At 38.5% G+C, this 72,089-nt stretch overlaps 1 protein-coding gene across 1 annotated transcript; it reads left to right on the top strand.

The window, feature by feature from the left end:
* Nucleotides 1–23,631: 23,631 nt before the first annotated feature.
* Nucleotides 23,632–67,242, top strand: AGO3 (Argonaute 3). Its single transcript, XM_068287339.1, has 3 exons — nt 23,632–24,022; nt 64,641–66,058; nt 67,174–67,242. Exons 1-3 carry the CDS (start codon nt 23,635–23,637, stop codon nt 67,240–67,242), a joined length of 1,875 nt encoding a protein of 624 aa, XP_068143440.1. The 5' UTR covers nt 23,632–23,634.
* The last annotated feature ends 4,847 nt before the right edge of the window (nt 67,243–72,089 follow it).

The following is a 72,089-nucleotide window of genomic DNA, read 5'->3' as shown; positions in this document are numbered from 1 at the left end:
ACATCTAGTCATTTTTCAGGCTGAGGTAGAGATATAGATTTAGTCACGATAAACTCCATATTCCATTCATCTTGAACGAATTTTGGTAGCTATGGAATGTTTCATATGTGTACGTATTTCACCGATTCCAGCAATTTCATAATGATCGTAACGAAACGGAAGCTGAAGCCTTTTGGCTAATTCTGTAGTTATAAAAGTAAGCTCAGAGCACGAATCAAGTAATGCTCTTGCGAGCTGAAACTCACCAAGTTTGTCTTGAATAAGAACTATTGCTGTTGGAAGTAATCCCCGCCGAGCGTGGTGAGTCAACATTGATGTTGCAAATGTTTTACTTTTGTCATGTGTATTATGAATGATTTGTTGCGATTGATGATGAATAGAAGGTCCATCTGGTTGATAATTTCTCTGGACGTTTGAACCCTTATGCATGTTTGTGTGATGTAAGCCTCCACAATGTCGACATCTATTCAATAAACGACACTTTGAGGCTGGATGACCCTTATTGAGGCAATTCAAAGTGACGCTGTTTTAACAATCTTAAATCGCTCAATAAAAGGTAGCGAAATAAAAACTGGAATGCTAACCTATGCTCAGTTGACTGACATTGAATGCATCTACTTTGGGCTGCAACAAATACTTTTGAAGTACTATGAATTTTGTCTATGACGGGTCTTTCCTCTTGTCAGTTTCGCAGATACCCTTCCAAATACTGACAATGTCGACTGAGTATTTGATAACGTATTCTTGAACCCGATCGTATGCTTGTTTGGATTCAAGATCAATTTTTGACATAACAATATAAATAAGTACTGCATTTAATACATCAGGTTCAGACCCAAGAGAGACCCCCCCAAGAGCTGAAACCGTATCCTAAAATGTAAGGAGGGTAACAGCATCTGAATTTTTCATAATAGCATTGTTAAATAAACCTGAAATATGTTCTACGAAAATAAGAACTTTCTTGTCATATCGCTCGTTGAGGCGATCTAGGGCCTTGGGATAATTTTCATCTGATACTTGAAATGGCGAGACTACGCTTAGAGCTTGGCCAGACAGACAACTTATTAGATAGTTAAATTTGTCTACATTGGACAATGAGTTGTCTTCATGTACCATATTTGTAAATGAAGTAATAAATTTTTTGAATTCCCCATATTTGCCGTCGAATTTAAGTAATTTGAGGGATGGAAGCCGATTATGATGTCCCCCATGATAAGTCGATGAATTAAAGAAACTAAGTTCTTCTGGTTTTTCAGTTTTACTTGCATTCACTCAAGAGCTTAATAAGTGAGCTTTAATTTGTAGATCGTTTCTCTATATGACAGTTTGAGTACTTACTCCGCTGTGCTTAATACTTAGCACGTGTTAAAGCTTACGAGTGTTTTACATGTGAGTGTAAAGCATGTAAAAGCTTTACGATCGGTAATGAGTGGCAATTGAGTCAAAACTTGAGTGGAAATTAATAATGTAAATTTACACACTGAAGTTGACTTAGGTTATGATAGGGCTTCAATGTAAATGTCTCACGATGATATATCTTGCAAAGGCCAATGATGAAGAAGTCCGATGACGACTATCCAAGATAATTATGTAATGATGAAGAAGTCCAATGACGGATGTCCAAGATGATGATGTAAGCTGAAAAGTCCAACGATGACTGTCCAAGATGATGTAACGATGAATGCAATATAATGAACGAATAAACGACTTTATATAGTTTTTAAGTTTTTATGTTGGGACTTGCGAAGTGCAAAATCCTGTCACGGTCGCCAATGTTTGATCTGCCCAGTTAAAGATGGTACAAAACTCCAATGCTCAATTGCATGTGGAGTGGAGTAAGGAAAAATAAGTCAACTCCTCTTCGAATTCCAGAAAGAAGTCATTTTTATATTTCGATTTCATGAGTTAGAAGCTCTTCATGAGCCATGTAACAGAAGGTTTTAGAAGCTTTTTAGGTCCGAACGGGAAGACCACGTAAGAAAAAGCCTATACAAGACCGCATAATATTGAGAAAGTTTAAGGAAATTGTGCTAATTACACCAAAAGCAGCATCCATTGAACTAAGTGAGCAATTAAACATACCAATAAGTAAATAAACTGTCGAAAGACGCCTAAAGGATGCCAATTTTTCAACCTATATTGCTCGGTCCACCACAACTAAACTTTTACAGTTTGCATCCTTTGTTATCTAAGGTTTTAGGAAACAAAAGCAAACTGATGTTATATATACGGATTTCAGTAAGGCTTTCGATTCGGTAAACCATGCTTTACTATTACATAAGCTGAATTTAGTTGGCTTTCCGGATGCTCTGCTTGCTTGGACTTCACAATATCTAAGCAATAGTAGGCAGAGGGTTCTTTTTAGTTCCTATCTTTCTAAGATCATTTGTGTTGAATCGGGAGTCCCACAGGCCAGAAACCTTGGCCCATTACTATTCACCATTGTTATTAATGATCTCCCCACCGTTCTTTTAAATTCCAGAGTTCTTATGTATGCCGATGATGTAAAAATCGCCAATCGCATCATAGACTCTCTTTCATGTCATACCTTGGTTGTAAAAGATTTGGGGATCTTAATAGACAACAAACTTAGTTTTAATCAGCATATATCGACTACTGTCAGTAAGGCTAAGAGTGTTCTTGGCTTTATAAAGCGCTAGTCGAAGGAGTTCAAGGATCCATATACTACCAAAATACTTTTTACTTCTTTAGTCCGCCCCATATTGGTGTATGGATCTTGTGTTTGGTCTTCTCAATATGAGTTTTATCAAAACAAATTAGAATCTGTACAAAAACAGTTTTTACTCTTTGCCTTTCGTGATTTGTGCTGGGATCCAACTGTACAACTTCCATCTTATTCTAGTCGACTTCAGTTAATTAACCCTCCTTCTTTAACTAACCGTAGAACTATGCTTGGTGTAACTTTTCTTTACAAACTTTTGAATAGTGAGATTGACTCTTTCTAATTTCTTTTCCATCTAGAAGGACGCGGAATTTCACACCGCTTATACTTCCCACTTGCACAACTAACTTTGCTCTGCATAAACATTTTCGTATACTATGTAGTGACTACAACAGACTTTGGCACGTTATCGGTTCCGAAACTTCGCTTCCGCTAAAAACTGCGTTCTTATCCTTCCTCGCTCGTAATTAATTGTAATCATCTTTATTTTAACCTATCCTGTTCTCTTTTTATATGTAACCTATTATCTCATTACATTTAATATTTTCTATTTTTTAGTTTAATTTATGTTTATATATGTAATACGTCTGTGCCCTTAGGTCGGAGTGGGTAGAAGTTGTAACATTAACTTTACTTAGGGTCATTCGTAACAGGCCCCTTGCATGGTATCATATGGGCCACTTGTTCGTACTGAGCGTTGTACGACTACGTCTATATAAATATGTTGGTTGTGTACTGTGTTCATTGGATGGATTCTGATGGGTCGCGGAAGAGAAATTCATGACACCATAACTATTGGCATTTCTGTTTATTTGTGACTCATTAACGAGTGTTGTTACTTTATTTTCAAGAAGTTCCTGGTATACAGCCTTTATAATTGGCAGTATGATTTTCATGACAGTGTACACATTTTGGAGGGGTTTTCTTATCCCTGGGAAGTTAGTTTTTTTTTTTTGCCACGTTTGACACACCTATACGCTTTGCCGCAGTATGTCTGCGTGTGACCGTATCTCTGACATCTGTGGCATTGGGGGGATATCGCTTGTCTTAGAGGTTCTATTGTAACTATCGCGCTGCCAGTAACTTGTAGATTTCCGAGTTTTTGTTACATGGTTCTAGCTCTACATAAAACATTTTTAATGGGGCTTTGGTGATACGGCTTTTTATATTAACAACGTTTCTCACAGTTTGACCAGTTGCCTCAACACAGTTTTTGATTATTTCTATCTAGTCGAAATGCTCGATCCTGCTTAAGCTGGTTCGTATGAAACAAGACACCGTCTTTTCTCAATTCTTTAATTAACTCGCTATACTTGTCTTATTTTATCCATGAGTCTAATCTCTCCATTACGCTGAATTTTGTAGGTATAATCCTGATAGTTAAGATAGCATTTTAAGTTTTCCAGAGTTAAGTAGTGTTAATATTATAAGTTTCAGAAAGAAATATAGGTGGTGTCTTATGGTAATCTAATGTCTCTCTGGCCGAATCCATTGTGGATTGCCTTTCCCCTTGATCCTCCGTTTGCACCAGCATCTTTAACTGATCATCATCGTCGCTGTGTACCTCAAAATAGTTGATGGTTTTGGATGTACCAAATCTAAAGTCCAGTGCCGGTTCCTTTCGAGCTAACTGTGGTGATTTGTTGCTTGACCTCTTCCTCGCTTTACGCAGGCAGCTTACTTTCTGCCATTCCATAACGGCACCATCATCATCGCCACTCATAGTTATTCTAGGTAGTGCAGGCAGTTTGGCTATGCAGAGCTATGCAGAGTTTTTACAAATATGTCAGTTAAGTTCTGACGTTGCAAACGTTGAAATTACTGTCTAAATTTGAGCGTTTTTAACCTGAAGACCTGGTTACACTGGTATAAATAAATTTATTGATGTGTCATACATTGGCCATCGACACAAACACGTTGGGAAAGAAAATTTTCAATATTTAGCCGTATGTACAGGGATCTTCGTTTAAAGATTTTTTCTTTAAACAAACTGGCCAAGCAGCTGTCTAACGAGTGTGACTCTAGCGTACATATATTGTCGCAATTCAAGTTCGTTCCACCTTCTGAAAAGCTGCCCAAGAAATGTACCATTGAGTTGCCTAAAAAGCTTTAGTAAGGCTTTAGTAAGGCTTTGGATACGGTTGGTCATTCTATGCTCCTTAAGAAACTTAACATTATAGGCCGAAACTGTTGGCTTGATTAAAATCGTATCTTATTGGCAGAACCCAAAAGGTGTCTTTTCGTTCCTCAATATCTAAAACTGTTCGAGTTACCTCAGCTGTCCCTCAAGGCAGTCACCTGGGCCCACTGTTATTTATCCTGTTTATTAATGATTTACATTACATCTTAATGCCTCAAAGTGTTCTTTTATGACTTTCAGTCGGCTTGTCTTCGTTTCTAGCACATTACTCTATCAAGTCAGTTCTGTTAGATTGTGTGCCATCATTCAAAGACTAAGGCGTTATGTTTGACCCAAAACTTTTATTTAATTTTCACATTTCTTCAATTCGTTAGTTCGCCCTACTCTAGAATATTGCTCGCCAGTGTGGAACCCTCAATATGATGTTCACCAGCGAAGTATTGAATCGGTTCAGAAGCGATTCCTTAAACTCACGTTACGCTTTCGTCTTTCTATTACGACAGGTGTGTCGTAAGTGAAAAACAATGTCCGTGGGAAAACTAGTGTTAAGAATAGTTCAACTCCGCTGAAAATTTAGAAATGGGTTTGAGTGGAAAGCTACATCTGAGTCGGAAGCTTTATATCTGTGGGGGCATTTTAATTAAGAAATGATAATTCTTCACAATCAGAGTCTAATATCATATCCAAGTGCCTTTGCCCTTCTCCTGGAGCTATGGTGATTCATTGTAGGCCGGCACCATCTACATAAATATTTTCTACAATTTTTTCTGACCACCCAGTTTGAGCTCCTTGACTTTCTGTAAAGGACGGTCTTGATTTGCGAAATTGTTGAAATTCCCATTTATTCACTTGCAAAAAATGGAACTATTTTCGGATTCAAAAGAATCAAGCCTTTGATCATTAATTGTAAAATTATGATTCCTATACAATACTGTATTAACCACAAAGTGCCCTTTCGATTCTAGCGGTTTTAGCCATGTCCATCCGTCTTGATCAAGACGAACTCCTACTAGAATCGTTACAGCTACAGGGCTGAAACTTTGTATGTATGCTTGCATATACTGCACAGTTTGTATATCTCGGTTTCAGGTTCGGGACGGTCCATTGTATCATATAGACCTAGACCCCCATCTTAATCGAATTCGGCACATTCATTGACATATAACTAACAAATGTTTAATTTGTCAATGTTTTTAATCAATCAAAATTTGCGCGCATATTAAGCAAGTACACATAAATAATTTGGGGTCCTCTGGCTAAAAAGATTTTCATAAATTAATTTGCCGGGCGGAAATAGGCTTAGAGCAAATTTTCAACTTGACTTGCTCACTGTACACACGGTTGTTGCGGTTTTAATCTATAAGCTTTGAAGAGTTGTATAGCCCCTTTATCATACATATCTTAATTTAATGGATTGGTTAAGAGGCGGAGATAGATGCGATTTGTAATCCTTCATCTCTTCATCTTGCAAAGATTCATAAACAGTACACATGCGTAACTAACTTCGTTCTGCACGCGTGTCCGTAGACACACCCTTCTTTTTATATTATATTAAGTTTGGTCAGAAGTGTGCAACGTATAGAAGGAAGCGTTTCCGACCACATAAAATATATATAATCTTGATTAGCATGACGAGGCGCGTTTATATAGCCATGTCCGTCCGTCCGTCTGGATCAACGCAAATTCCTCCTAGACCGTAAGAGCTACAGAGCTGAAATTTTGCACGTAGGCTTATACTGCAGGGGTTGTATATCTCGGATTCATCAGCTACAAGAACTAATTGTACAAGAACAACGTGAACCTCAAATCTCGGTCCAACGCAATAACGCGTACTTTTCGGTGGTGTCGCCGACCCCACTGAATGCTACCGTAAGCAATAACACCGAAAGTGCAAGCCACTCAGCAATCAACAGCAATTTACTGAGGAGAGAGCAGTGTGCTTCTCCATCAATATCGATAACTGAGTCACCTATTTCACCTACCAGCACCGTCAGCTCGTTGACAGCAACTACTGCAACGTCTGCCGAAGTTTTGACCTGCCTCAAGCCGTCAATGACAAATAGCTCAGAGTCAGCCACGACAATAAACCCAACGTCTTCTGTCCAAACTGAAATGGAAAGATATATTAAAATAACTAAACGGAAGCTAAGCCCGCAAAAGAAAAGAAAGTGGCAATACGCCGAAAATACTCCAAACCAAATGAACGAGTAGCACTCCTAAGCGGGAATCCTTTTAATATTCTTGCCGATCAGCAAGACGATCAAGCCGGCGCTGTAGATAAAGTTAAATCGGCTATACCACCCCCTTTATACATCCGTGGAGCCAACTGCAGCGCCCTGATTTCGAAGCTAGTAGAAACAGTAGGGGCAAATAACTTTGTTGTAACCCCTCTCAATAGGGGTAACATTAAAGAAATTAAATGTCAAACCCAAACTGAGGACAATTTCCGCATCATCGAAAAGTACCTCCGTAATGCTAACATCAACTTCTATACCTACCAACTAAAATGCAGTAAAGGGCTCCAGGTTGTGTTGAAGGGGATCGATCCATCGGTCCCAACACAAGAAATAGCAGACGCGTTGGCCGAAAAAGGGTTTGCGGTTAAGCCCGTTGTCAACATCATCAACAGGAACAAAGTCGCACAGCCGCTTTTTGAAGTCGAGCTCCAACCAGATGCAAAGCGGTCGAAGCCAAATGAAGTGCACCCAATCTACAACCTTTAGCTCCTTTTGCACAGAAAAATCACCGTAGAGGAGCCCCATAAGAGATATCAACCAGCGCAGTGTAAAAACTGCCAGGAATACATCCACACCTCTAACAATTGCAATCTTAGGTCAGTGTGTATCTTTGGAGGGAACCACACGGCCAACTACAGAGGATGTCATGTCTTTAAGCATCTTAAATCTCACCTAAACGGGCGCAAACCCCCAGCTGGACAAAAATCACCGTCAACGCTTCTAAAACTACACCGGAGGTATTCTTCGCCAAGGCTGTTACATCATCTAACATGCCTGCTACATACAGTCCTAGTGTATCCTTCGTTAGTGTGCTCCGAACTGGACAGACGGAGCCCGCGAAAGAGACCCCGTCACTCCACCATATACAAAATCCGCAACCTAGCGCGCCGCATTTATGACGTTCATGCAAAACTGTATGCAGGAATTGATGCGGAATTAAAACCTGCTTATCCAGGAGGTTATTGAGAATAAATAATGGCTTCCCTACGTCTATGTCTTTGGAATGCTAACGGCATCTCCAAGCACAAAAATGAACTGCAACTATTCCTAGACTCAAGTGAAATCGACGTTTTGCTGATTTCGGAAACACATTTAACATCAAAAAATAATTTTCAAATACCAAAATATACCTTCTATGCAACAAACCATCCAGACGGAAAAGCTCATGGCGGGGCTGGTATCCTAATCAAAAACCGTATAAAACACTCGTTCCTCAACAGATTTGAAACACAGCACCTACAAGCAACTGCTATAACCGTCCAAACCAGCTGCGGCAACACTACATTGGCTGCCCTGTACTGCCCACCACGCTTCTCAATCTCTCAAAAGGAATTTACCGATTTCTTTAACACACTCGGAGATCGCTTCATTGCAGCAGGGGACTATAACGGCAAACATTCGACAAGAGGAAAGCTGGGCTCAAAGGAAATACATAGAAAAGCTCAGTCCAACCAGCCCTAAACATCCTCTGTGGAAAGCCCACCCAACTTTAAGCGCTCCTACAGAGACAGTTTCACCGATAAGGGGTCCAACCGGTGGATGGGCCCGCAGTGACGAAGAGAGGGAATCCGTATTTGCCACACATCTTAAAATGGTTTTCCAGCCAAATCCAACATCAAACTTATTTATACTTCCCCCTTCGAGCACATTAACGGATAGTGAGTACTCGGAACTCCAATCGGACGAGATCACTGCAGTTATTAAAAACCACATAAAGCCGAACAAAGCCCCTGGCCATTAGCTAATCACACCGAAAATGATCCTAGAACTCCCTATCATCGCCATACAATACATTTGCAAACTGTTCAACGCTATAATAAGAATTGGCTACTTCCCAAGATCATGGAAAAGGTCCACTATCATCATGATTCTTAATGTGGTAAAGGACAAAACCCAGCCATCATCCTATAGGCCAATTAGTTTGCTGCCATGTCTTTCGAAGCTTTTTGAAAAGGCCCTGCAGATCCGACTAAACTCATTTCTGGCATCGGAGAACACAATCCCTTCACACCAGTTCGGCTTCCGCGAAAAACATGGTACAATGGAACAAGTCAATCGCATAACATCCGAAATACGAACAGCATTGTGTTAAGAAAAATAGGTGAAGGAAATTTACTAATATGATAGTTTTTAGATAAAACATTAGATCCTGAAATTTATGCCGGCAGCCCTTCCGCCAGCCTATTGCATCATACAGGCGTTACGCTACAAATTACGAATTGTACGCAATTCTGCAAAGCTGTTGGCAGCTTCCCTTGTTCGTGGGCTGCCAACAATCTCATCTATCAAGTTGTGCATCGTTAATCCACCTCCTGCAATGTTTTCTAGGCGACTTCTTTGGAATTCATAGCACCGACATCTGAAGAGAATATTGTAACGTGTTTTGCCTTTGTGGAACAAAATAACGCCACCAGTGGCCGAGCCATTGGTGTTAGGTTCGGCAGAATCGCAAAGAAAACAAAGGTGATTAGTTTCTTTCTCATACTATGTGGTTCATGTCAGCGACAGAGTGGGGCTCTGTCCTTTGGTGAGTTTTTAGCCTCTTCGTTACGATTTTGTACGGTCTGCCCCATACATCGTTTTCCGCTTCTACAAGAACGTCATTAAAGTATCTCTTTTTGCTACGGCGAATTGCCAGTTTGAGGTCACTGCGGTTCTGCTCAAACTCTGTGCGGAATCGCTGACTTGATTCCGTTGGTGTCTCCTTCAGAACATACTCGTGTTTTGTGGGCTGAATTTGCTTCTCCACCACAACATTGTAAACATACCATCCGTTTCTGTCAGTTTTATAAGAACTGATAGGAAAACTCTGCCTGTAGGGGGCAGAACTTCCATCTAAGGATATGAAGAGCTCACATCATTCGCGGTAGTGGAAGGACTTAGTTCCTCGCAAACATCTGCAGTCCTACTTCGAAGCGTTTACTAAACGTTGTATTAGATCCATCACAATGTCAGGACAAATTTTGATTGCCATATTGGTAAAAGATTTTCTCCTGGGTAGATCTTATAAAATATTTTTGGAGACCTTTGGACGTGCCCAGGGGTTGTAAAGGCGTAAAAAGGTTGTCTCTCTTTCTTATATAGATCACACACACCTTGCATGATATAACGACCAATCTAACTGGATTCGACAGTTTCGGAATCCAATTTCGTTCTGAGATGAGACGGACCACAAGATGATTTTCCCCTTGCACAGATATCTGATACGTGAAATGCCCCAGCAGTCAAATTGCTTGAATGCTTGAATCACAACTGAGCATCGTCAGTAAATATATTTAAATTGAAAATGATTATTGAAAATGCTGGAGGCACTGATATTTACCACGTCAGTGAATATATTCAAATTCAGAATGACACTGGACACGGACTGAGATTTTTTCTGCTGGAGTCACTGATATTCACCACGGTAATAATCACGCTGAGTGACTTGGATTAACACTTGACTGATCTCACTAGAGTTAACCTCTCCGAAGTATTCATTTGGAAGTTTCCTACAACTTGGGAAAAAACGGACCACATATGAGTGCACGTCCCAGATTGGAAAACCGGGATTCTGGGTCATTGGTTGGCTCAGATATTGCGACATGGACTTTTAACAGAAAGACAGTTAAGTGCCTAGTGGTGTCGTTTGTGGCCAAGTCTGGCGGTTCCCATTGCCATGGTGGGCCATACCACCACAGCTCATTGTGTAGCAGCTCTTGCGAACTGACTAGGGAGGTCTGATAGGATGTCGTCTGAACAAACATGATTCTATTGAGCGCTACTCGTAGCGCTGAAAATCTTTGCCACTCGATTGGCGATGAATGTCATCCAGGCGCAGGGCGGCCTTTTCAGCCATGACAAAACGACGGCTGAATTCGACATTATCAACTGAAAGCTGTGGTAGAACTGCAGCTGCCAGTTCAGCGGGGACTCGGGCTACCCAGAACTTAGCTGCAAAGAGTAAATCGCGCCACAGTGGACGTTGGTGCTCTGATCATAAAAAACCCACGTCAAGGAAGGACTAGTCTTGCCACCTGTAATGTACATAGTTCACTGGGCAAGTAAGTGATCATCCCACCCTACATCTTGTAGCCAAAGTTCTTGCATAAAATAAAGGAAGACACCATTACGATTGCGGTTTGTTCAGTGTGCGGTTTGTGTCCTGCCAGCAAATCATCGATATACATAAAGGACTTCATAATATCGCTAGCCAACGGAAATTTGGATTGGACATCATTTGCTAGTTGCCGAAGTACTCGGATGGCCAAGAACGGAGCACAGTCAATGCCAAACGGGACTGTGTTAAGCTCGTAATCACTAAGTTTGGATATAGGGCTCTGTAGTGGCGTTTGAGTTGGACCTACCATAATTTGCCGTTATATTTTCGTGATGTCGGCATTGAAAACTACCATTAAAAAAGGCACTCTCAGTCGTGACATCAGAGTCCAAACGTTGTACCCAAAATACCCCTATAATTGGAGGCTTCGGACATCTTTACTTTTTATGAAGAGGAATAATATATGTTTCCTTCCAAATAGAAGTGAAAGCGGAAGATACGACGGAGAGTGTAAATAGCTTTTTATTTTTTTTTTTTTTCTCTCGTCATTGCTTCCGTCGTTGCTCTCCTCATCGCCCCGATCATACCATCAGTGCTATTGTTATACCCTTGCAAAAAGGGTATATCAATTTTGGTCAGAAGTGTGCAACGCATAGAACGAAGCATCTCCGACCATACAAAGTATATTTATTCTTGATCAGCACGACGAGACCAGTTCAAATAGCCATGTCCGTCCGTCCGTCTATATCAGCGCAAACTCCTCCTAGACCGTAAGAGCTACAGAGCTACTGAAATTTTGCATGTAGACTTGTATATAATGCAGGGGTTGTGTATCTCGGATTCAGCCGGATCGGACCACTATATCATATAGCTCGCCAAAGTCACGAACAGTGACTTTTCTCAATAACTTCGTTATTTTCTGTGCTTTTATCGTGAAACTTAATATTATAGAGATTATTACACCTTTAAACTACTGTGCCAAATTTGATCAAGATCGGGTGACTCTATCATATAGCTCCCATAGGAACGATCGGTCGAAAGCAGTGACTTTTGTAAATAACTTCGTTACTTTTAACGCGATTGCTTTCAAATTAAACATTTGTTTATTTAATATATCTGTTAATGACTGTGCCGAATTTGATGAATATCGGGTGACTATATCATGTAGATTATTGTGTAGTTTTATTATATTAAGTTTATATATAGCTTAGGATATTTCTCTTTTACGACTTCTAGTAGGCAACTTAAACAACCTTAGGCAATTTAAACAACTGACGACTTGCAACTTGATTCGACTCACAACTTAACTCTCGACCGACAACTGACGTGTGCGTCTTCTACAACTGACGCTCGACTCCTTTTTCTCACATGATGGCAACCTCCGACCGAAAGCCTGTTTTTGTTTCAACAATGTTATATTTAATTAGCTTATGTGTTTCAGCGCTATTCGGTCGTGCTGACACCGTCAAAAATACGAAGCCCTCTCCATTCCATTCGTAGCAACATTTTGACAAAAAGTCGAATCCTAGTAAACCCTCATAAGCAATGTGACCGTCGGGAACAACTATGAACTTCTGTTGCACCTCATCTTTGCCAATCTGCACTGCAGCTATAAACATACCAATCGGTTGTGTTTTCTTGTTTCCCAAGCCATGAAGTTCTGAATAGCATTTTTTCAGATGACATTTTTGATTTTATTGAACGTTGAGAGACATATAATTGATACATCAGAACCCGTGTCAATCAAGCAAAGGATATGGACATCATTAATCGTAATGCTTTTTATGCGCCTCTTGTCCTTGACTATCTGCATGACGTACTGTACTTCGGGGTAATTCTTCGAAATGTGCCCGAAAGCATTACACTTGAAGCACTTTATTTTAACATTGCAATTTTTTCGAACATGCTGACTCGAGCCACAATTAAAGCAACGATTTATTTTTGCAGTCGACTTGTAATTTTGGCCATCACTGTGTCTGACGCCGTGCTGCTTGTATTGCAGCTCGCTTAGACACTTACGTTCATATATGTCGTAATTTTCCTTTAGCTCGTTCTCTGTTTTACACCCATACATATTAAACTTGTATTAATTTTTTATGTCTATATGACTACTTTTTTTTTTTTTTTTTTTTTTTTTTCAATAGACGTAGTCGTACAACGCTCAGTACGAACAAGTGGCCCATATGACACCAGACCTAAGGGCATAGGCGTATTACATATATAAACATAAATTAAACTAAAGAAATAGAAAATATTAAATGTAATGAGATAATAGGTTACATATAAAAAGCAAACAGGATAGGTCAAAATAAAGATGATTACAACTAATTTCGAGCGAGGAAGGACAAGATCGCAGTTTTTATACCCGGAAGCGATGTTTCGGAACCGATAACGTGCCAAAGTCTGTTGTAGTCACTACATAGTATACGAAAAGGTTCATGCAGAGAAAAGTTAGTTGTACAAGTGGGAAGTATAAGCGGTGTGTAATTGCGGGTCCTTCTAGATGGAACAGAAATGTTAATTTGGCTCAACAGCTCAGAAGAGTCAATCTCACTGTTCAAAAGTTTGTAAAGAAAAGTTACACCAAGCATTGTTCTACGATTAGATAAAGAAGGAAGGTTAATTAACTGAAGTCGACTAGAATAAGATGGAAGTTGTACAGTTGGATCCCAGCGCAAATCACGAAAGGCAAAGAGTAAAAACTGTTTTTGTACAGATTCTAATTTGTTTTGATAAAACTCATATTGAGGAGACCAAACAATAGATCCATATTCTAATATGGGACGGACTATAGAAGTAAAAAGTATTTTGGTAGTATATGGATCCTTGAACTCCTTCGACCAGCGCTTTATAAAGCCAAGCACACTTTTAGCCCTACTAACAGTAGTCGATATATGCTGATTAAAACTAAGTTTGTGGTCGATTAAGATCCCTAAATCTTTTACAACCAAGGAAGTATTATTAATTTTTTCTAAAGGGAAATTATTTAAAAAGTAACTCGTTAATTGGGGAGAACCTCGATAAAAAGACATAACTTTGCACTTAGAACAGTTTAGAGATAACAAGTTAGTCCTACACCACCCCTGAAAAGCATTCAGGTCAGCTTGCAAGGTATGACATGAGAGAGAGTCTACGATGCGATTAACGATTTTTACATCATCTGCATACATAAGAACTCTGGAATTCAAAAGAACGGTGGGGAGATCATTAATAAAAATGGTAAATAACAATGGGCCAAGGTGACTGCCCTGTGGGACTCCTGATTCAACACAAATGATCTTAGAAAGAGAGGACCTAAAAAGAACCCTCTGCCTCCTATTGCTTAGATATTGTGAAATCCAAGCAAGCAGAGCATGCGGAAAGCCAACTAAATTCAGCTTATGTAATAGTAAGGCATGGTTTACCGAATCGAAAGCCTTACTTAAATCCGTATATATAACATCAGTTTGCTGTTGTCTCCTAAAACCTTGGATTACAAAAGATGTAAACTGTAAAAGGTTAGTTGTGGTAGACCTATTCTTGACAAACCCATGCTGGTATGGCGAAAAAATAGATTTACATAAATGCTGTATTTGAGACGTCATAATTTTTTCTCAAACAGTTTAGGTATCGCTGACAATTTAGAAATTCCTCTGTAATTAGTGACGTCGGATTTATTGCCACATTTGTGAAGAGGTAAAATAAACGAATCCTTCCATATAGTTGGAAACTCGGACAGTGTAACGGACAACTCAAAAAGCTTAAGTGAAGGCGAGCACAATGACTCCGCACAGAACCTCAGGACACAAGCGGGAATACCGTCTGGGCCCGGTGAGTATACCGGCTTAATCGTCATTAGTTCCTTAGCTACCGAACTTTGCGTTATAATAGGATTGAGAATACAGTTGGATATAGATATATCTGACTAGAGTTGTACTTAGTAGATATGTACGTAGTCGAGAAGAAGTTAGCAAATAAATTAGAAATAGATTGATCAGAAGAGGCCGAATCATTATTAAAAACTGCAAACGATGGAAGGGAGATAGAATTTCGCTTTGAGTTCACGAAACTGTAGAACTCTTTAGGATTTTCGGAGAATTGCAATTTGCAACGTTGTAAGTAATTATTATAGCATTTAGAATTAGAAACAATAAAATTCGATTTAGCAACCAAGTAACGAGACAGATCAGATGATAGACCCGTGACTTTATATTTTTTGTAATACCTAGACTTAAGATTCTTCAGTTTTGACAGCCCCCCGCGTAAACCATGGTAATTTTTGCGTCACCACAGGAGACACTAAGGGTACACAGTCGTTAAAGATCGAGTCAACAGTGGTATAAAATAAAGAAATGGCGGAATTCATATCCGTACAAGTGTATAAATTAGTCCAATCGGTATTAAGAAAGGCATTGTTTAGTGCGACAAAGTCAGTCTTCCGAAAACATCGGGTGCGTACCATAGGATCACACTCGGAGATGGGCTCGCGGCTGGGAAACTCAATAGATAACTCTAAAGTTGGATGATAACTATCCTCTGGTAACACCATTGGACTAGTTCTAGATACTTCACAAAAGCTAGGATCAGAAGTAAAAATCAGATCCAGAAATCTGCCAGACGTATTAGAAATCGAATTCAGCTGGGCCAACGAAAGCTCAAGCAGACCATCAATAAAATCATGACACCCAGAGGGCAGCAACGTTTTGCTACCATTAACTGTTAACCAAGTCATAGTGGGCAGGTTAAAGTCCCCAAGGACAATTAATAAGTCTCTGTCAGAAAGTAGTTCAAGTATAAATTTAATAGAATCTAAGTGTAGTAAATATGTTGGCCATTCCGATTGGGGCGGAATGTAAGAACAAGTAACAAAAATGGAAAAACGAGTAAAAGATACCTTAACGCATATAAATTCGATAGTACTTGAGACAGGTATTGTTATCAGACCCGATGATAGGGCGGAATCTACAGCAATAAAAACTCCACCACCCCTACGATCAGTACGATCACGTCTAAAAATATTGAATTTAGAGGGTAGAACTGTGGCGTCAAAAATGTCAGGTTTTAACCAAGTCTCAGTAAAAGCAATTAGGTCAAAATCAAAAGCCAGACTGTCTATAAAGAGTTTAGTAAGTTTAGTATTAAGGCCTCTGACGTTCTGATAGCCGACAGAGAAGGATGTTGTTAGTTTTTTGATAGAGTAGAAGAAGGAATAGATAAGGAAGGAGTGGGAATAGATGAGGAAGAAAAAGGAATAGATGGTGAAGGAATCCTTGTTTGGCCCCGTGTCTTCCTTTTTCTGGATGTAAACTCCTTCACAATTAAGCTTTTCGGCCAGAAGCTAGAACTGCAGATACAGTCAAAGAACTCAATTGGAACACTGATTTTAAAAGATGAAATTTCTCTAGAATATGAAAATTTGAACTTTTCTATTGATATATTGGAGACATTCAGTTTAGCCCGAATGTGGGCCATGACATCATCCGATGTAGCATCAGGGAGAAGTCTCGAAACAAAAATGTGTTTTTTAGGTGGCACTCCCACCAATGGTTTCGGCATTGCAGGTATTGCATCAGCTACCGCATTTATTGTAGCATCAGTTGCAACAAGTGGCGCTCCGGCACTACTATCACTAGAATCCCTATCGGCAAAATCCATCGGTGTAGATTCTTGCCCAGACAAAACGGACACTACAGACATCGTCTGCGGAATTAGAGTTGGCATTGGTTGAGAGGGGGTCGGAACTGATATCGATGTGGAGACCGGCAAACACAAGGACAAATCAGAAGTCTGTTCTCCTGCCTTCTTACGCTTTCGAGACTCAGTCAGTAGCGTTAAACTACTAAACTGTGACTCGACAGCTTTAAACTCTTGCGAGAGTTTAAGAAAACTGGCGGACAGACTCATCAGGTTATCCTTTGTTTGCCGCATGAAAAGTTCCATTTCATCTTCCACGATATGGCATGACTCACATCCCCGTTTGAGACCCTGTTTTAGATCTAAAAGATCCTTTACCCTGCATGTAAAGCCGGCGCACTTAACATGTACTGTAGTTTTACACAACCAACAGTAAATAAAACTATTCAGGGGTGAGGCGGGCTGCAAACAATTTTTAACCGAACAGACAGGCATTATGAGTTAATTGGATGAATTAGTAACCAAACAAATAAAAATGAGATATGTATTGGTATTAAAATATATAACTCACTCTGAGATCCAGAAATAATAAGAAAGCGAAATATTGAGGGTGCACAAGGGTTAAAAGATAAAGAGAGCACTATAGAGTCTAAATTACAGACACACAACAGACTGCAGTATGAGCGCAAATAACGGCGACGAGTGAAACGAAAACGAAAAAAGTTAAAGAGCGCGAGCGCGGGAGCTAGAAATCACAAAAACAAAAACACTGCAACAAGAACTCACAGAAATTGCAAGACAACAACAAATGAGCGGTGCTTGTGATTTACAAGAAGGAAAAAAAAGGTGGGAAAGAAAGAAAGAAAGAAAAAAAAAAAAAACCAACAAAGGTTTTAACAGAATTAAGGTTGTAAAAAATTATTAACACAAACACACAAGAACGCAAACGAGTGATATGGTGCAAGTTAGATTTAATATTATAATTATAATTTTCGATCGCGATGCCGATAAAACAAAATAAAAAAAATTATAAAATCAGTTAAAATGCGGGAGCTTAAAAAAAAACACGTCCGTCTTCCACGAGAGCGTTGATGTTTATTAATTAGAGCGTTGATGTATGTTATTAGCTACTTTACCAAGCATAGCAATTTTCTTCATATTCAAAACGTAGTCGTGAAAGCTTTCATCTCTTTTTTTCTTTCTCTCCTTTAACTTCTTATGAATTTCTGCGCTTTGCACTGTACGTCGAAATTCTGCTATTATCGCGGCCCTTAACTGGTCGTAAGAACTTACAAAAGTGGATTCCAAAAACAATTGTGCCGTTTTAGTCATCTTACTTCGTGCCTGCACATACTTATGTTTCTCCGTTAGCTCATACGCGTCTGCATTCTGCGCGAAATTTAGAAATCAATGTTCCACAGGGACGCATTCACCACCGAATTCAGGCTTTGGAAAAATTATCTGCTGTAATTTTTGGTTCGCTTCGTGTATTCTGTGTATTCGTGTATTTCGTCCGCCTGTATTTTGAATGTTAACAACTGGATAATCTGCTGCAGACTCTGATTGTTCATCTCGTTTATTCCTGAGTCGCACACTTGACCAGAATTTTCGCTGCATTCTATTTTGTTATATATCTGTTCATGCTGATTTTGTTTAATGGCGTTACTTTTCTGCCGCTGCGACTGTGCTCGATTTCGCACACCGCTATGATGTTGTCTCTCTTCCGCTGCTTTAAAGAATTTAGCTCCCTCTTTGTCGCTCATATTGGCACTTATGCGTTTTTTGGACGACGCAATCTTTCTTAGAATTTTACAAACTTTGCGGCGTTTTGGTTTTAGACTGGGCTGAGCCCCCAAATGTAGATTATTGTGTAGTTTTATTATATTAAGTTTATATATAGCTTAGGATATTTCTATTTTACGACTTCTAATAGGCAACTTAAACAACTTTAGGCAACTTAAACTTAACGACTTGCAACTTGATTCGACTCACAACTTAACTATCGACCGACAACTGACGACTTCTTCTACTACTGACGCTCGACTCCTTTTTCTCACATGATAGCAACCTCCGACCGAAAGCCTGTTTTTGTTTCAACAATGTTATATTTAATTAGCTTATGTGTTTCAGCGCTATTCGGTCGTGCTGACACCGTCAAAAATACGTAGCCCTCTCCATTCCATTCGTAGCAACATTTTGACAAAAAGTCGAATCCTAGTAAACCCTCATAAGCAATGCGACCGTCGGGAACAACTATGAACTTCTGTTGCACCTCATCATTGCCAATCTGCACTGCAGCTATAAAAATAACAATCGGTTGTGTTTTCTTGTTTCTCAAGCCATGAAGTTCTGAATAGCATTTCTTCAGATGACATTTTTGATTTTATTGAACGTTGAGAGACATATAATTGATACATCAGAACCCGTGTCAATCAAGCAAAGGATATGGACATCATTAATCGTAATGCCTTTTATGCGCCTCTTGTCCTTGACTATCTGCATGACGTACTGTACTTCGGGGCAATTCTTCGAAATGTGCCCGAAAGCATTACACTTGAAGCACTTTATTTTAACATTGCAATTTTTTCGAACATGCTCAGTCGAGCCACAATTAAAGCAACGATTTATTTTTGCAGTCGACATGTTATTTTGGCCATCACTGTGTCTGACGCCGTGCTGCTTGTATTGCACCTCGCTTAGACACTTACGTTCATAATTGTCGTATTTTTCCTTTAGCTCGTACTCTGTTTTACATCCATACATATTAAACTTGTATTAATTTTTTATGTCTAGGCCATCCACTATGTATCCAATAACTGAGTCCATATCCAATTTTACCAAGCATAGCAATCTTCTTCATATTCAAAACGTAGTCGTGAAAGCTTTCATCTCTTTTCTTCTTTCTCTCCTTTAACTTCTTATGAATTTCTGCGCTTTGCACTGTACGTCGAAATTCTGCTATTATCGCGGCCCTTAACTGGTCGTAAGAACTTACAAAAGTGGATTCCAAAAACAATTTTGCCGTTTTAGTCATCCTACTTCGTACCTGCACATACTTATGTTTCTCCGTTAGCTCATACGCGTCTGCATTCTGCTCGAAATTTATAAACCAATGTTTCACAGGGATTCACCATGCATTCACCATCGAATTCAGGCTTTGGAAAAATTATCTGCTGTAATTTTTGGTTCGCTTGTGTATTCTGAGTAATTTCGTCCGCCTGTATTTTAAGTGTTAACAACTAATCTGCTGCAGACTCTGATTGTTCATCTCGTTTATTCCTGAGTCGCACACTTGACCAGAATTTTCGCTGCATTCTATTTTGTTATATATCTGTTCATGCTGATTTTGTTTAATGGCGTTACTTTTCTGCCGCTGCGACTGTGCTCGATTTTGCACACCGCTATGATGTTGTCTCTCTTCCGCTGCTTTAAAGAATTTAGCTCCCTCTTTGTCGCTCATATTGGCACTTATGCGGTTTTTGGACGACGCAATCTTTCTTAGAATTTCACAAACTTTGCGGCGTTTGGGTTTTAGACCGGGCTGAGCCCCCAAATGTAGATTATTGTGTAGTTTTATTATATTAAGTTTATATATAGCTTAGGATATTTCTATTTTACGACTTCTAGTAGGCAACTTAAACAACTTTAGGCAACTTAAACAACTGACGACTTGCAACTTGATTCGACTCACAACTTAACTCTCGACCGACAACTGACGACTTTTTCTACTACTGACGCTCGACTCCTTTTTCTCACATGATGGCAACCTCCGACCGAAAGCCTGCCCTCTTTAGGGATGCCTCACCGTCGGTGCATGCGTTATTGCCACCTTACATATCATATAGCTCTCATAGGAACGATCGGTGGAAAACAGTGACTATGATCAATTTCTTCGTTAATTCCTATGATTGTAGGCCATTCTTTCGCAAACATAAACCTTTTTAGATAAAACGTTCTTCCACATTGATGGCTAATAGGTAAGGAAAGAGTTACCAAAAAAGTTGCAAGGGTATACAAACTTTGACGCGGTCGAAGTTAGCCCCGGCCCTCTGGTTTCAAATCTGTTTCTCGGTAATGCATTTGCAACGGCCGCTAGTTTGAAATCCACCGCAAGGTAACGAAGTATGCCAGCAAACCTTTTCACTTCAGGCACTGTGCATTTCAATTCTACACCCTTCGGTTGAATGGCATATAAATTCGTGTCCTCACTTATTTTCTGCCACAGTTCATCGGCAAAAAAAAATTACTAAAATATTTGATAGGATTTCTCACGGAATTGATGCATAATTCGCTTTTCCAAGTGGTCTCACTTTCCATGTTTGTAACTGCCACATTTTCAGCTGTGTTATTCAAATTTTGCAAAGTTACTTCTATGATTTCCTCCATGTTTCGATCTTCTTCTTCTTCATTTTCCTCATCAGCTGAATCATCGCAATCAAAGTTGGCAAATTTTTTAATCTCAGCTGGAGTCAGACGTTTTGGGCGCATCCAAGAACCTGTATACAAAAAAAATTTTATTTTTCGAAAATTTCCACAGTAGACTAATGTTGCATATACGCAACATGACATTTACAAAATTATTACAAACTAAATAGTTTTTTCATTAGTGTTTTTTTTTTTAATACTCAATTACCTTTCTTTATCAAGTTGTTGAACTTGGATTTAGGATGAAGTAATTATTTTAATGTTGTGTTTTTGCAAATTTTATTTTTTAACTACGCTTTTGGGAGAATAGCTACAAACTGAACGCGTTAAGCTTACTCAGCACTTGCAGCTATATTTCAGCGAAAGATTCAAAACAAAGAATTTAAAATAACGGTAGTTGTAGGTTTATAAACACAATGTTGCGTATATGCCATATCGGGCATGAGAGGGTTAATGCCTGTACATCGTCTCGGTAGACTTCCCACTGCTTCTCCAAATACGGCGGCAGGTCTCCATCTATCTCAATTCGATTGGTAGCAACACGCCAAAAAAGATTTAGAATCTTACTACTTCTGGTGCTAAGAAAAATTGAAAATTTGACCGACCACAGATATGAATGGAATTAACACTTGTTTTTTTCCAGTGTTTCACAGAGATTGATGGTAGCAAACTTTCAATTAATGAATGCAGCAAACAGCTTTGGTCGATTTTGCCACATTCAAACTGGGCACTACTAGAACGGTTATTAACCAAAGCGCCAGGGTTTACTTCGTCCATGTCAAAATTTGCCTACCCTTATACTATTTCCTTACAAACAGGCTTCAAGGGGAACAAAATCCTTAAAATTTAAGCTGCAACAGTGCTGCTTGTTTTCCAGTTTTTTTTTTTTAATTGTCCGAATTTTAGATTATTGCGTATTGTAATCCAATCCTAATTAAATTTATTGGATGTATGTTTTTTTTTTAGCTTTGTTTTAGCTTTATTGTAACAATAGCTAAGAAAATGAAAAAAGTTATTGGGAATATAAAAGCTCACTTACAAAATTTCAGATCGGTAGGTTTTACGGTCTAGGAGAAGTTTGCGATGATTCAGAAGGATTGATGGGTAAGGAACGCGCAGACGGACGGACAGACAAGGTTATATGAACTCGTCGCGAAGTGCTGATATATTTATACTTTTACAGTTCCTTTAATTCGTTGCACATTTTGAAAGGGTAAAAATAGGTCAGAAGGGATGCTGGTGCTATAAAGCTCCGCCCCCTTTGAAATTGGTATTGAATGCTCCTCTGTATTTCCCTTAGAACAATAGTATCAATTAGCAATCGCTAGTTTGATTAGCAATCGCTAGTTCGGTTGCCAAATTATTAACAACTTACTTGTGTTGAAGTCCGAGCGTAAGAGGGGCTAACTTCGACCTCGCCTATGTTTGTATACCATTGCAAGTTTATTTTGTTAATGTTTCCTTATAAATTCCAGTCAAAGTGGAAAACGTGTTATCTAAAAAGTCTAATGGACGGCCTACGAGCTTAGCAGGCCAACTAACCAAGTTATTGAAAAAAGTCACTGAACGTGACTTTGCCGTTTGTATGGGAGCTGTATGATATAGTAATCCGATTAATATATACAAGTTTTAGAAAACACCAAGAAAAACGCGAAACGCGGTAGCTGTGGCGCCAGCATCAGCAGAGAAAACATCGTTAATGCCTCCATAAAGCTAACTACGAACAACGCGAAAGCCAAGTCCATATGGCATCGAATTGCCTTGAAAACGTTGTTGAAGAATTCAATGGAAGTAGCCCAAGGAAATGGTTTGAAGTTTTCAAGTATAATGAAGATGCATTTGAGCATAACAATTGCGATACATTGTTGACAATATTTTCCTTAGGAACACACATTCTTTTTAGCTCTGGATTTGGAAAATGGTTTTTTCGGTGCCCGTGAAGGAGTCCAGTAAGCCAGGGTGGTCTTTTTGAATTCAATAAGACGCTGTTTGTATTTGTATTCTGCAATTATCCGCACGGTATAAGTTGAAAATAAAATGGAAAAAATGCAAATTTTTATACCCTTGCAGAGGGTATTATACAATTGGTCAGATGTTTGCAACACACAGAAGGAGACGTTTCCGAGCCCATAAAGGTTATCGATATAGCCATGTCCACCCATGTTCACCTACTTTTCGTACAAAACCATATGACATAGTGATCCGATCCTAGGGATTTTCATACTTGATCACAGAAAAAATTTCAACCAAATAGCTTTTAAGATAGCTGAGTAAAACGCATACGCACGGACGGACATGGCTATATCGATTCAGCTTCTCATGCTTATCAACCACTTCACTTCATCCGTCCGCCTTTTTAATACCCTCTGTAAGGGTACAAAAACAACTAATTACTGTTATTCATGGTTCCTGCGTGAAAATTTAAATAACAAAATACAGACCATTTTTTAAAATATATAACTAACCAATTTTTTAAATATAATTATAATTTTAGAGTATGTCCGGAAGAGGAAATTTGCTGTCTTTGTTCACCAATAAAACTGATGCTTCAGTTTTTTCATCATCAAGTGGAGAGCATGCTAAAGACAGTGGCTTAGATGTTGACCAGTCTATTTCCAGTGGAGATTATTTCCGACTAGCGCGGGAGGAGATTGCCAATGAAGTATCAGTAACATTTAAAAATGTTAACGTTTCATTTGGTCGAGGTCGTGCACAACTGCTTGAAAATTTTCAAACTGACGAACAACAATTGGGAATGGAAATACCTAAAGATGTTCCCAAAGCATATTTCAGAAATCAGTTGGACTTTTCACAAAACTCGAAAGATAAGGACCAAATTGAAAAAGCTAATTTGTATTACCCAGACCTGGTACACGGTTGCAAAGGCAAGTATTCTGCTCAGGGGTTGTTGTTGACCCTATCAACAATCTTTTGGTTGCTGGTCTAAAAATTGTATTTCTGCATTCGTATATCAAAAGATCGATATGTTGCCGACCCCAAAAAGTATATATGTATGTTCTTCATCAGCATCAGAAGCTGAGTCAATATAGCCATGTCGGTCCGTCCGTCGGCGAATTTGCGCTTTACTCAGCCATCTTAAGAGCTATTGGAATGAATATTTGAGCTACTTATAACCCTGATAAGATAAAGTATAAAAATCGCCAGGATCGGACCGCTATATCATATCTTTTTTTATTTGTTTTGTCTCAGCTTCAGACAGCTTTTACAACGAATTGCACATTTATTCCTTATAGATATTTAAGAAAAATAGGTGAAGGAAATTTACTAATATGATAGTTTTTAGATAAAACATTAGATCCTGAAATTTATGCCGGCAGCCCTTCCGCCAGCCTACTGCATCATTGCTTGAATCAGCAGAGCACACGCACACACATACAGACGTTACGCTACAAATTACGAATTGCGTACAATTCGCGGCATGCATTAGGTGGTTTTGTCTGTGCATTGATGAATTGAGTTACAGAAATATCAAAGAAGCTAACATCGGCTATGCCGAAGTTTATATACCCTTGCAGTCCTTGGCAATAATAATTTTTCATGTTGACAATTTGTTTTCTGCAGCTCAATTCAACTCTACAATTTTCCACAATCTTCTTCTTCCCTCATTCCCTAAGCAAAGCAATGCACGCAACACATACAGTTTATTGGTTTTTTTCTTATTCTTTTATTGACTAAATAGGTAAAGATATATACAAAAGAAAAAAAATTTCATAAAGGGAGCGAGATCCTGGGGGATGTCCTCGTGGGAATTGCTTCCTAGGGTCGGTTGGTCTCTCTATGACGCTCCAGCTCTCATACGTTCGGATTGTCGAAGATCCCAAATTACGTAAGCTGCAAAGCTGTTAGCAGCTTCCCTTGTTCGTGGGCTGCCAACAATCTCATCTATCAAGTTGTGCATCGTTAATCCGCCTCCTGCAATGTTTTCTAGGCGACTTCTTTGGAATTCATAGCACCGACATCTCAAGAAAATATTGTAACGTGTTTTGCCTTTGTGGAACAAAATAACGCCACCAGTGGCCAAACCGTTGGTTTTAGGTTCGGCAGAATCGCAAAGAAAACAGAGATGATTAGTTTCTTTCTCCTACTATTTGGTCCATGTCAGCGACAGAGTGGGGCTCTGTCCTTTGGTGAGTTTTTAGCCTCTTCGTTACGATTTTGTACGGTCTGCCCCATACATCGTTTTCCGCTTCTACAAGAACGTCATTAAAGTATCTCTTTTTGCTACGGCGAATTGCCAGTTTGAGGTCATTGCGGTTCTGCTCAAACTCTGTGCGGAATCGCTGACTTGATTCCGTTGGTGTCTCCTTCAGAACATACTCGTGGGCTTTTGTGGGCTGAATTTGCTTCTCCACCACAACATTTTAAACATATTATCCGTTTCTGTCAGTTTTATAGGAACTGATAGGAAAACTCTGCCTGTAGGGGGCAGGCGTAAAAAGGTTGTCTTTCTTTCTTATGTAGATCACACACACCTTGCATGATATAACGACCAATCTAACTGGATTCGACAGTTTCGGAATCCAATTTCGTTCTGAGATGAGACGGACCACAAGATGATTTTCCCCTTGCACAGATATCTGATACGTGAAATGCCCCAGCAGTCAAATTGCTTGAATGCTTGAATCACAACTGAGCATCGTCAGTAAATATATTTAAATTGGAAATGATTATTGAAAATGCTGGAGGCACTGATATTTACCACGTCAGTGAATATATTCAAATTCAGAATGACACTGGACACGGACTGAGATTTTTTCTGCTGGAGTCACTGATATTCACCACGGTAATAATCACGCTGAGTGACTTGGATTAACACTTGACTGATCTCACTAGAGTTAACCTCTCCGAAGTAGTCATTTGGAAGTTTCCTACAACTTGGGAAAAAACGGACCACATATGAGTGCACGTCCCAGATTGGAAAACCGGGATTCTGGGTCATTGGTTGGCTCAGATATTGCGACATGGACTTTTAACAGAAAGACAGTTAAGTGCCTAGTGGTGTCGTTTGTGGCCAAGTCTGGCGGTTCCCATTGCCATGGTGGGCCATACCACCACAGCTCATTGTGTAGCAGCTCTTGCGAACTGACTAGGGAGGTCTGATAGGATGTCGTCTGAACAAACATGATTCTATTGAGCGCTACTCGTAGCGCTGAAAATCTTTGCCACTCGATTGGCGATGAATGTCATCCAGGCGCAGGGCGGCCTTTTCAGCCATGACAAAACGACGGCTGAATTCGACATTATCAACTGAAAGCTGTGGTAGAACTGCAGCTGCCAGTTCAGCGGGGACTCGGGCTACCCAGAACTTAGCTGCAAAGAGGTAACTGCAAAATGCATTAACAACTGCTAGCGCGCACGTAAATCGCGCCACAGTGGACGTTGGTGCTCTGATCATAAAAAACCCACGTCAAGGAAGGACTAGTCTTGCCACCTGTAATGTACATAGTTCACTGGGCAAGTAAGTGATCATCCCACCCTACTTCTTGTAGCCAAAGTTCTTGCATAAAATAAAGGAAGACACCATTACGATTGCGGTTTGTTCAGTGTGCGGTTTGTGTCCTGCCAGCAAATCATCGATATACATAAAGGACTTCATAATATCGCTAGCCAACGGAAATTTGGATTGGACATCATTTGCTAGTTGCCGAAATACTCGGATGGCCAAGAATGAAGTACAGTCAATGCCAAACGGGACTGTGTTAAGCTCGTAATCACTAATTTTGGATATAGGGCTCTGTAGTGGCGTTTGAGTTGGACCCACCATAATTTGCCGTTATATTTTCGTGCTGTCGGCATTGAAAACTACCCTTAAAAAAAGGCACTCTCAGACGTGAGATCAGAGTCCAAACGTTGTACACAAAATACCCCTATAATTGGAGGCTTCGGACATCTTTACTTTTTATGAAGAGGAATAATATATGTTTCCTTCCAAATAGAAGTGAAAGCGGAAGATACGACGGAGAGTGTAAATAACTTTTTATTTTTAATTTTTTTTTCTCTCGTCATTGCTTCCGTCGTTGCTCTCCTCATCGCCCCGATCATACCATCAGTGCTATTGTTATACCCTTGCAAAAAGGGTATATTAATTTTGGTCAGAAGTGTGCAACGCATAGAACGAAGCATCTCCGACCATACAAAGTATATATATTCTTGATCAGCACGACGAGACGAGTTCAAATAGCCATGTCCGTCCGTTCGTCCGTCCGTCTGGATCAATGCAAACTCCTCCTAGACAGTCAGATCTACAGAGCTACTGAAATTTTGCATGTAGACTTGTATATACTGCAGGGGTTGTATATCTCGGATACAGCCGGATCGGACCACTATATCATATAGCTCCCATACAAACGCTAAAGTCACGAACAGTGAAACTTAATATTATAGAGATTATTACACCTTTAAACTACTGTGCCAAATTTGATCAAGATCGGGTGACTCTATCATATAGCTCCCATAGGAACGATCGGTCGAAAGCAGTGACTTTTGTAAATAACTTCGTTACTTTTAACGCGATTGCTTTCAAATTAAACATTTGTTTATTTAATATATCTGTTAATGACTGTGCCGAATTTGATGAATATCGGGTGACTATATCATGTAGATTATTGTGTAGTTTTATTATATTAAGTTTATATATAGCTTATGATATTTCTCTTTTACGACTTCTAGTAGGCAACTTAAACAACCTTAGGCAACTTAAACAACTGACGACTTGCAACTTGATTCGACTCACAACTTAACTCTCGACCGACAACTGACGTGTGCGTCTTCTACTACTGACGCTCGACTCCTTTTACTCACATGATGGCAACCTCCGACCGAAAGCCTGTTTTTGTTTCAGCAATGTTATATAATAAATACGAAAATACGTAGCCCTCTCCATTCCATTCGTAGCAACATTTTGACAAAAAGTCGAATCCTAGAAAACCCTCATAAGCAATGCGACCGTCGGGAACAACTATGAACTTCTGTTGCACCTCATCATTGCCAATCTGCACTGCAGCTATAAAAATACCAATCGGTTGTGTTTTCTTGTTTCTCAAGCCATGAAGTTCTGAATAGCATTTCTTCAGATGACATTTTTGATTTTATTGAACGTTGAGAGACATATAATTGATACATCAGAACCCGTGTCAATCAAGCAAAGGATATGGACATCATTAATCGTAATGCCTTTTATGCGCCTCTTGTCCTTGACTATCTGCATGACGTACTGTACTTCGGGGCAATTCTTCGAAATATGCCCGAAAGCATTACACTTGAAGCACTTTATTTTAACTTTGCAATTTTTTCGAACATGCTGAGTCGAGCCACAATTAAAGCAACGATTTATTTTTGCAGTCGACATGTAATTTTGGCCATCACTGTGTCTGACTTACGTTCATAATTGTCGTATTTTTCCTTTAGCTCGTTCTCTGTTTTACACCCATACATATTAAACTTGTATTCATTTTTTATGTCTACGCCATCCACTATGTATCCAATAACTGAGTCCATGTCTACTTTACCAAGCATAGCAATCTTCTTCATATTCAAAACGTAGTCGTGAAAGCTTTCATCTCTTTTCTTCTTTCTCTCCTTTAACTTCTTATGAATTTCTGCGCTTTGCACTGTACGTCGAAATTCTGCTATTATCGCGGCCCTTAACTGGTCGTAAGAACTTGCAAAAGTGGAATCCAAAAACAATTGTGCCGTTTTAGTCATCTTACTTCGTGCCTGCACATACTTATGTTTCTCCGTTAGCTCATACGCGTCTGCATTCTGCTCGAAATTTAGAAACCAATGTTCCACAGGGACGCATTCACCATCGAATTCATGCTTTGGAAAAATTATCTGCTGTAATTTTTGGTTCGCTTCGTGTATTCTGAGTAATTTCGTCCGCCTGTATTTTTAAGTGTTAACAACTGGATAATCTGCTGCAGACTCTGATTGTTCATCTCGTTTATTCCTGAGTCGCACACTTGACCAGAATTTTCGCTGCATTCTATTTTGTTATATATCTGTTCAGGCTGATTTTGTTTAATGGCGTTACTTTTCTGCCGCTGCGACTGTGCTCGATTTTGCACACCGCTATGATGTTGTCTCTCTTCCGCTGCTTCAAAGAATGTAGCTCCCTCTTCGTCGCTCATATTGGCACTTATGCGTTTTTTGGACGACGCAATCTTTCTTAGAATTTCACAAACTTTGCGGCGTTTGGGTTTTAGACCGGGCTGAGCCCCCAAATGTAGATTATTGTGTAGTTTTATTATATTAAGTTTATATATAGCTTAGGATATTTCTATTTTACGACTTCTAGTAGGCAACTTAAACAACTTTAGGCAACTTAAACAACTGACGACTTGCAACTTGATTCGACTCACAACTTAACTCTCGAGCGACAACTGACGACTTCTTCTACTACTGACGCTCGACTCCTTTTTCTCACATGATGGCAACCTCCGACCGAAAGCCTGCCCTCTTTAGGGATGCCTCACCGTCGGTGCATGCGTTATTGCCACCTTACATATCATATAGCTCCCATAGGAACGATCGGTGGAAAACAGTGACTATGATCAATATCTTTGTTATTTCCTATGATTGTAGGCCATTCTTTCGCAAACATAAACCTTTTTAGATAAAACGTTCTTCCACATTGATGGCTAATAGGTAAGGAAAGAGTTACCGAAAAAGTTGCAAGGGTATACCAACTTTGACGCGGTCGAAGTTAGCCCGGCCCTCTGGTTTTATTTTTTTTTTTTTGTTGTTCTCTCTTCTTTGTGCTTGTGCTCAGTAGACTTATTCTTGTGCTAATTTCTTTCAGTAGACTTGTGCTACTATTCGGATCCCACATCCTATTTTTTCTCACATTTAAATTGTATGTTTTTTCCTAGTATTACTGAAGACTGTATTATCTCTAGCTTATAATATACCTGATAATATACCTAGTTGCATACTTAAAATGTGTTTGATTTCCCTATATAAGCCTTTATCTCGGTTATTCTATATATCGAGTGAAACTTGTAGTTTTTCTGATGTTTGGAAGGAGTCTTTTATTATTCCGCTTTTTAAAAAGGGCAACAAATCGGATATTTCTTACTACCGTGGCATAGCCAAACTTTCCGTAATACCTAAGCTGTTTTAAAAAATTATTTCGTCTTCCCTTCAACACCTAACCAGATCCACTTATTCTCCTTGTCAGGATGGCTTAATGAAAGGTCGTTCGTCGCTTACCAACCTTTTAGAATTGACTACCCTTGTACACCACGGCTTCCGTAAAAAGTGTCAAACTGATGTTATTTATGTAAGAATTATTGTGTGTATACAATAATTGTTGTTTATTAAAATTAATAATAGTTAGATAGCAAAATAGTCGGTTGTACAATTTAGAATTAAACGAACTCTGACACAACGAGTTTAAATGACAACTTTAGCGACTTTACGACTTTAACAACTTTAAATAAAACTTAATCAACTTTTTGTACATCTTCTGCTCTCTATCGTTCCTTCCGTCGTTCTCTCTTCTTACTACCGATGATGCCACACTGTCGCACTGCATCCAGGGCTGCCATCTCTCAGCACATATGTACCCATATGACACTACATTTATACCGACTTTAGTAAGGCGTTCGATACGATTGAGCATTCTGGGCAGTCATCTGGGCCCACTGTTATTTACCCTGTTTATTAATGATTTGCCTTAGGCCTTGGCTCATTCACGCGTGCTCATGTTTCCGGATGACGTCAAGATTTGTTATTTTTATAATGATCCTTCTTTCCAACAGTACTTGCAATCAGATCTCGATGCGTTCTGTGATTGGTGCCACGTTAATAAATTACATCTTAATGCCTTAAAGTGCTCTTGGCCGTCAGTAGTCCAAACAACATAGAACCGACAATAACCAAAATCAGGGATAAGCTCAGCTCAAACCCTAAAAAGTTAAAGCTCCTCTGGACACCTGGACATGTACAGGAAACGTACAAGCGGACACAGCAGCAAAATTAGCCACAATATCCCCGTTACATCTGCATAACACCAATAACAAAAAGGACATAAACAAATTAGTTAAATTAAACTCCAAAGCAGCGCTGAAAATAATTTGGGACGAGTACACACATTTCTACAAAAACATAAACCCAAAAAGAGAACCAAAGCACTTACCAATTAAAATAGAAAAAAAAACACGCAATAACATATTCATGATTCCGGCTTGGGCATACAAAACTCACACACGAACATATTTTACACAAAACATCTCCGCCCAATTGCCCATACTGCACCGGAAATAGGCTAACAGTTCAGCACTTCACAAGTCAATGTCAGCACATAATCAATCTTTGCAATTCCCTCAATTATCCTACTCCTAACACCCTAATATCAGATGTTAACCACTGTAATATAGTAAACTTTATAAAATTGACAAATAAGCTCAATATAAGAGAATGAACAAACCATAAGCCTGAAGGCCTTTGTTGCTCTGGTTTTCTCACACTTATTTGTAATCTAGAATTAATTCTTATTTACAATTATACAAATAAAAAAAAAAAAAAAAAATAAATAAAAATGATAAGTGCAAAAAAAACACGTCCGTCCTCTGCAACGAGTGAAAGTTAATGGAAAGGAATAACAAACTATTATTATTTTGTTTTATTCACCCAAAAAATTTTACCTCGAGCCGGCAAAACATACATCTAAAAAAATATACATATAAAAAATAGAAAGCTTTAATTCGATTTTCTGAAGAACAGCATTTTCCAATTCGGTCAGCATTCTAGCGGGAAAAGCACTTAACCGATCGTGGTCAAGTTTTCCACGAAAATTCCACACGTAAATAAGCGTGTCGTGTCGAAAAAAACGCGTCGTCATTACCAGCGGATTCTTTTGACTTTTAAAAGCAAATTAGTGTTTGTTTTGTTCGGACGATCGTGTAACCCAGGATTTTGCTCATCGCAAATCCTTTTTTTTACTAGTCTGTATTTTCTTAATATTTTTCTAATAAGTGCAAAACAAGCAAAATGAATATTTTATATAATTTTTATTCAGAAGATTTAAAAATTTCAATAAAAGGAGCATTGTTGCATCTTGATAAACTCATTTAAGAGAATATTTTGTCAACAGAACAGAAACCAAATCCTTTTTCGGAAAAATCCGTAACAATGTCTGAGGAAATTTATAAAGTGGTGCTTGATATATTAGAAGAACACGATTTTGTGGAAATAAAGGAGCTGTATATTGAGGATACGAGGAATACGTTTCAATACATTAGGCATCCAAACAACGGGAGTACATTCCGCTGGATTACAAAGTAGTTAGCTTGGCCTAATCGCACCCAAATGAGGAAGCCGCCTGAAACGAACTTCGGACATATATCGATGAGAAGAGGGTGTGAAGAATGGTGGATTAGCTCTTGAGAAATATGTTGTAATAAATAAGTGGACACTAAATCGGTTTAAAGAAGCCAGGGATCACCTTCAGCCAACCGCATTCGGCAAAGAAAAATAACACGATTTATGTCGGCGAAAGAGGCCGCTTCGATGGACGATATTTTGACATCGGCGGATAATTTTCGAATTCAATGCCGTGAACTTACCAGTAATTATGCTAAAGAAATGGTCATAAATACTGACAAAGCCGGCGGCAGGTATCAGTCGATATATAATAGAAGTTTAGTTAAAAATGGTACGTTAGCAGTTCAGGAGCAAAAAAAAAAAAGTATGAACAAAGTTAACGCATGCATATACTGCGCAATATGAGATGAAAAATTGCTTTTGGCCCTAACGTCCAACTGCAAAAAGAAAACCGCTTAAAAGAAAAAATTCCAATGTTATTGTGTCATGCTCGAAGTCTGGAAAATTGACTAAGCTTATTTATAAGACATTCTTAAAATGTGCTCTTTTTTGCTTACGTGAAGAGAAAGAAGTTTCTTTTAATTATTGATTCCTGGGGAGCCCAAACTAATCCGTCAATGTATGATAAAATGTTCGTAGACACAAATGATTTAGCAACTTGTGCGCTTTGTGTCAACCATAAGACGTGTATTTTTTCAGACAAGTTAAAACTATAATAAAGCGGTTGCAAAATTCCTCAACGCTAATAGAAGAAAAACAAGAAATTTCATAAAAGGAAGACAAAAATACAACCCCATTCACATTTCTACTTGTCATCCCCGATTTTTAAGGATAAGTTCATGTACAGTGGCGGCAAAAAATTTGAGAAATGAGACAATTTGAGAGTGGCAAGTATTTGCACAAAAGCATTCTTTATAACTAGTTCATGTGTAGAAAAAATTTATGATTTTCTGGTTTTTATGATGTATATCACAACAATAAATGTGAAAGTAGAATATATGTAATTCTATCTGAAATTTTGTGATTTTTTATTTTAATCCGCATTCCTATTTTCATAATAATAATAAATAACAAATGACTTTGTTGTAACCCCTCTCAATAGGGGTAACATAAAAGAAATTAATTGTCAAACGCAAACTGAGGACGATTTCCGCAACATCGAAAAGTACCAAAGTAATGCTAACATCAACTTCTATACCTACCAATTAAAAAGCAGTAAAGGGCTCCAGGTTGTGTTAAAGGGGATCGAGCCATCGGTCCCAATACAAGAAATAGCAGACGCGTTGGCCGAAAAAGGGTTTGCCCGTTGTCAACATCATCAACAGGAACAAAGTCGCACAGCCGCTCTTTAAAATCGAGCTCCAACCAGATGAAAGCGGTCGAAGCCAAATGAAGTGCACCCAATCTACAACCTTCAGCTTCTATTGCACAGAAGAATCACCGTAGAGCAGCCCCATTAGAGATACCAACCACCGCAGTATAAAAAATGCCAGGAATACAACCGCACCTATAACAATTGCAATCTTAGGTCAGTGTGTGTTGGCTGTGGCGAACATCATAAAGATGGCATTTGCACCAAGGACATGCCTGCTACAACCAGTCCTAGTGTATCCTTCGCTAGTGTGCTCCGAACTGGACAGCGGCGAAGCTCATGGCGGGACTGGTATCCTAATCAAAAACCGTATAAAACACTCGTTCCTCAACAGACTTGAAACACAGCAACTACAAGAAACTGCTATAACTGTCCAAACCAGCTGCGGTAACACTACACTGGTTGCCCTGTACTGCCCACCACGCTTCTCAATCTCTGAAAAGGAATTTACCGATTTATCTGCAATCCCTTCACACCAGTTCGGCCTCCGCGAAAAACATGGGATAATTGAACAAGTCAATCGCATAACATCTGAAATACGAACAGCATTCGAACTAAAAGATTACTGTGCGGCTGTCTTTCTCGACGTTGCCCAGGCTTTCGATAGAGTTTGGCTGGAGGGGCTGATGTTCAAAATCCGGCAAAAACTCCCACAGTACACCCACAAACTCATGGAATCTTACCTTTACAATAGGAAATTCGCTGTAAGATGTAATGCTAGCTGCTGTACACTGCAGACTTACCAACGAGTTTAGGACTTACAACGTCCACTTTGCCGATGACACGGCAATCCTCAGCAGATCCAAATGCCCAATACAAGACTCTGCAAAATTAGAGGTACACCTCAAGGTGGTAGAGGAATGGCTAGCAACCTGGCGTATCCGGGTTAACGAGCAGAAAAGCAAACATGTTACATTTACGCTTAACAGAAAAAACTGTCCAGCTCTAATGCTAATCAACGTACCAATTCCTCAAGCCGTGGATGTCACAGCTTAAATTAAAAGAGAGTAGCTTACATTGGATCATCAATGGTCGGTTCCCTCTACGTCTGGAGTATAAAGTCCTTTGTAATAAACCGGTACTTTCCAATAAAATACGTTACTTCCAAATTCATAAACACAGGTATATTCTCCCGCTTCGATGCGGCCGCTTTGATTTTCACAAATATACTAAATACATATATACTAATTAGAACCAAGAGAGAGACAGATAATAATGGATCATAGAGAGAGAGAGAGAGAGAGAGTTATAGTTGTAGGCGTCGATTGCCGCTTAGCATCTCGGTGCTGGTTCCCACATCCCTCCTTTTCTCACGAGCTTAAGCTTTAATCCCTCGGTGGAGTTTTCGTAATCATCTTCTGGTGCTTGCTCCTCGAGTTGTGCGGCTGGTTGTGGAGTTTGATTCCTCGTCACTGTCTGTCTTAAAATAATTCCGTTGGATTGTCTTATTTTCCACTGGATTATTCGGTGCACATATTTGCGTTTGGAATTTCTAATCGCTTCCTTGTCATTTGACTGTGGGTATGGGCGTTTAAGGTTTGTTCTGCATCTGCGTGCAAAGTGACCCACACGAGAGCATCGGTTGCATTTAATCTGGCGTCCTGGGCACATCTGACTATCTTCCTTGTGTCCTGACCGTTCGCACCTCCCACAATCACTCTGATTAATTTTCATTGATTTTATATTAGTGATTTTATTTATGATTTCTGGCAATGACTTCGAGTGCATAAGCTGCGTATGCAACCGTCTGCAATTGGATACCACCCAAATGTAACAATTTTGTTCTTTTCTGAATTACAGATTTGACTTCTTCCACTTGCAGATAAATCTTAAAAGCGCGCAGCCACTTTTCCCATTCATTTTGGAGCAATGCGTTCCCCAAACTTTCACACAGAAAACGTTTTATGACGCTTTCGGTCATTGCGAATAAGCATAGATGTTTGTCTGAAAACAAAAATCAACCATTCATTAAATGCTTCTGTCGAGCAAGTTGCGTTTTATCGAATATTCCCAACACATTTGTTCTATTAATTTTCCATCGGCAGACTGCCACTGACCACTGTCAGATAATATTTTTTTTTTTTTTTCATTTTTTTAATCTCTTATCGGCCTTTAGCCTCTGACCTTTGCCAGATAGTTTTTGTTGTTAAACATCTGTTTAACACCTTATCGGCTTTTCGCCCCTGACCTTTGTCAGATAGTTCTTCTTATTAAACATTTGTTTAATATCTTATCGGTTTCCACCACTGACCTTTGTCAAATACTTCTTTATAATCATTTGTTTAAAATTAAACGGCATGTCGCCTCTGACATTTGTCAGATTTCTTTTCGCTTTCTTCTCTTTTTCCTTTTATTATGAGTGAAAAATGCATTTGACTTTTTTATACCCTTGCAAAAAGGGTATATTAATTTTGGTCAGAAGTGTGCAACGCATAAAACGAAGCATCTTCGACCATACAAAGTATATATATTCTTGATCAGCACGACGAGACGAGTTCAAAAAGTAATGTCCGTCCGTCCGTCCGTCCGTCCGTCTGGATCAACGAAAACTCCTCCTAGACCGTAAGAGCTACAGAGCTAAAATTTTGCACATAGGCTTATATATACTGCAGGCGTTGTATATCTCGGATTCAGCCGGATCGGACCACTATATCATATAGCTCCCATACAAACCGCAAAGTCACGAACAGTGACTTTTCTCAATAACTTCGTTATTTTCTGTGCGTTTATCGTGAAACTTAATATTAGAGAGTTTTTTTGATCAAGATCGGAACGATCGGTCGAAAACAGTGACTTTTGTAAATAACTTCGTTACTTTGCTGAATCCGAGATATACAACGCAGTATATACAAGCCTAGGTGCAAAATATCAGCTCTTTAGCTCTTACGGTCTAGGAGGAGTTTGCGTTGATCCAGACGGACAGACGGACGGACATGGCTAGTTGAACTCGTATCGTCGTGCTGATCAAGAATATATATACTTTGTATGGTCGGAGATGCTTCGTTCTATGCGTTGCACACTTCTGACCAAAATTAATATACCCTTTTTTGCAAGGGTATATTTCTGTTTTCCTTTGTTTTTTTGCTTATTCACTATTTAACTATATTGTTTTTAATTAATTGTTTTTTTTTACCTCGTCACCAATGTAATAACCCGGTACTTTCCAATAAAAAACGTTACTTCCAAATTCATAAACACAGGTATATTCTCCCGCTTCGATGCGGCCGCTTTGATTGTCACAAATATACTAAATACATATATACTAATTAGAACCAAGAGAGAGAGAGATAATAATGGATCATAGAGAGGGAGAGAGAGAGTTAGAGTTGTAGGCGTCGATTGCCGCTTAGCATCTCGGTGCTGGTTCCCACATCCTCCTATACAGCTCCGTACTGAAACCCATCTGGACTTACGGTGCCGTACTATGGAGAAATGCAAGTACCAGCAATGTCGACATTATAGAAAGGGCGCAATCGAACATTTTAAGATCAATCACGTTGGCTCCGTGATACATATGGAACGACAACACTAAAAATAATCCAAATATACCTAGCGTAAAATCTGAAATAGGTAGTCAACAACAGAAGTATTCTGCGAAACAGGATGCACACCTTAATGTTCTTGCCAATTCTCTTACGCGAACTAATAATAGAACTCGTCTTAAAAGAAAAAGAAAAACTAACAAATATAGAGTATACCTTCAAATGACATGGTATTCTACAACATATCCGAAACTCATCCAAATCGTTGGTTCGCATACTGGAAGTTGCCCTTGTAGTTTTTTTTCTTCAGATGTCAGATCACAGCGAATTGGCTGGACATTCGCTTTCGAAGCTGGGCTGTTTCTGAGGGTTTCTCCAAATGTGCACAGAATGTCCTTCAGGACAAAAATTATTTTTTTCTGTTGTATTTGAAGAATGTTGTATAAAGTAAATCGGATTGAAACAGACTAAACTATAGCGCTTCAACAAATTGGAATTTTTTCATTTAATTTTGTTTACGATTAAAACGAAATATAAATAAAGATTAAGTAATAATTAATAAACATAGGTGAAGAAAGTGGAGTATCCCTATGAAATTTACTAATATGATAGAATTGGATATAAAATTTTAGGTCCCGAAATTTGATCAAAAATTGGATAAACAATTTACAGTCAATATAAAGCGGCTCTGCTCAAGCGCTGCTGCTGCCTACTACGTCATTGCTCAAATCAACAGAGCAAATGCATACGCACACAAAAGCAACGTTACATAAACTGTATATGTAGGCGTGCATTGTTTAGCATAGGGAATGATGGAAGAAAAAGAAAAACTTGTAAAAAGAGTAATAATGTTTTGTTTGATGAATTGAGGTTGAGAAAAAGTATTTTTAACATGTAAAAATATTATTGCCAAGGACTGCAAAGGTATATAAACTTTGGCATAGCCGAAGTTAGCTTCATTGACATATTTTTGGTTCGCAGCTGTTAACATTTTCTTCGACTATAAATTGAAGAAACGAACTTGCCTATGTGCAAAGACAAACCTTCTTCTTAGTGTGGTAACTTTCACAACAACAAATTTAAAAATGCACATATAGTCGTAAATCCATTTCTTTTACTAATTAAAAAATATATGGATTGGTGAGGCTCTAGGTTGCAGTAGTGTGGGTGGATGGATGTGTGCTGGGTTACTGGTCCTTTTTGTGGCCCTGGCTATTGAGAGAGTGGCCAGGAAGTTGGAATGAGTCGAGAAGTCGTGTCGTCGTCGAAAAGTTGTCAGCGAAAGAAGTCGAAAAGTCGTCGATGCAAATAAGTTGAAAAACTCAAGTCGTTATGAGTTGAATATTAAACGTTCTATTTAATCAAGTAAACGTTGTATTTAATCAAGTATAATTTGTGAACTCGCTTGATACTATTTGTTTTTGTAAATTGATCTATCTTTAAAACTTTCCATATGTTCATATACAAATAAATGCATTACATTTGATGGCTTGTCCTCGTACTATCAGTTAACATAAAAACAATCTGTGCTTAAGTTGTGAAATGGTTTTGAAAAGTTGCTAAAAATTATTTATGGTTGTGAGTTGCTATTGTTGTAAAATTCACGAGAACAGTTATGAAATTAAAAGAGAGTTTTTGTTGTTATACCCTTGCAAAAAGGGTATATTAATTTTGGTCAGAAGTGTGCAACGCATAAAACGAAGCATCTCTGACCATACAAAGTATATATATTCTTGATCAGCACGACGAGACGAGTTCAAATAGCCATGTCCGTCCGTCCGTCCGTCCGTCCGTCCGTCTGGATCAACGCAAACTCCTCCTAGACCGTAAGAGCTACAGAGCTGAAATTGAGCTCGTCTCGTCGTGCTGATCAAGAATATATATACTTTGTATGGTCGGAGATGCTTCGTTGTATGCGTTGCACACTTCTGAGCAAAATTAATATACCATTTTTGCAAGGGTATAAAAATGCGCGGGCGGCGAAAAGTCGCGACAAAGCGAGACCTTGGAAAAAACTGACGAAATTTAAATATTGGAAGAGAAGCAAGAAATTGCCTGCAGAACAAGGGCCAAAATAGTACGCGAAGCGATGATGCTGGATTTGGCCGAAAAAACAAGAAGAGAATACGAATGAAAATAAAATCGAAATAGAGAACAATACGATGTTGAAAAATTTGTTGCAGTTGCTGGCACTGAAAATCGAAGCTGATGAAGTAAGACACTGACTCGGGCTTTCAAGCAGACTATTTTCTAAAGTGGTACCCAACTATGAGGGACAGGAAATGCCTGTGGAGATGTGGTTCAATAATTTTGAACCAAATCTTGAGGCCTATGGACTAACTATGAAGCAAAATATGTTCAGGAACGATTTAAACGAACGATCCAGTACGCAGTTATGATGATCTTCGTGTCCAGTTGGAAAACGAATTTAGTATAGACGACGTATGAACAGTTAATATACATCAGAAGCTACGTGAGCGTAAAATGCAGAAAGAGGTAACCTTTTGAGAGTACATTTTTCATATGAAGTCATTTGCAGCGGATGGCAATATAGGAAATGGCATGGATCGATGTGCCACAAGCCACAGCGCTTGTCAAAAGCAGGATATAAATTTTATCCCACTGCTGGTGAGAAAACAGGATAATCAGTTAAGTATTTTTAGTGAAATGAAATTAGAAATCGATTCTGATATAGATGTACCCTCAGATTTCGAAAATGATGTGCGAGCAATGAACAACAACTACAAGTCCGTTGGACACCCAACCCTTAAAGAGAGAACATATTTTTAGTGTAACAGATAGATGTACCCTCAGATTTCGAAAAGATGTGCGAGCAGTGATCAACAACTTAAAGAGAGAACATAGAGTGCTGGATGCCACAAAGTTTTTTGCAGTCATGGACTTAGAGAATGCATTTTTTAATATGCCGATTCAAGAAACAAGTTAAATATACATTCGTGACTAAGGAGGGGTTCTTCATATTCAACAAGGTTTCTATAATTCACCTGCAGTATTTATTCGATATGTGACAAATGTTTTTCAACAATTGTTAAATGCTGACGTGATGGATCTGTATATGGACGATATTATAATCTATGCAACGAGCGCAGAAGAATGTCTCAATAAGATGGAGAAAATTTTTGACACAGCAGCAGCGTTTGGACTTAAAATTGGATGGAAGAAGTGTCACCACTTTCTAAAAAATTCTGTTGATTTTTCGGGTCATACGATCTACATCTACGATGGACAAATTAAGTCAGGAGAAGAGAAGATCAACGCTGTCAGCAAGCTTAAAGTAGCAGAAAATATAAAGGCAGTTCAAGTATTCTGGGCTAAACTGGATTTTTTCGCAAGTTTATCAATGGGAATTCTAATATTGCGCAATCATTAACTGATCTGTTGCTTTTAGGATGGATGCGGTTGCTCTCAAGGCTTTTGAAGAATTAAAAAGAACTGTCACCGTCGAACCAGTACTTAAACTATTTGACCGCAATGCCAACAAAGGAATTCTCACAGACGCGTCAAAAAATGGATTTGGATGGAGCTGCATTGTTGCAATCCAGTATGGTTTTGAAGCAAAAAATCTTCTGAAAGTGAGGCTCAACAGCATAGCTATATGCAGTATACCTTGCAACAAATTTAAGGTTGCAACAGATTGCGCAGCATTTAAGCAGATAATAAGCAGAAACGTCGGCACGATTTAAAAAGGTACAAGCCTCCTCATACAATGTCAAACGCTCTGATTGAATTGTTGCAAAACCAAACCTAAGAATATTTTAAATTAAAATGAGATCTTTTAAACAAAACGGTTGGTGGTAATGAAACTTTAATTTTCCCGAAACAAATGGAAAAGCAGATCATGCTGAATCCCCTAATGTTGGTCACTATGCGTTGCAAAAGATGATGCACGCAATTCAGCAGTCTTATTGAATGCCGCATTTAGAGTCAAAAGTGGCCCGCATTATTATGCATCAAATGCATAATCTATAACAAGAAGTGCGGCAAAAAGGTAGGATTGGTGCAGGTGATAGACCATTAGAAACGGTACATGTGGATCATCTTGGGCCATTAGATTCAACTTCAAATCAATATAGGTTAATAACTGCGTCAAATGCATAATCTAAAATAAGAAGTTCGTCAAAAAGAAAGGATTAGAAACGGTACATGTGGATCATTTTGGGCCATTACATGCAACTTCAAAGCATATATTTGTTATGGTCGACGCCGTTACGAAATTTGTTTGGTTATATTCAAAAAGTTGAAAGAGTGGTCTGCTATATTTGGTAACGCTGGCCGAATTATCAGTGACAGAGGATGTGTATTTATAGCTAATGATTTTGGGGAATATATAAAGTCGAACGGAATCCACCATGTTTGGACAACAACGGGCTTTGCAAGAGTACGTGTCAGATTGAACGTGTAAACAGATTTATTATTACGATTATTTCCAAGCGGATCAACCGACTAAATAGTATAAGTATGTGCCAAATGTGCAACGAGCATTAACTCTCAACACCGGAATAGAAAATCTGATTCTTAACTTGTTACAGGAGGAAATAAGCGATAAATTTGATGAAGAGATACAGTTAATGAGAGCTTCTGCCAAACGGGAAATTAACCAGAGGGCCGGGGCTAACTTCGACCGCGTCAAAGTTTGTATACCCTTGCAACTTTTTTGGTAACTCTTTCCTTACCTATTAGCCATCAATGTGGAAGAACGTTTTATATAAAAAGGCTTATGTTTGCGAAAGAATGGCCTACAATCATAGGAAATAACGAAGATATTGATCATAGTCACTTTTTTCCACTGATCGTTCCTATGGGAGCTATATGATATAGTCACCCGATCTTGATCAAATTTGGCACAGTCATTAACAATATTAAACTAACAAATGTTTAATTTGAAAGCAATCGCGTTAAAAGTAACGAAGTTATTCACAAAAGTCACTGTTTACGACCGATCGTTCCTATGGGAGCTATATGATATAGTCATCCGATCTTGATCAAATTTGGCACAGTAGTTTATAGGCGTAATAAACTTTCTAATATTAATATTAATAGTTTCACGATAATAGCACAGAAAACGAAGTTATTGAGAAAAGTCACAGTTCGTGACTTTGGGGTTTGTGGGAGCTATATGATATAGTGGTCCGATCCGGCTGAATCCGAGATATACAACCCCTGCAGTATATACAAGCCTACGTGCAAAATTTCAGCTCTGTAGCTCTTACGGTCTAGGAGGAGTTTGCGTTGATTTAGACGGACATGGCTAGTTGAACTCGTCTCGTCGTGCTGATCAAGAATATTTATACTTTTTATGGTCGGAGATGCTTCGTTCTATGCGTTGCACACTTCTGACCAAAATTAATATACCCTTTTTGCAAGGGTATAAAAAGGGTATCAAATGAAGATGTGAGTGATGCCGGATCGTGGAAGATGAAATGCAACTTTTCATGCGGCAAACAAAGGATAACCTGATGAGTCTGTCCGCTAGTTTTCTTAAACTCTCGCAAGAGGTTAAAGCTGTCGAGTCTCAGTTTAGTAGTTTAACGCTACTGACTGAGTCTCGAAAGCGTAAGAAGGCGGGAGAACAGACTTCTGATTTGTCCTTGTGTTTGCCATGGATCGATGTGACACAAGGTCTGAATAAGGTGAGCCAGAGAGACTACGAGAAAAAGCCTCGTTGCTTTCACTGCGGATCTAGCGAGCATTCAAAAGGAATGCAATGTGACAACAAAATGTTTTCGATGCAATAGCGCAGCGCTTGTCAAAAGCAGTGATCAACAACTTAAAGAGAGAACATAGAGTGCTGCAGGGCTAGTAGCAGAATCAACGATGCAGCAGTTAGTTCACAGATTGTCCCATATGGTGTTGTCTTGCCGTTTCGCACCAAGTCATCTACTGGCTATTAAAGCTTCAGCAGTAAAGCAATTAGTCAACGAATGGCTTAATGCTGTAATCGTTTGCCGATCGTCATCCAATTTAGCAAGCAAGATGGCAGATATTGAATCTGCTTGGATTTTCGAAAGCTAAACAGTATGGTGTTGAAGTATGGGATTCCGGTTCCGATAATTGACGATGTCCTAGAGAAGCTGGATGCCACAAAGTTTTTTGCAGTCATGGACTTAGAGAATGCATTTTTTTACGTGCCGATTCAAGAAACAAGTTAAATATACATTCGTGACTAAGGAGGGGTTCTTCATATTCAACAAGGTTTCTATAATTCACCTGCAGTATTTATTCGATATGTGACAAATGTTTTTTAACAGTTGTTAAATGCTGACGTGATGGATCTGTATATGGACGATATTATAATCTATGCAACGAGCGCAGAAGAATGTCTTAATAAGATGGAGAAAATTTTTGACACAGCAGCAGCGTTTCGAGTTAAAATTGGATGGAAGAAGTGTCACCACTTTCTAAAAAATTCTGTTGATTTTTCGGGTCATACGATCTACATCTACGATGGACAAATTAAGTCAGGAGAAGAGAAGATCAACGCTGTCAGCAAGTTTATAGTAGCAGAAAATATAAAGGCAGTTCAAGTATTCTGGGCTAAACTGGATTTTTTCGCAAGTTTATCAATGGGAATTCTAATATTGCGCAATCATTAACTGATCTGTTGCTTTTAGGATGGATGCGGTTGCTCTCAAGGCTTTTGAAGAATTAAAAAGAACTGTCACCGTCGAACCAGTACTTAAACTATATGACCGCAATGCCAACAAAGGAATTCTCACAGACGCGTCAAAAAATGGATTTGGATGGAGCTACATTGTTGCAATCCAGTATGGTTTTGAAGCAAAAAATCTTCTGAAAGTGAGGCTCAACAGCATAGCTATATGCAGTATACCTTGCAACAAATTTAAGGTTGCAACAGATTGCGCAGCATTTAAGCAGATAATAAGCAGAAACGTCGGCACGATTTAAAAAGGTACAAGCCTCCTCATACAATGTCAAACGCTCTGATTGAATTGTTGCAAAACCAAACCTAAGAATATTTTAAATTAAAATGAGATCTTTTAAACAAAACGGTTGGTGGTAATAAAACTTTAATTTTCCCGAAACAAATGGAAAAGCAGATCATGTTGAATCCCCTAATGTTGGTCACTATGCGTTGCAAAAGATGATGCACGCAATTCAGCAGTCTTATTGAATGCCGCATTTAGAGTCAAAAGTGGCCCGCATTATTATGCATCAAATGCATAATCTATAACAAGAAGTGCGGCAAAAAGGTAGGATTGGTGCAGGTGATAGACCATTAGAAACGGTACATGTGGATCATCTTGGGCCATTAGATTCAACTTCAAATCAATATAGGTTAATAACTGCGTCAAATGCATAATCTAAAATAAGAAGTTCGTCAAAAAGAAAGGATTAGAAACGGTACATGTGGATCATTTTGGGCCATTACATGCAACTTCAAAGCATATATTTGCTATGGTCGACGCCGTTACGAAATTTGTTTGGTTATATTCAAAAAGTTGAAAGAGTGGTCTGCTATATTTGGTAACGCTGGCCGAATTATCAGTGACAGAGGATGTGTATTTATAGCTAATGATTTTGGGGAATATATTAAGTCGAACGGAATCCACCATGTTTGGACAACAACGGGCTTTGCAAGAGTACGTGTCAGATTGAACGTGTAAACAGATTTATTATTACGATTATTTCCAAGCGAATCAACCGACTAAATAGTATAAGTATGTGCCAAATGTGCAACGAGCATTAACTCTCAACACCGGAATAGAAAATCTGATTCTTAACTTGTTACAGGAGGAAATAAGCGATAAATTTGATGAAGAGATACAGTTAATGAGAGCTTCTGCCAAACGGGAAATTAACCAGAGGGCCGGGGCTAACTTCGACCGCGTCAAAGTTTGTATACCCTTGCAACTTTTTTGGTAACTCTTTCCTTACCTATTAGCCATCAATGTGGAAGAACGTTTTATATAAAAAGGCTTATGTTTGCGAAAGAATGGCCTACAATCATAGGAAATAACGAAGATATTGATCATAGTCACTTTTTTCCACTGATCGTTCCTATGGGAGCTATATGATATAGTCACCCGATCTTGATCAAATTTGGCACAGTCATTAACAATATTAAACTAACAAATGTTTAATTTGAAAGCAATCGCGTTAAAAGTAACGAAGTTATTCACAAAAGTCACTAATATTAATATTAATAGTTTCACGATAATAGCACAGAAAACGAAGTTATTGAGAAAAGTCACAGTTCGTGACTTTGGGGTTTGTGGGAGCTATATGATATAGTGGTCCGATCCGAGAAAAGTCACAGTTCGTGACTTTGGGGTTTGTGGGAGCTATATGATATAGTGGTCCGATCCGGCTGAATCCGAGATATACAACCCCTGCAGTATATACAAGCCTACGTGCAAAATTTCAGCTCTGTAGCTCTTACGGTCTAGGAGGAGTTTGCGTTGATTTAGACGGACATGGCTAGTTGAACTCGTCTCGTCGTGCTGATCAAGAATATTTATACTTTGTATGGTCGGAGATGCTTCGTTCTATGCGTTGCACACTTCTGACGAAAATTAATATACCCTTTTTGCAAGGGTATAAAAAGGGTATCAAATGAAGATGTGAGTGATGCCGGATCGTGGAAGATGAAATGCAACTTTTCATGCGGCAAACAAAGGATAACCTGATGAGTCTGTCCGCTAGTTTTCTTAAACTCTCGCAAGAGGTTAAAGCTGTCGAGTCTCAGTTTAGTAGTTTAACGCTACTGACTGAGTCTCGAAAGCGTAAGAAGGCGGGAGAACAGATTTCTGATTTGTCCTTGTGTTTGCCATGGATCGATGTGACACAAGGTCTGAAGGTGAGCCAGAGAGACTACGAGAAAAAGCCTCGTTGCTTTCACTGCGGATCTAGCGAGCATTCAAAAGGAATGCAATGTGACAACAAAATGTTTTCGATGCAATAGCGCAGCGCTTGTCAAAAGCAGGATATAAATTTTTTAACTATGATAAAACTTCGGAGGATAATCAGTTAAGTATTTTTAGTGTAACAGATAGATGTACCCTCAGATTTCGAAAAGATGTGCGAGCAGTGATCAACAACTTAAAGAGAGAACATAGAGTGCTGCAGGGCTAGTAGCAGAATCAACAATGCAGCAGTTAGTTCACAGATTGTCCCATATGGTGTTGTCTTGCCGTTTCGCACCAAGTCATCTACTGGCTATTAAAGCTTCAGCAGTAAAGCAATTAGTCAACGAATGGCTCAATGCTGTAATCGTTTGCCGATCGTCATCCAATTTAGCAAGCAAGATGGCAGCTATCGAATCTGCTTGGATTTTCGAAAGCTAAACAGTATGGTGTTGAAGTATGGGATTCCGGTTCCGATAATTGACGATGTCCTAGAGAAGCTGGATGCCACAAAGTTTTTTGCAGTCATGGACTTAGAGAATGCATTTTTTTACGTGCCGATTCAAGAAACAAGTTAAATATACATTCGTGACTAAGGAGGGGTTCTTTATATTCAACAAGGTTTCTATAATTCACCTGCAGTATTTATTCGATATGTGACAAATGTTTTTTAACAGTTGTTAAATGCTGACGTGATGGATCTGTATATGGACGATATTATAATCTATGCAACGAGCGCAGAAGAATGTCTCAATAAGATGGAGAAAATTTTTGACACAGCAGCAGCGTTTGGACTTAAAATTGGATGGAAGAAGTGTCACCACTTTCTAAAAAATTCTGTTGATTTTTCGGGTCATACGATCTACATCTACGATGGACAAATTAAGTCAGGAGAAGAGAAGATCAACGCTGTCAGCAAGTTTATAGTAGCAGAAAATATAAAGGCAGTTCAAGTATTCTGGGCTAAACTGGATTTTTTCGCAAGTTTATCAATGGGAATTCTAATATTGCGCAATCATTAACTGATCTGTTGCTTTTAGGATGGATGCGGTTGCTCTCAAGGCTTTTGAAGAATTAAAAAGAACTGTCACCGTCGAACCAGTACTTAAACTATATGACCGCAATGCCAACAAAGGAATTCTCACAGACGCGTCAAAAAATGGATTTGGATGGAGCTACATTGTTGCAATCCAGTATGGTTTTGAAGCAAAAAATCTTCTGAAAGTGAGGCTCAACAGCATAGCTATATGCAGTATACCTTGCAACAAATTTAAGGTTGCAACAGATTGCGCAGCATTTAAGCAGATAATAAGCAGAAACGTCGGCACGATTTAAAAAGGTACAAGCCTCCTCATACAATGTCAAACGCTCTGATTGAATTGTTGCAAAACCAAACCTAAGAATATTTTAAATTAAAATGAGATCTTTTAAACAAAACGGTTGGTGGTAATAAAACTTTAATTTTCCCGAAACAAATGGAAAAGCAGATCATGTTGAATCCCCTAATGTTGGTCACTATGCGTTGCAAAAGATGATGCACGCAATTCAGCAGTCTTATTGAATGCCGCATTTAGAGTCAAAAGTGGCCCGCATTATTATGCATCAAATGCATAATCTATAACAAGAAGTGCGGCAAAAAGGTAGGATTGGTGCAGGTGATAGACCATTAGAAACGGTACATGTGGATCATCTTGGGCCATTAGATTCAACTTCAAATCAATATAGGTTAATAACTGCGTCAAATGCATAATCTAAAATAAGAAGTTCGTCAAAAAGAAAGGATTAGAAACGGTACATGTGGATCATTTTGGGCCATTACATGCAACTTCAAAGCATATATTTGCTATGGTCGACGCCGTTACGAAATTTGTTTGGTTATATTCAAAAAGTTGAAAGAGTGGTCTGCTATATTTGGTAACGCTGGCCGAATTATCAGTGACAGAGGATGTGTATTTATAGCTAATGATTTTGGGGAATATATTAAGTCGAACGGAATCCACCATGTTTGGACAACAACGGGCTTTGCAAGAGTACGTGTCAGATTGAACGTGTAAACAGATTTATTATTACGATTATTTCCAAGCGGATCAACCGACTAAATAGTATAAGTATGTGCCAAATGTGCAACGAGCATTAACTCTCAACACCGGAATAGAAAATCTGATTCTTAACTTGTTACAGGAGGGAATAAGCGATAAATTTGATGAAGAGATACAGTTAATGAGAGCTTCTGCCAAACGGGAAATTAACCAGAGGGCCGGGGCTAACTTCGACCGCGTCAAAGTTTGTATACCCTTGCAACTTTTTTGGTAACTCTTTCCTTACCTATTAGCCATCAATGTGGAAGAACGTTTTATATAAAAAGGCTTATGTTTGCGAAAGAATGGCCTACAATCATAGGAAATAACGAAGATATTGATCATAGTCACTTTTTTCCACTGATCGTTCCTATGGGAGCTATATGATATAGTCACCCGATCTTGATCAAATTTGGCACAGTCATTAACAATATTAAACTAACAAATGTTTAATTTGAAAGCAATCGCGTTAAAAGTAACGAAGTTATTCACAAAAGTCACTAATATTAATATTAATAGTTTCACGATAATAGCGCAGAAAACGAAGTTATTGAGAAAAGTCACAGTTCGTGACTTTGGGGTTTGTGGGAGCTATATGATATAGTGGTCCGATCCGGCTGGATCCGAGATATACAACCCCTGCAGTATATACAAGCCTACGTGCAAAATTTCAGCTCTGTAGCTCTTACGGTCTAGGAGGAGTTTGCGTTGATTTAGACGGACATGGCTAGTTGAACTCGTCTCGTCGTGCTGATCAAGAATATTTATACTTTGTATGGTCGGAGATGCTTCGTTCTATGCGTTGCACACTTCTGACCAAAATTAATATACCCTTTTTGCAAGGGTATAAAAAGGGTATCAAATGAAGATGTGAGTGATGCCGGATCGTGGAAGATGAAATGCAACTTTTCATGCGGCAAACAAAGGATAACCTGATGAGTCTGTCCGCTAGTTTTCTTAAACTCTCGCAAGAGGTTAAAGCTGTCGAGTCTCAGTTTAGTAGTTTAACGCTACTGACTGAGTCTCGAAAGCGTAAGAAGGCGGGAGAACAGACTTCTGATTTGTCCTTGTGTTTGCCATGGATCGATGTGACACATGGTCTGAATAAGGTGAGCCAGAGAGACTACGAGAAAAAGCCTCGTTGCTTTCACTGCGGATCTAGCGAGCATTCAAAAGGAATGCAATGTGACAACAAAATGTTTTCGATGCAATAGCGCAGCGCTTGTCAAAAGCAGGATATAAATTTTTTTACTATGATAAAACTTCGGAGGATAATCAGTTAAGTATTTTTAGTGTAACAGATAGATGTACCCTCAGATTTCGAAAAGATGTGCAAGCAGTGATCAACAATTTAAAGAGAGAACATAGAGTGCTGCAGGGCTAGTAGCAGAATCAACGATGCAGCAGTTAGTTCACAGATTGTCCCATATGGTGTTGTCTTGCCGTTTCGCACCATGTCATCTACTGGCTATTAAAGCTTCAGCAGTAAAGCAATTAGTCAACGAATGGATCAATGCTGTAATCGTTTGCCGATCGTCATCCAATTTAGCAAGCAAGATGGCAGCTATCGAATCTGCTTGGATTTTCGAAAGCTAAACAGTATGGTGTTGAAGTATGGGTTTCCGGTTCCGATAATTGACGATGTCCTAGAGAAGCTGGATGCCACAAAGTTTTTTGCAGTCATGGACTTAGAGAATGCATTTTTTACGTGCCGATTCATTTATTTATTTATTTTTTTTTTTTTTTATTTACGTCAACTAACACAGCAGTCGACGAAAAAGCTTAAGCTAAAGACAGATAGTAATTAAATGAAGAAGGTAGCTTAGCTTTATACACAACTAAACATCCCCGGCCCGGTGGAGGTGTTTTATTTGCATAAGGTGCCAGCTATGCCCCGATTCACAGCCAATGTGGCCAGGGATGAGTTGCAGCCAATCCAAGTCCAGAATATTTTCATTGGTTTCGCTGTAGATGATTAAAAAGTATAGCGCGAAGAGAAGTGACAGAAAGATGAGGAGAGATAAGGTGAGAAAGGTTGTTAAAAGATTGGCAAAGAACACGAAGAGGTTCGTGAAGAGAGTAGTTAGTCAGACATCTACTAAGGTGAATAGGAAAAAAGTTTCTGGTCCGACGTGAGGACACACAAAAATACAGCGTATCTAGTAAATTGGTAGAAATGACTACGCCGTTGACTAGTTTATGGAGAAAGAGAATGCCAAAAACAAGCCTACGGTTATAAAGTGAAGGAAGATTAATAAGAAGAAGTCTGTCAGAATAAGAAGGTAGGCGAAGACCCGGGTCCCAATTTAGACCGCGTAGCGCAAACTTAAGGAATTGCTTCTGTACCGATCCAATACTACGCTGGTGAACATCATATTGCGGGTTCCACACTGGCGAGCAATATTCTAGAGTAGGGCGAACTAACGAAGTGTATAAAACCTTTGTTACATAGGGATCATCAAATTCTTTGGCCCAACGTTTAATGAAGCCCAGAAGGCTGTTTGCTCTGTTGACAATTGAAGAAATATGAACATTAAATGAAAGTTTAGGGTCAAACATAACGCCTAAGTCTTTGAATGATGGAACACAATCTAACAGAACAGACTTAATAGAGTAATGAGCTAGGAGCGGAGACAAACGACTGAAAGTCATAAAAGAACACTTAGAGGCATTAAGGTGTAATTTATTAACGTGGCACCAATCACAGAACGCATCGAGATCTGATTGCAAGTACTGTTGGAAAGAAGGATCATTATAGGAATAACAAATCTTGACGTCATCCGCAAACATGAGCACGCGTGAATGAGCCAAGGCCAAAGGCAAATCATTTATAAACAATGTAAATAATAGTGGGCCCAGATGACTGCCTTGGGGTACACCTGACGTAACTCGAACAGTTTTAGATATCGAGGAACGAAAAGACACCTTTTGGGTTCTGCCAATAAGATACGACTTTAACCAACCCAATAATTTTGGTGAAAAACCCATGATGTTAAGTTTCGCGAGAAGCAAAGAATGATCAACCGTATCAAAAGCCTTACTGAAGTCAGTATAAATAACATCAGTTTGACACTTTTTACGGAAGCCATGGTGTACAAGGGTAGTCAATTCTAAAAGGTTGGTAAGCGACGAACGACCTTTCATGAAACCATGCTGACAAAGAGAAATAGTGGATCTGGATAGATGTTGAAGAGAAGACGTAATAATTTTCTCAAACAGTTTAGGTATTGCCGAAAGTTTGGCAATGCCACGGTAGTTGGAAACATCCGATTTGCTACCCTTTTTAAAAAGCGGAATAATAAATGACTCCTTCCAAATATCAGGAAATCTACAAGTCTCACTCGATATAAAGAATAACCGAGCTAAAGGCTTAGATAGGGAAATAGAACACATTTTAAGGATGCAACTAGGTATATCATCAGGCCCGGGAACGAAGGAAGACTTCATAGATGACAAGCTAGAGAGAATACAGTCTTCAGTAATACTGGGAAAAAACATACAATTTAAATGTGGGATTGAAAAGGGATAGGGTGTGGGATCCGAAACAGTAGTAGAATATGTCGACTGAAAAAATTTAGCAAACAGATCTGCAATATCTAAATCATTATTAGCAGACTGGTCGTTAAGTCTGAAGGTGGAAGGTAGTACATTAGAGCGTCTTTTGGAATTGACAAAGTTGTAAAATCTTTTGGGGTTCTTATAAAATTCAACCTTACAGCGAACGAGATAATTGTTGTAGCATTGAGTATTTAAAAGACAAAATTGAGATTTGGCTATACAATAATTTGCATAGTCAAGTCGCAAACCAGTTTTTTTAAATCTTTTAAAATATCTCGATTTAATGTTACGAAGATTAGAAAGCCTACGTGTGAACCAGACTGGCGAGCTGGAGACGGTAGAGACATTCAAATAAGGAACGCATTTATCAATTAGAGAATTAAGAGCAGAGTAGAAAAACTTCACTGCACAATCTATATCGCAGCACTCAAATAGAAATGACCATTCAAAAGATAAAATAAGGCTGTTAAGAAGATTGAAATTTGTTTTACGAAAACATCTACTACGAGAATTTGAGATGTTTTTAAATAAATTAGTAACGGAATTGTCAGAAATAGTAACTTCAATGGTAGGATGATAAGGATCTTCAGGTTTCACTAGTGGCTGTGTTTGCGATACAGCACTAACAGTGGGATCAGAGACAAAAACAAGATCAAGGATTCTTTTAGAACAGTTAAGGAAAGAATTCAACTGATATAGTGGACATTCAAGTAGGCTATCAAGAAAAACATGTTGAGATGAAGGAATTAAGAAAGCTAGATTATCATCAACAAGCCAAGAAATATTAGGCAAGTTAAAATCACCTAAAACTATAAGAACATCACGATCTTTAAGACGACCAAAAATAGTTCGTAAAGCATCAGCATGGTGCACGTAGATCATGATATCAGAAGCTGGAGGAATATATGAACAAGAGATATATAGGCTAAAGTTAGAACATGTAACTTCGACGCAAATAAACTCAACACCTAAGGGGAGATCAATCGGCACCACACTTGAAGACAGATTCGAGTTTACAGCAATGAGTACTCCACCGCCACGACGACCAACACGATCAAGCCTATAAGAAATAAAATTATTATAAAGAATTTCATTATCTAAAACAGAGGAGTTAAGCCAAGTTTCAGAGAAAGCCAATATGTCAGCCGAAAAGGTTTGGCTATCACAGAACAGGTTCGACAGCTTGGTAAGAAGTCCTCTTACATTTTGATAATGAATGCAAAGACTAGACGTTATTATTTTTTTGAAGCAGAAGATAAATTTGGAAGGTGGACAGGCAACGGACGAGAGCGCTTATTGGGCGCAAACTCGTGTACAACTAGGCCCTCTGGCCAAAAATTAGGGTCAACCATAGCTGAGAAGTACTCATTTGGTACTGTAATTTTAAAAGAGGAGATTTCGCGAGGCCTAGAAAACTTAAACTTTTGAATTAAAACCTTAGCAGGGCAAATATTACCAATGTAAGCTGCCACAGACGACTCAGAAGTATCTGGAGCAAGCCTAGAAATAAATAATTGTTTGCGATGAGGCACTACAGTTAGTGGAGGCGGAGGAGCATTGGGATCCGCAAGTGATTGAGAGCCGGCATGATCCTGTGATTGATCAGAGTTCCCGTGAGGGATAGATTGAGGTACACCAGGGCTTGTAATGGGTACTTCAATCTGAAAAGAAGAGCATAAAGAGGGACAAGAAGATGGTGTAGGCGAAAGTAAAATCGGAGAGGAAGTAATAGAGAGAGCTGGCGACTGCTTACGAGGCAACTCAAGGGTACATTTCTTGTGCAATTTCTCAGAAGGTGGAACAAATTTGAATTGCGACAATAATTGAACGCTAGAGTCACACTCGTTTGACAGCTGTTTGGCCAGTTTGTTTAAAGAAAGAAACCTTAAACGAAGATCCCTAATACATACGGCTAAAATCAAGCTGCTGGCTGGCACAAGATGGGCAAGTCCAGCGCATTAAGCCAAGCTCAGGCTTAGACACAGACAAACCAGAAAATTTGTCGTAGTCGCGGCCATTGAGGCCAGCACATTTTAAGTGAATAAGATTATCGCAGAGCCAACAAGATATTGCTCTATACTGATCATCAAAACGATCAGAATGTTTGCAATTAGGTAGACAACAAGCCATTGAAAAGCCGAAAGAAAGGCAAAAAAAAAAATTATATATATATAAGAATATATAGAAAAATTAAATTCACAGCACAAAGATAATTATTGATAAATAATCAATAATTACAAATAAAACAAAGAGACAGCTAGAGTGCACAGCACAACAGAGAGTGCAAGAACAGTTATAAGCCGAGCTTTGAGAGGCGGCCTTACAAAAGTGATTACGCGGGAGAGAAGCTAAGCACAAGCACAAAGCAGAGAGAACAACAAAGCCACTAGCACTGATGGTATGATGGGGGCGATGAGGGGAGCAACTGCAGAAGCAATGACGAAAGAAAAAAAAAAATATGTAAATGCACCAAACACTAATCACGAAAAGGAAAAAACTGTTTAAACTGATTAATTTGGAGAATTATGGAAATAAAACACAAGGGAGTCAAGCGAATAACACCAGCGGAAGTGTAAACAAACTAAGCACAATTAAAAATTGAGAAAAAACAATAAATATTAATAAAAACTCAGGAGCTATGCAAAAACACGACCGTCACGTCAGAGAGCAGAAAGCTTTTATTCATGAAACAAGTTAAATATACATTCGTGACTAAGGAGGGGTTCTTCATATTCAACAAGGTTTCTATAATTCACCTGCAGTATTTATTCGATATGTGACAAATGTTTTTCAACAGTTGTTAAATGCTGACGTGATGGATCTGTATATGGACGATATTATAATCTATGCAACGAGCGCAGAAGAATGTCTCAATAAGATGGAGAAAATTTTCGACACAGCAGCAGCGTTTGGACTTAAAATTGGATGGAAGAAGTGTCACCACTTTCTAAAAAATTCTGTTGATATTTCGGGTCATACGATCTACATCTACGATGGACAAATTAAGTCAGGAGAAGAGAAGATCAACGCTGTCAGCAAGTTTATAGTAGCAGAAAATATAAAGGCAGTTCAAGTATTCTGGGCTAAACTGGATTTTTTCGCAAGTTTATCAATGGGAATTCTAATATTGCGCAATCATTAACTGATCTGTTGCTTTTAGGATGGATGCGGTTGCTCTCAAGGCTTTTGAAGAATTAAAAAGAACTGTCACCGTCGAACCAGTACTTAAACTATATGACCGCAATGCCAACAAAGAAATTCTCACAGACGCGTCAAAAAATGGATTTGGATGGAGCTGCATTGTTGCAATCCAGTATGGTTTTGAAGCAAAAAATCTTCTGAAAGTGAGGCTCGACAGCATAGCTAAGTACATTTTGGAAGCGAAAGCAGTATACCTTGCAACAAATTTAAGGTTGCAACAGATTGCGCAGCATTTAAGCAGATAATAAACAAGAAGATTGTACCTAGAGAGATGTGGCGCGATGGGTTGTTTATTTGCAGGATTTTAACTTCGATATGGAGCATAGAGCTGGAGAGAGACTTAAACATTTGGATTGTCTCAGTCGCTATCCACAAAGATTATGATTATACGATGGGAATCGACGGCACAGTGTTAAAGGGTCTGATTGAATTGTTGCAAAATCAACCCTAAGAAGATTTTAAATTAAAAGGTCGTCTTTTAAACAATTTTGGTTTTCCCGAAACAAATGGAAAAGAATATAATGTTGAATCCCAAAATGTTGGTCACTATGCACGAAAGTAAGCAGTCTTATTGGATGCCACATTTAGATTCAAAAGTGGCCCGAATTATTAATAACTGCGTCAAATGCAAAATCTATTACAAAAGTTCGGCAAAAAAGGAAGGATTAGAAACGTTATATGTGGATCATCTTGGGCCATTAGATGCAACTTCAAATCAATAGAGAATTTGATTCTTATGTTGTTAGAGAAGGAAATATGCGATAAATTTGATGAAGAGACACAGGTAACGCCCAGGAAGAATACAAAAAACAAATATGATTCAAAACACAAGATTGATAATGTATACAAAGTTGGAGAATTGGTGGCGATGCGGCGTACACAGTTTGTTGCGGGTCGAAATCTTGCGAGTTAAAATCTTGGACCGTAGCAGCCAAACGATGCGGAATATACAATGTTAAGAAAGCTACAGATATTGAGGGGCCAATGCTCACAGCTACCACTAGCTCAGACAATATAAAGTATTGGCGGAACAACCAGGATTCGGACGAGTTGTCAGTGGGGTCGGATGAATAATATCAGGATGGCCGAATGTAAGATTTATGCCGGGTTGCTGGTCGTTTTTTTAGCCCTATCTATTGAGAGACAGGCCAGTAAGTTGGAGTGAGTCGAGAAGTCGTGTCGAAAAGTTGTCAGCGAAAGAAGTCGAAAAGTCGTCGATGCAAATAAGTTGAAAAACTCAAGTCGTTATGAGTTGAATATTAAACGTTTTATTTAATTAAGTATAACTTGTGAACTCGCTTAACACTATTTGTTTTTGTAAACTGATCTATCTTTAAAACTTTCCATTTGTTCGTATAACATTTAATGCATATGGTGCGGCACCGTCAGCAATGTTTTGAGTGTATGCATTTAGATGCCATATCATCTACAAATCTCGGTAGACGAATTACATTGTCGAGTCTAACTTCCGGTACAGGTTTGTGAAACGAGCTTTCATATTGCAACATTTATTTTTTCCCCTTACTTATTTTTACCCATTCACCTCTTTCCTCTTTCTAACTGTTTGTGTGAGCTTATAATATGTTCCGCTGGACTTGTGAAAAATCGATCAGTGTACAAGACAGAGCTGTTGTTAATCGGGTGGCAAAGAGTTGGTACTAAGTTTGTCAGATCCATTGAGTTAATCTGAATTCGATTCGCGAATAATCTTTACACACAGATCTCTATATTTCTTTCTACCTGTTAGACCGGTAGACGAACTAACGGGTCCCCTTGTAACGGCCCTGTAATGAGCCAACCGAGGCTCGACTCTTGTGCCATTATTGTTCCGCAGACTTCCGTTTGGATGTCAGAGAGGTTTACCGCTGGTATGACGTCAAAACCGAGAAGCAAATCAATCTTTGCTTTTAATCTAAAGGAGGGGTCAGCTGGCTGGAAATTGGGCATTCCTTTCAGTGTGGCTTGGGCTATCGAACATAAAGGCAAATTATCGGCAATTTTGAATAGGACGAAAACTGTTTCTATCTGGACTGGACTTATGTGACAAACCTTTAAAGTTCTATCGACCTTTCCTAACAGCTTTTGAGCCGGAACATTCGTTTAGATATTAAATTAGCTTCCGAAGCCGGCTGAAGCGGCGTTACCTAGCTACCTTTTAAAGCAGTGCGGCTCGTATAGACTGCCATTTGTATAACAGTTGCCATACGACAGCTTATATAGCTGTAGTTATCTAAGTTACTAACCATTACTTTGGGATAAAAAGCAAACTGAACAAAACTCTTTGTTTGACCAATCGTTCAGATCTTGATTAAATATTAAATCTTAAGGCAACCGCGTCAAAAGTAACGAAGGTAATGAGAGCAGTTACCATGTAATATCGTTGCCCAATGATTTAAATGTAAATATACTTAGAAATATTCGATTTTATGAGAAAAGTTGGTAATGAAAGTCACTGTTGCACAGTGGGCGATTTGGCTGATCTAGCGTAACAAATTAATTACTCAAAAAATAAAAACAATTTTGCAATAATGGTAATTTTTATATTATTTGGACCCTTCAAGGCACAATATTTAATAATATTTGCAACTTAAAAATTTTTGTTATGCTTTTTATACCCTTGCAAAAAGGGTATATTAATTTTGGTCAGAAGTGGGCAACGCATAGAACGAAGCATATCCGACCATACAAAGTATAAATATTCTTGATCAGCGTCTGGATCAACGCAAACTCCTCCTAGACCGTAAGAGCTACAGAGGTGAAATTTTTCACTAAGGCTTGTATATACTGCAGGGGTTATTAGCGGACGTTGACGATACTATGCGCAGTACGTTCAAGTGGCCCCTGCGATACCAGGACATAGCCTGTTACGCGCGAGCCCAAGCAGATAACGCACGGCACGAATCGCGTGGACAAATACACAATAGAAAAAACAGACAAACAAATAATACTACAGCTATCTATTAACTAATTGGGATAGGATAGATGTTTTAAGCATATTAATAGAAAACTCTGAGCCGATTACAGGGAATAGAAGGTTGTAATCAGAGCAGAGGACCCTAAAAGGTTCATGCATAGCATAGTTAGAAGAACAACGACTAAGGGATAAAGGTATCAAAGGATGTCTACTCCGTCTACATGGTACCGACAGATTCACCTGAGCTAATAACTCAGGCGAGTCGATATCACCAATTAGGAGCTTGTGTATAAAAATGACACCAAGCATAATTCTACGGTTAGTTAGGGACGGAAGGTTAATCAAGAGAAGTCTACTAGAATACGAAGGCAAATTGACATTGCGATCCCAGCTTAAGCCACGAAGAGCAAATAGCAAAAACTGCTTTTGAACGGATTCAAGTCTAATCTGGTGCGACTCATATTGAGGTGACCAAATGCAAGATCCATACTCTAAAATAGGACGGACAAGCGAAGTAAAAAGAACTTTAGTTGTATAGGGGTCATCAAATTCTTTTGACCATCTTTTAATGAAACCCAGGACACTCATGGCCTTTGCGACCGTGGTGGAAATGTGGGTGTTAAAATTTAACTTATGGTCCATAAGTACGCCCAAATCATTTATATTATTTAAACGTTCTAAAGGGCTATTGTTTAGAAAATAAGTGACCAGTTGGGGAGAGTTACGGAAAAAAGTCATTACCTTACATTTGGTAGTGTTTAGATTTAGTAGATTAAACTGGCACCAGGATTGAAAGTTTTTAAGATCAGCTTGTAGCCGACTAAATAAATCTGTATCTTTATGAGTAAGACAAAGCTTGACATCGTCAGCATACATAAGCACACGCGAATGAACAATGACTGATGGAAGATCGTTAATGAATAGTGTGAAGAGCAGAGGGCCAAGATGACTACCTTAAGGTACACCAGAAGTCACAGGAATGGAAGAGGAAAAAGAAAACTTAAAAAGTACCTTCTGTTTTCTATTTGTTAAATATTCACGAACCCAAGAAAGGAAAAGGGGTGGAAACCCAATGTCGCTCAGCTTAGAAAGTAATAGGGTATGATTAACGGAATCAAAGGCTTTGCTAAAGTCATCAGTATATATTACATCAGTTTGTTTACCATTTTTAAACCCCTTGATAATTACTGATGTAAATTCTAAAAGGTTAGTGGTTGTAGATCTACGTTTCACAAACCCATGTTGGGATGGCGAAATAATAGAGCTGCAAAAATGTTGCAATTAAGAAGTTATAATTTTCTCAAAAGCTTTCGGAATAGCGGACAATTTTGAGATACCCCTATAGTAAGAGGCTTCGGACTTTTTGCCATTTTTATGCAGAGGAATGATATACTACTCCTTCCAAATAGATGGAAAAGAGGAAGATTCGACAGACAATAGAAACAATTTTAAAATGGGTTTACATAATGCGTTTGCACAGAACCTGAGTACGCATCCAGGAAGAACATCTGGCCCCGGAGAATAAACAGGTTTAACTAATTTAAGTTCGCTACGAATAGAACTTTCATCAATCACTGGATTAAAAATGCAATTAGCCTTTTTTAAATGATAAGGATACGGACTTGCTCGATATACCGTTGAGGAATAAGTTGTTTTGAAAAAACTCGCAAACATATCGGCAATTGCCTGATCAGTGCTTGCTTTTTTATTTTGAAAAGACAAAAAAAGATGGGTGCACAGAGGCCTTACGTTTAGAATTAACAAAGTTATAAAATTGTTTAGGGTCGGAAGAAAACTGAAGCTTACACCGCTGGAGATAATTCTTATAGCATTGAGTATTAAGCATCATGAACTTTGAACGAGCGACTGTATACAGATCATAATCTGATGAACGACGTGTTTTTTGAAACTTCTTATAATATCGTGTCTTCACATTTTTCAAATTGGCTAACTCACGAGAGAACCAGGGAGGTTTGTTAAGCCGCTCCAGCCTACCAAGAGGCACACAAATATCAAAGAGTGAATTCAGAGTATCATAGAAAACACGAACAGCTGAGTTCATATCTCTACAATTGTACAGATAAGACCAATCGGTAGTAGCAATGTTTTCATCAAGGCTGGCAAAGTCAGTCTTACGAAAGCACCTAGTTAGAGGTAACTCATTTGAACCAAGTAATGGTGAAAGCAAGGGCAAATCAATTTTTAAATTTAATGTAGGATGAAATTTGTCTTCTGGAAGAACAAATGGTTCGATCCTAGAAACCTCACAATAAGAAGAATCCAATACAAAAATAAGATCTAACGATTTTCTATTAGAATTTAAGACGGGATTGACTTGGGATAAAGATAAGCCTAGAAGGCCATCAATAAAGTCATGTGACAAAGAGGGCAGCAACGTGGTAGATTCATCTGTTAGTGACCATGCTAAAGCGGGTAAATGAAAATCACCTACAACTATGAGCAAGTCTTGACTGGAAACTAAAGAGGAGACAAACTGAATTGCCTCTAAATGATTTAAATATACCACCATGTCTGACAATGGTGGAATATAGGAACAAGTCATGAAAGCATTAAAAGATTTAAAATTTACTTTAACACCGACAAACTCAATCTCCTGGGTACTAGAAAATTGAATCATTTCAGATGATAAAGCAGCATCAACAGCTATCAGAACGCCACCACCTATACGAGAAATCCGGTCACGTCTGAATATAGAAAAGTTTGTGGAAAAAACCGATGCATCAGCAATATCAGGTTTTAGCCACGTCTCTGTAAAAGCTAGAATGTTATGTTCAAAAGAAAGACATAGAGATTAGAAAGTTTAGATTTCAGCCCTCTAACGTTCTGGTAACCCAGGTTAAGGGACGAAGCTAGTTTTTTGACACACCAGCAGATGCTGATGTGGCAGGAATGGTATTAGTTGTTGTTGTTGGCAAGCGAATCGGTTTCCGATTTTTCTTTTTCATAGTATATTTCTTAACTAGTATATGTTTTGGCCAAAAATCTTCTCGACATATAGTGTCGAAGATATTGGCAGAAACACTAATTTTAAAGGACGAAATGTCCCGAGAGTAAGAAAATTTAAACTTCTCCACCGCAATATTCGAGACGTTAACTTTCTTCCGAATATAGGCTATTACATCATCAGATGTGACAACAGGGTCTAGCCTAGAAACAAATATATGTTTCTTTGGTGGTATGCCAACGAGAGGCCGCGGTCCCGGAGCGTCAGCCGCAGCAGTAACGTTGGACAAGTCACCCACTGCAGCAGTCAACTTGTTTACGGGGCCCTCGATACTTTTAGAAGTATCGGCAATTTCCATTGGAATGGGTAATTGCCCGGACACATCGGACACTACAATAGGCATCGTTTTTAAGAGATCATTCCCAGGTGATACCGGTAATTCCTTACTAATAGCATTCACAACCGGGCTCTTAAACGAAATCAATTGCTGTACATTAGGAGTGGACGGTGCATGAAACCGGTCGGGGACGATAAGAGACGCTGGCGGGTCTACAGATGCAGAAACACCCCAAGGACTGGTCCTTTTACGTTTCGGAGACTCATTCATAAGCGATAAACTTCTGAACTGAGTCTCCACCGCAGTAAACTCCGCTTGGAGTTTATTAAAACCTGCCCTTAAAGTGTCAAAACTATCTCTAGCCCGCCTCATAAAAGAGCGCATATCATTCTCGACCTCTCGGCAAGCATCACATCCATATTTTAAGCCACCACCTTTAGCAATAGACTCCTTGATTCTGCCTGTGTAACCTGCACACTTAACGTGAACCGCATTGTCACACAACCAACTCAGAATATAATCATGGGAGTCAACCGCATTAGTGGCAACTATGCAATTATTTTTTGAGCAGACAACCATTTTATCAAAAAGTTTAATTTAATTAAAAAAGGAAATACAAAAAATAAAAAATAAAAATTCTAAGGGTTAAAATTCTGTGTATAAGAATATACTGACCAGTTCTGACTTAAGGGTTAATGTGCAGAGTAAGCCTTCACAACTAGAGAATAAAAAGAGATGAAAGCACAAAAACAAAAACACGTATCACAGAGTCGCGGGTAGGCAAAAGACGAGAGCGCAAATCAATCAAGAATAGGAAAGAGCGGGAAAGCGCGTCAAATTGAACACATGCAACAACAATTTGTACGCAAGAGCGCGGGAGTTAGTTAAAACGGTAAAGACACAAACGCTAATGCAAGTATTGTTGTAAGTTTTGATTTTATTTAAATTTAAACAAAAGCGACAGCGAGAATTCGCGAAATGAAAATAAAATTCGGATGTTGAAATTATTATTAATTAAACCGATAATGAATTTAAGAAATTTGTAAAAGTATTTAATCGCGAGAAAAAAATAAAAATTGATAAGCGCAAAAAAAACACGTCCGTCCTCTGCAACGAGTGAAAGTTTGATCTTGTATAGCCTTTTGTAAATAACTTCGTTACTTTTAACGCGATTGCTTTTATTTTCTTATTAATTAAACATTTCTGAATTTAATATATTTGTTAATGACTGTGTTGAATTTGATAAAGATCGGGTGACTATATCATATAGCTCCCATAGGAACGATCGGTGGAAAACTGTGACTTTGGTCAATAACTTCGTTATTTCCTATGATTGTAGGCCATTCTTTCGCAAACATAAGCCTTTTTAGATAAAACGTTCTTCCACATTGATGGCTAATAGGTAAGGAAAGAGTTACCAAAAAAAAAAGTGCAAGGTTATACAAACTTTGACGCGGTCGAAGTTAGCCCTGGCCATCTGGTTTTTATACCCTTGCAAAAAGGGTATATTAATTTTGGTCAGAAGTGTGCAACGCATAGAACGAAGCATCTCCGACCATACAAAGTATATATATTCTTGATCAGCACGACGAGACGAGTTCAACTAGCCATGTCCGTCCGTCCGTCCGTCCGTCCGTCCGTCCGTCCGTCCGTCCGTCCGTCCGTCCGTCCGTCTGGATCAACGCAAACTCCTCCTAGACCGTAAGAGCTACAGAGCTGAAATTTTGCACGTAGGCTTGTATATACTGCAGGCGTTGTATATCTCGGATTCAGCCGGATCGGACCACTATATCATATAGCTCCCATACAAACCTCAAAGTCACGAACAGTGACTTTTCTCAATAACTTCGTTATTTTCTATGCTATTATCGTGAAACTTAATATTAGAGAGTTTACTGCGCCTATAAGTGACTATGCCAAATTTGATCAAGATCGGGTGACTATATCATATAGCTCCCATACAAACGGCCAAGTCACGAACAGTGAATTTCTCAATAACTTCGTTATTTTCTGAGCTATTGTCGTGAAACTTAATATTAGAGAGTTTACTACGCCTATAACGACTATGCCAAATTTGATCAAGATCGGGTGACTATATAATATAGCTCCCATACAAACGGCCAAGTCACGAACAGTGACTTTCTTAATACCTTCGTTATTTTCTGAGCTATTGTCGTGAAACTTAATATTAGAGAGTTTACTACGCCTATAAGCGACTATGCCAAATTTGATCAAGATCAGGTGACTATATCATATAGCTCCCATAGGAACGATTGGTCGAAAACAGTGACTTTTGCTTTTAAATTAAACATTTCTTAATTTAATATATATGTTAATGACTGTGCCGAATTTGATAAAGATCGGGTGACTATATCATATAGCTCCCATAGGAACGATCGGTGGAAAACAGTGACTTTGATCAATATCTTCGTTATTTCCTATGATTGTATGCCTTTCTTTCTCAAGCTTAAGCCTTTTTAGATAAAACGTTCTTCCACATTGATGGCTAATAGGTAAGGATACCGGCCCTCTGGTTTTTTTTTTATTTACATGTTTTCGCCCTTGAGCCAATTTTTCTTCAGGGCTCAGAAGAACCAAATCGTCGTTGAGCCAGGCTGCGTTGTTGTTCTCCAATCGATTCTTATCTCTGTTGCTTTTCTTCCACTTTTCAGACAATTTTGTGTGGAAAATTTTGAGCTTATCCAAAATTGAATGGTCGTCCTGCTCACTACAGTCCGATTTCTTGAGAATTAGAAAAAATGTAGTCGACATGTGCGGAACACTTATTTTTCCTCATGCCATACTATTTATAAAAAGTTGCCGCTTGCAGACCGACATGGTTTCTAAAAAAAGACACATTGTTAGAATGGGCAGCTCAGGGCAGCTAATGTTGGACAATTCACATAGTGGACGAACAATATAATATCACAAATATAAAATTTTTACCGGCCAATACCGGCCTCATAATTTTTTATTCTACAGAAGATGAAATTGGTTAACAATAAGGTATTAGAGAGACAGATGGTTAAAAGTACAATTAAACAACACAACATATATTCACAGGTCACAAAACATTTAGATTCTTGAAATACATACTTTCACTTTGTAAAATACATAAAAACCTGGATTAAAAATGAATAAATCAACGTTTTTTTCAACAATCTAAGATCGGTGTAAACACGTGGGTAAAGTGCAACGAAAACTGTGTTTCGATATTTTGTGTTTGTGAGCTTGTGGGACAGAATTCGTCTTGTCTTGTCGTTCAAAATAAATATACACTTTTCGCAACGGTATAAAAATTATAAAAATATGGTAAATATCAGAATATATATAATTACAAATTTTTTTAATTTTATTTTTTGCAGGTTCTGTTATTAATTTGGCCTGCAATTATGTTGAACTGAAGTCAGACCCCAGAAAAGGGGTTTTCCTTTACGAAGTCCGATTTTTTCCTACTGTGGACTCTATTCAATTAAGAGTGAAATATTTAAATGAACACAAAGAGAAAATTGGTGGAACTAAAACATTTGATGGCACAACTCTTTACTTGCCCATTTTGTTGAAGGAAAAAATGACAAGGTTTGTTTGTAAAACTGCAAACAATTCCGATATTGAAATCAAAATATTGTTCAAGAAAAAGGAATCGCTGAAAAATTGTAGTCAGTTATACAATATTTTATTTGATCGTGTAATGAAAACGCTTAACTATGTTAGATTTGATCGAAAGCAGTATGATCCTTCACGGCCTAAAATTATTCCCTTGGGAAAGCTAGAAGTTTGGCCCGGATATGTTATAGCTGTTGAAGAATACGAAGGAGGACTAATGCTTTGTTGTGATGTATCGCATCGTTTACTTTGCCAAAGAACTGTTTTAGATATGTTAATTGAAATTTATCAGCACAACAAAAATCTTTATCAAGAAGTTGCAAAAAAATCTTTGATAGGAAGTATAGTTATAACACGATACAACAATCGTACGTACAGAATCGACGACATTTCATTTGATCAAAATCCGCTTTCAACTTTTGATACTAGAAATGGAAGTATAAGTTATTTAGAGTATTATCAAAAACATCATTATATTAATATAAAAGACAACAAGCAGCCATTGTTGTTAAGCGTTAAGAAAACTAGAGGAAATGACTCACTTCAAACAGATGATATTCGCTTTTGTTTAATACCAGAACTTTGCTACTTAACGGGACTGAGTGATGAAATTAGAGCAGATCAAAAACTTATGCGGGATATAGTCACATTTACAAGAGTTTCTCCAAATCAGCGCATGCTTGCTCTTAACAAGTTTTACGAAAACGTATCTGAAAGTGAAGACGCTCGAAAAATCCTCGAAAATTGGGGATTATCGCTCTTTAAAAAGTATAATAATTTAATTGGTCGACAAATGGATCAAGAGAAAATATACTTTGCTAGCAAATCAGTTTCAGCTGGAAAAAATTCGAACTTTTCGAGAGATGCCATGAATAACGAAATGCTGCAAATAGTTCACCTCAGAAGTTGGATAATAATACATTTTCGAAATGACTTAAAAGTTGTAAAGTCGTTGCTTGACAATATGGAACGTTGCTGTAAATCATTTGGGATGAGTATGATAAAACCAAAAATTTTTTCTTTGGATCAAGATCGTTTGGATGCATATGTTGATACCTTACGTAAAAATATTGGCATGGATACACAAATTGTAGTTTGTATATGCTCAAACAGCAGAGACGATAGATATTCTGCTATCAAAAAAATCTGTTGCTCGGAAATACCTGTACCGTCACAAGTAAGTAAATATTTAATTCATTCCATAATATAATTATATTTCCCCTATAATCAGGCTTTTTATCATGCTTTTATATGTACTTACATAGATGTTATTTAAATTGCACTGTGTTTGATGTTTGGAACAATTGAATGGATATTAATTTTAAAATATTCAATACTTCAACTTATTTAAGGTGGCAAGCTCATAAAGCAAACTTAATTTTCGAATCTTTCCTTTTCTGTGCAAAACTGTCAAAAAAATTAATTTTGTCAAGTTCTTTTTCCCAGTGTCTTTTGCGGAAGACTTTGAAAAATTTATTAAAAATACCAAGGTTAACTTTCGCTAGACCAAAGGCATTAATGCACATGTATGTTTGAACATACATAACCTTTAGACTATCATTCTGTCCTCGATGTTATTTAATAACTCACTCCTTATGTATAGTCACGAGAGAGCAGAGCAGCCGAATAGTCCTCGATTCTATAATTGAGAGTAAAATATTTGGCTGCCAGAGAAATCAAATAACTCGCCAAATAAAACAACAGACTGGCAACACCATTCCCAATAAAAAATACCGTTTGTCTAGCTTAAGTAAATATTTACCAAAATTAATCATTTAAAAAAACCCAAAGTTATTATCTTTTGCTCCCCTTTCTATTTCAATCTTCTTTCCAACTCGTCTTTTGCGGCTACCAACAAATTTAATATTCCATTCGTTAAATAAAAAGTTGTCGTCTTTGAGTACCACAAAATACCATACCTTAAGATTTTTATAAGGAAAGCGCCATTTATTCCGCTGGTGTAACTCCTTCAGATATTCATCCGAGATAATCATCTTTCTACAGACGCTGCCAGCGGCCAATGGTCGATGGGGATTGAGAATCTGAGTCGTGAGGTCAGACTGAAATAACTTATGTCAATTAAACTAACTCTGCTAATATATTTGCTTGATGCTTTGAAGACTACACGTACCTTTGTTATTTTACTGTCGTCATTAAAGACAGCTTAATGTGATAAAAATCATTACACCTGGGCACCTGACGGATGTGGTCCAAATTTTAATACTTTTGTATGACGGCGTTGTGATCAGCTTTGCCCGAAATACTTTATAAGAGCCGAACTTAATTTTTTAGGAACTGACCCATTGCACCTTGTCTGGACTGACCGAGGTTGATGTTGCTTGGATCTCGGAACGGGAGTGAGACCACATATATTTCCGAATCATTTACTCTTGTAGTCGACTGGAAATTGACCTCGCAGAATAAATCAGAATCTTTTAAAGGTTTGACCGATAGATTCCGCTTCCCAAAACCTTGTGAGAAGAGTTTCGAAAGAATTACCTTTGATTAAAGCGAACCTTGTGGTAAATGCGGAATTTATAACTTCAAAGTTATTTGCCTTTCGGTTGTCTGGAAGGTGGTTCCGCGGAGGTTTAAGTGGAAATTGAATGGCCATTGCTGTTATATTTTCAATACCTTCGAGCGTACGAAACCGCTTGGTGAGAAAATCATCCTTTGCTTACAACTCTGGTATGGCGGTGTTATCCCCAAAAGATTGTGAAAGGATCACCCTCGGCGATTTAATAGAACAAAAGAAAGCGAACATGCCACCGCACGTGTAGACTTAAAGACCACAGTTCTCAAAAACACGAATGGATGCCTGCAGGGCCTGAGCTATTTAAGGCAGGTCAATAAGTGCTCTGTCAACGAGAAGGCGCTTTTTTTCGAAACGGTGCTTGAGTCATTTGTTATTATTTAATTAGTTATTGTTATTTGTAAGCGAGAAGTTTGCTTCAATGAAGTTGGCTTTACAACTGGTTTTTGCTAGAAAATTATAAAGTTTCTAACTGGCGGAAATTCGCAAATCGCTGATGTAGATGGCCGTAAACAAACAAACGTAGGCAATCTCCCGTAAAGGTAATCTTCCGTAAAGGTATCTGTGTTAATGGGTGGAAGTCGACGACCTCGTAACATTTTAGAGGGGTTAGCTCTGATGCTTCATAGATAACTCGCTTATTTGGGCAGTCCACTGCTCGTATACTTGGTAGCACTTGTCATCTCTTGCTTGGAGGGCTAGAGGTTTAGAGCTATCCCCCTTGTCCTCTGAGAGTACGTCGCATTGTACAATTTTCTCGCTTAACTTTTGGACTCGGGCACGACAGACTTGAAGCGTGAAGACGATGACTTTGGACAGTAATGTGACTTAACTATAGATTTTAAATTGAATTTGCTTATCGTTGACCGAGAAAAACTTCTGCAAAGACATGATGGAAGCAGCTAGAGTCCTATTAGATTCGGACCGAGTGATTCTTGAAGCGTTTACGGCAATTTGTGTTGGTGGTACCTTTTTCCAGCTTGCTCGTCATGGCTCAGACGTGGCCTGCTTTGCGGTCGTTCCTGGTAGAGTGGGCGAAGAATTGAAAGAGAAACGATAGTGGATAGTGTCTGACGCGCTTCGAACGAAGAAGTGTTAGGACTGGCCGCGGATTTGGCAATATTTACACGCTGGTGCAGGCATCTTAACCTTTTGATCGTCCTTTTAGGGACTTGTGATCAAAATCTGACGTTATGGCCGTAGCGGTTTTGATCCGGTGCAGGACCATCACGACCGACTTGGCACAGCAAAACAGTAAAACAAAATGGTTAATCAAATATTCATTTTTCCCCTTATTATCAACCTGACCCTTTAGCTATATACCCCACAAACTGTCTGCAAACCCAGGGCATATATAGACATGTAAATGTTTATAGGTACTGTTGCGAACTTAAAAAAAGCACCACTTGCTGAGGTAATGTGTTTAAAGGATTCTTAGATTTAATTTAAAGTCCAAGGAACATGCAAATATGTACGTTTTTGAAAATAAAATATGTGCTCAAAAAATACCTGAAACTAAAAGGAGCACTTGTCAAATATTCACTTAAATTAAAAAAAAAAGAAAAACAAAATTAGATATAAAATATATTATTGAATTATAAATTCAATACTTGGTTGCATCAACTACTTTCACTCGTTGCAGAGGACGGACGTGTTTTTTTTGCGCTTATTAATTTTTATTTTTTTCTCGCGATTAAATACTTTTACAAATTTTTTAAATTCATTATCGGTTTAATTAATAATAATTTCAACATCCGAATTTTATTTTCATTTCGCGAATTCTTGCTGCCGCTTTTGTTTAAATTTAAATAAAATCAAAACTTACAACAATACTTGCATTAGCGGTGTTGTTGTTTTGCTTATCTCTTTTGCGTTTGTGTCTTTACCGTTTTAACTAACTCTCGCGCTCTTGCGTACAAATTGTTGTTGCATGTGTTCAATTTGACGCGCTCTCCCGCTCTTTCCTATTCTTGATTGATTTGCGCTCTCGTCTTTTGCCTACCCGCGACTCTGTGATACGTGTTTTTGTTTTTGTGTTTTCATCTCTTTTTATACCCTTGCAAAAAGGGTATATTAATTTTGGTCAGAAGTGTGCAACGCATAGAACAAAGCATCTCCGACCATACAAAGTATATATATTCTTGATCAGCACGACGAGACGAGTTCAAATAGCCATGTCCGTCCGTCCGTCCGTCTGGATCAACGCAAACTCCTTCTAGACCGTAAGAGCTACAGAGCTGAAATTTTGCACGTAGGCTTGTATATACTGCAGGCGTTGTATATCTCGGATTCAGCCGGATCGGACCACTATATCATATAGCTCCCATACAAACCGCAAAGTCACGAACAGTGACTTTTCTCAATAACTTCGTTATTTTCTATGTTATTATCGTGAAACTTAATATTAGAGAGTTTATTACGCTTATAAACGACTGTGCCAAATTTGATCAAGATCGGATGACTATATCATATAGCTCCCATAGGAACGATCGGTCGTTACTTTTAACGTGATTGTTTTCAAATTAAACATTTCTTAATTTAATATATCTGTTAATGACTGTGTCGAATTTGATAAAGATCGGGTGACTATATCATATAGCTCCCATAGGAACGATCGGTGGAAAACTGTGACTTTGGTCAATAACTTCGTTATTTCCTATGATTGTAGGCCATTCTTTCGCAAACATAAGCCTTTTTAGATAAAACGTTCTTCCACATTGATGGCTAATAGGTAAGGAAAGAGTTACCAAAAAAGTTGCAAGGGTATACAAACTTTGACGCGGTCAAAGTTAGCCCCGGCCCTCTGGTTATTCTTTAGTTGTGAAGGCTTACTCTGCACATTAACCCTTGTGTCAGAACTGGTCAGTATATTCTTATACACAGAATTTTTACCCTTAGAATTTTTATTTTTTATTTTTTGTATTTCCTTTTTTAACTAATTAAACTTTTTGATAAAATGGTTGTCTGCTCAAAAAATAATTGCATAGTTGCCACTAATGCGGTTGATTCCCATGATTATATTCTTTGTTGGTTGTGTGACAATGCGGTTCACGTTAAGTGTGCAGGTTACACAGGCAGAATCAAGGAGTCTATTGCTAAAGGTGGTGGCTTAAAATATGGATGTGATGCTTGCCGTGAGGTCGAGAATGAGATGCGCTCTTTCATGAGGCGGACTAGAGATAGTTTTGACACTTTAAGGGCAGGTTTTAATAATATAATCATAATCATATAATCATACATCAACGCTCTCGTGGAAGTCGGACGTGTTTTTTTTAAGCTCCCGCATTTTAACTGATTTTATAAATTTTTTTTTTGTTTTATCGGCATCGCGATCGAAAATTATAATTATAATATTAAATCTAACTTGCACCATATCACTCGTTTGCGTTTTTGTGTGTTTGTGTTAATAAATTTTAACAACATTAATTCTGTTAAAACCTTTGTTGGTTTTTTTTTTCTTTTCTTTCTTTCTTTCCCACCTTTTTTTTTTCTTCTTGTAAATCACAAGCACCGCTCATTTGTTGTTGTCTTGCAATTTCTGTGAGTTCTTGTTGCAGTGTTTTTGTTTTTGTGATTTCTAGCTCCCGCGCTCGCGCTCTTTAACTTTTTTCGTTTTCGTTTCACTCGTCGCCGTTATTTGCGCTCATACTGCAGTCTGTTGTGTGTCTGTAATTTAGACTCTATAGTGCTCTCTTTATCTTTTAACCCTTGTGCACCCTCAATATTTCGCTTTCTTATTATTTCTGGACCTCAGAGTGAGTTATATATTTTAATACCAAGACATATCTCATTTTTATTTGTTGGTTACTAATTCATCCAATTAACTCATAATGCCTGTCTGTTCGGTTAAAAATTGTTTGAAGCCCGCCTCACTCCTGAATAGTTTTATTTACTGTTGGTTGTGTAAAACTACAGTACATGTTAAGTGCGCCGGCTTTACATGCAGGGTAAAGGATCTTTTAGATCTAAAAAAGGGTCTCAAACGGGGATGTGATTCATGCCGTATCGTGGAAGATGAAATGGAACTTTTTATGCGGCAAACAAAGGATAACCTGATGAGTCTGTCCGCCAGTTTTCTTAAACTCTCGCAAGAGTTTAAAGCTGTCGAGTCACAGTTTAGTAGTTTAACGCTACTGACTGAGTCTCCAAAGCGTAAGAAGGCAGGAGAACAGACTTCTGATTTGTCCTTGTGTTTGCCGGTCTCCACATCGATATCAGTTCCGACCCCCTCTCAACCAATGCCAACTCTAATTCCGCAGATGATGTCCGTTTTGTCTGGGCAGGAATCTACACCGATGGATTTTGCCGATAGGGATTCTAGTGATAGTAGTGCCGGAGTGCCACTTGTTGCAACTGATGCTACAATAAATGCGGTAGCTCATGCAATACCTGCAATGCCGAAACCATTGGTGGGAGTGCCACCTAAAAAACACATTTTTGTTTTGAGACTTCTCCCTGATGCTACATCGGATGATGTCATCATCCATCCAGAAAAAGGAAGACACGGGGCCAAACAAGGATTCCTTCACCATCTATTCCTCTTTCTTCCTCATCTATTCCCACTCCTTCCTTATCTATTCCTTCTTCTACTCTATCAAAAAACTAACAACTTCCTTCTCTGTCGGCTATCAGAACGTCAGAGGCCTTAATACTAAACTTACTAAACTCTTTATAG

Source organism: Drosophila tropicalis, unplaced genomic scaffold (assembly GCF_018151085.1).
Source record: "Drosophila tropicalis isolate 14030-0801.00 unplaced genomic scaffold, ASM1815108v1 contig_47, whole genome shotgun sequence".
In the NCBI taxonomy this organism is placed as follows: domain Eukaryota; kingdom Metazoa; phylum Arthropoda; class Insecta; order Diptera; family Drosophilidae; genus Drosophila; species Drosophila tropicalis.
Note: the sequence above shows the minus strand (reverse complement) of the source record. Positions and strands in the feature narration are given on the sequence as shown.

Bases quoted from the DNA above. Each gene is read 5' to 3' on its own strand.
- AGO3 (XM_068287339.1), top strand. From the start codon at position 23,635: ATGTCCGGAAGAGGAAATTTGCTGTCTTTGTTCACCAATAAAACTGAT. The intron at 24,023-64,640 runs GCAAGTATTCTG...TATTTTTTGCAG, and splicing joins CCTGGTACACGGTTGCAAAG to GTTCTGTTATTAATTTGGCC. The intron at 66,059-67,173 runs GTAAGTAAATAT...TTAATTTTTTAG, and splicing joins AAATACCTGTACCGTCACAA to GAACTGACCCATTGCACCTT.